General features: G+C 44.0%; 3 protein-coding genes and 1 non-coding gene across 4 annotated transcripts; 2 read left to right on the top strand and 2 right to left on the bottom strand.

Moving 5' to 3' along the window:
- The first annotated feature begins 21,766 nt into the window (after window positions 1-21,766).
- On the top strand, window positions 21,767-27,375 carry LOC125515941 (E3 ubiquitin-protein ligase SINAT2-like). Its single transcript, XM_048681421.1, has 4 exons — window positions 21,767-22,066; window positions 23,966-24,269; window positions 26,189-26,575; window positions 26,747-27,375. Exons 2-4 carry the CDS (start codon window positions 24,042-24,044, stop codon window positions 27,065-27,067), a joined length of 936 nt encoding a protein of 311 aa, XP_048537378.1. The 5' UTR covers window positions 21,767-22,066; window positions 23,966-24,041; the 3' UTR covers window positions 27,068-27,375.
- Window positions 27,376-27,968: 593 nt separating this feature from the next.
- Window positions 27,969-28,050, top strand: TRNAS-GCU (transfer RNA serine (anticodon GCU)). Its single transcript has one exon. It is a non-coding gene; the product is annotated as a tRNA-Ser (tRNA).
- Window positions 28,051-28,434: 384 nt separating this feature from the next.
- LOC125515942 (uncharacterized) lies at window positions 28,435-31,777 on the bottom strand. Its single transcript, XM_048681422.2, has 7 exons — window positions 31,484-31,777; window positions 30,618-30,708; window positions 30,118-30,233; window positions 29,668-29,727; window positions 29,497-29,562; window positions 28,898-29,112; window positions 28,435-28,777 (listed from the first exon to the last, which is right to left on the bottom strand). The coding sequence occupies exons 1-6, from the start codon at window positions 31,760-31,762 to the stop codon at window positions 28,918-28,920; spliced, it is 807 nt and encodes a 268-aa protein (XP_048537379.2). The 5' UTR covers window positions 31,763-31,777; the 3' UTR covers window positions 28,435-28,777; window positions 28,898-28,917.
- A 3,002-nt stretch (window positions 31,778-34,779) lies between these two features.
- LOC125516539 (uncharacterized) lies at window positions 34,780-52,060 on the bottom strand. Its single transcript, XM_048681950.2, has 7 exons — window positions 51,905-52,060; window positions 43,827-43,858; window positions 38,154-38,260; window positions 37,652-37,767; window positions 36,823-36,882; window positions 36,648-36,713; window positions 34,780-34,956 (listed from the first exon to the last, which is right to left on the bottom strand). Exons 1-7 carry the CDS (start codon window positions 52,058-52,060, stop codon window positions 34,780-34,782), a joined length of 714 nt encoding a protein of 237 aa, XP_048537907.2.
- Between the last annotated feature and the right edge of the window lie 20,029 nt (window positions 52,061-72,089).

Below are 72,089 nucleotides of genomic sequence, written 5' to 3'. Positions count from 1 at the left end.
TTCTTATTTTCCTATTTTCTTAAATATTCCAAACGGAGAAAAATTGCCACTAGAACTGTTTTGGAGTCGGTTTACTTATTGTACCATGTACCTATTCCTTTTCGGAGTCTGAAACATTCCGGAAAGTGTCTCTTATGTATTCCTCCGGGGTTACGGTTTCAATAATATTAGTTTAAACATTTATGGGATTACCTGAGATATAATGTTTGATTCTTTGACCGTTCACCACCTTCGGATTTGTGCCTTTGAAGTTGTTGATTTTTATGGCACCGGAACGATAGACCTCCTCGATGACGTAAGGGCCTTCCCATTTAGAGAGAAGTTTTCCTACAAAAAAAACTTAAACGAGAGTTGTATAGAAATACATAATCACCTACATTAAACTCACGCTTTTGTATCCTTTTATCATGCCATCTTTTAACTTTTTCTTTAAACAGCTTGACATTTTCATAGGCTTGGGTTCTCCATTCATCAAGTGAGCTAATGTCAAATAACCTCTTATCATCGGCAAGTTTGAAATCATAGTTGAGCTCTTTGATAGCCCAATATGCCTTATGTTCTAGTTCGAGAGGTAGGTGACAAGCTTTACCATAAACCATTTTATAAGGAGACATACCCATAGGATTTTTATATGCAGTTCTATAAGCCCATAATGCATCATCAAGTTTCTTGGACCAATTCTTCCGAGATCTATTAACGGTCTTTTGCAAAATTAATTTGAGCTCTCTATTACTCAATTCTACTTGACCACTAGACTATGGGTGATAAGGAGATGCAATTCTATGATTAACATCATACTTAGCAAGCATTTTACGAAAGGCGCCATGAATAAAATGTGAACCACCATCAGTCATTAAATATCTAGGGACTCCAAACCTCGGAAAAATAACTTCTTTAAGCATCTTAATAGAGGTGTTATGATCAGCACTACTAGTTGGGATAGCCTCTACCCACTTAGTAACGTAATCAACAGCAACTAAAATATGTGTATACCCATTAGCGGAAGGAAAAGGTCCCATATAAACAAAGCCCCAAACATCAAATGGTTCAATAACAAGTGAATAATTCATAGGCATTTCTTGACGTCTACTAATATTACCAATTCTTTGACATTCATCACAAGACAAGACAAACTTACGGGCATCCTTGAAGAGAGTAGGCCAATAAAAACCGGATTGCAATACCTTATGTGCAGTTCTGTCTCCAGCATGGTGTCCTCCATAAGCTTCGGAGTGACACTTGTGTAAGATATGTTCCTGTTCATGCTCAGGTACACAACGTCTAATAACACCATCTACTCCTTCTTTATAAAGGTGTGGGTCATCCCAAAAGTAATGTCTTCAATCATAGAAGAACTTTTTCTTTTGCTGGTATGTGAAACTAGGTGGTATAAATTTAGCAACAATGTAATTAGCATAATCAGCATACCATGGAGCAGTGCAAGAAGCATTTATGACATTTAATTGTTCATCGGGAAAGCTATCATCAATAGGTAGTGGGTCATCAAGAACATTCTCTAACCTAGACAAGTTGTCTGCAACGGGATTCTCAGCTCCCTTTCTATCAATAATGTGCAAATCAAATTCTTGTAGCAGGAGAACCCATCTAATAAGTCTAGGTTTAGCATCTTTCTTTTCCATAAGATATTTAATAGCAGCATGATCAGTGTAAATAGTTACTTTAGAGTCAACAATATAAGGTCTGAACTTATCACAAGCAAATACAACTGCTAAGAATTCCTTTTCAGTAGTAGCATAATTTCTCTCGGCATTTTCTAGAGTTTTACTAGCATATTGGATAACATTTAATTTCTTATCAACTCTTTGTCCTAGAATAGCACCTACAGCATAATCACTAGCATCACACATAATTTCAAAGGGTAAATTCCAATCAGGTGGCTGAACAATAGGTGCAGAAATCAAAGCTTTCTTAGTATTTCAAATGCTTCTACACAATCATCATCAAAGACAAAAGAAATATCTTTTTGTAATAGGTTAGTCAGAGGCCGGTAAATTTTTGAGAAGTCCTTAATGAAGCTCCTTATAAAAACCGGCATGACCAAGGAAACTTCTTATACCTTTGATGTCCTTGGGACACGGCATCTTTTCAATAGCATCAACTTTAGCTTTGTCAACTTCAATACCTCTTTTAGAAATTTTATGCCCCAAGACAATACCTTCATTAACCATAAAGTGGCACTTCTCCCAATTCAAGACAAGGTTAGTTTCTTCACATCTCCGCAAAACTCGATCAAGGTTGCTTAGCAATCATCAAAAGAGGATCTATAAACAGAGAAATCATCCATGAAAACTTCACAAATATTTTCACAAAAGTCAGAGAATATAGCCATCATGCATCTTTGAAAGGTAGCAGGTGCATTACATAAACCAAAAGGCATACGTCTATAAGCAAAGGTACCAAGAGGGCAAGTAAAAGTGGTCTTTTCTTGATCCTCAGCTGACACAGGTATTTGAGAGAAGCCAAAGTAACCATCTAGAAAGCAAAAATGTGTATGTTTGGCTAATATTTCTACCATTTGATCAATGAAAGGCAAAGGGTAATGATCTTTTTAGTAACTTTATTTAATTTGCGGAAATCAATTACCATCCTATAACCTGTAATGATTCTTTGCGGAATCAATTCATCTTTATCATTAGGAACGACAGTAATACCTCCCTTCTTAGGGTCACAATGGACAGGACTTACCCACTGACTATCAACAACGGGATAAATTATACCTGCCTCCAGAAGTTTTAATATTTCCTTTCTTACCACTTCTTTCATCTTAGGATTTAGCCGTCGTTGGTGATCAATAACTGGTTTGGCATCTTTCTCCAAATTTATTTTGTGTTGACATAGAGTGAGACTAATGCCCTTAAGATCATCAAGAGTATATCCAATAGCAGCACAGTGCTTCTTCATAGTTTTCAATAATCTCTCTTTTTCATGCTCTAAAAGGTTAGCACTAATAATAACAGGATATATCTTCTTTTCATCAAGACAAGCATATTTAAGAGTATCAGGGAATGGTTTAAGCTCAAACATGGGATCACCCTTGGGTGGAGGAGGATCCCCTAGGATTTCAACAGGCAAGTTGTGTTTTAGAATAGGTCCCTGTTTAAAGAATACTTCATCTATTTCCCTTCTTTCATTCATAAACATATCGTTTTCATGGTCTAGCAAATATTGTTCTAAAGGATCAGTAGGAGGCACGGAAATAGAAGCAAGACCAATAATTTCATCTTTACTAGGCAATTCCTCATCACGGGGTTGTCTATGAAACTTAGCAAAATTAAACTCATGAGACATATCCCCTAAACCAACAGAAACAATATCCTTATTGCAGTCTATCTTAGCATTAACAGTATTCAAGAAGGGTCTACCAAATATAATGGGACAAAAGCTATCTTGTGGGGAACCAAGAACAAGAAAATCAGCAGGATATTTAACCTTCCCACACAAGACTTCAACATCTCCAACAATCCCAATTGGTGAAATAGTATCTCTATTGGCAAGCTCAATGGTAACATCGATATCTTCTATCTCAGCAGGTGCAATATCATGCATAATTTCTTTGTATAAGGAATCAGGTATTGCACTTGCACTAGCACCCATATCACATAAGACATGATAGCAATGATCTCCTATTTTAACAGAAATAACAGGCATGCCTACAACAGGTCTATGTTTATTTTTAGTATCAGGTCTAGCAATTCTAGCAGTCTCATCACAGAAGTAAATAACATGCCCATCAATATTATCGGCCAAGAGATCTTTAACCATAGCAATATTAGGTTCAAATTTAACTTGCTCAGGGAGTTTGTGTGTCCTAATATTACTTTTGTTGACTACAGTTGAAACTTTAGCATGATCCTTTATTCTAATAGGGAAATGTGGTTTCTCAACATAAGTAGTAGGAACAACAGGATCATTATAAGTGATAGTCTTTTCTTCAACTTTAATAGGTGCAACTACTTTTACTTCAATGGGAGGAATATATTTAAACCACTTCTCCTTAGGGAGATCAACATGAGTAGCAAAGGATTCACAAAAGGAAGCTACTATCTCAGAGTCAAGTCCATATTTAATGCTAAATTCACGAAATGCATCGGTATCCATAAAAGATTTAACACAATCAAACTTAGGTGTTATACCTGACTCCTTACCTTTGTCGAGGTCCCAATCTTCAGAGTTGCTTTCAATTCTTTCCAATAAATCCCATTTGAATTCAATAGTCTTCATCATAAAAGATCCGGTACAAGAAGTATCGAGCATGGAGCGATTACTGAGAGAAAGCCGAGCATAAACATTTTGAATAATCATTTCTCTTGAGAGCTCATGATTGGGGCATGAATATAACATTGACTTAAGCCTCCCCCAAGCTTGAGCGATGCTTTCTCCTTCGCGAGGCCAAAAATTATATATATAATTACGATCACGATGAACAAGATGCATAGGATAAAACTTCTGGTGAAATTCCAATTTCAATCGCTTATAGTCCCATGATCCCATATCATCACATAGCCTATACCATGTCAATGCATCTCCCTTCAAAGATAAAGGGAAAACCTTCTTCTTGATAACATCCTCGGGCATACCTGCAAGCTTAAATAATCCACAAACTTCATCCACATAGATTAAGTGTAAATCGGGATGCAATGTTCCATCTCCTCCAAAAGGATTAGCTAGCAGTTTCTCTATCATACCCGAAGGAATTTCAAAGTAAACACTTTTAGTAGGTTCATTAGGTTGAGGGGTAGCTAATTGTGGTTCCGGACGAGGTGAAGATACCCCGAACAAACCCCTCAAAGGATTATGTTCCATAGTAACAACTGACAGTAAATTTCAGCACACTATATAATTTTTTTCCTTACCAAATTCCACCTACCAAAGGCGCTTCACTCCCCGAAAACGGCGCCAGAAAAGAGTCTTGATGACCCACAAGTGTAGGGGATCTATCATAGCTTTTCGATAAGTAAGAGTGTCGAACCCAACGAGGAGCAGAAGAAAATGATAAATAGGATTCAGTAAGGTGTTCTCTGCAAGCACTGAAATTATCGGTAACAGATAGTTTTGTGATAAGGTAATTTGTAACGAGTAGCAAGTAATAAAAGTAAATACGATGCAGCAATATGGCACAATCCTTTTTGTAGCAACGGACAAGCCTGGACAAACTCTTATATGAAGGAAAGCGCTCCCGAGGACACATGGGAATTATCGTCAAGCTAGTTTTCATCACGTTCGGTACTTTGATAATTTGATATGTGGGTGGACCGGTGCTTGGGTACTGTCCTTACTTGGACAAGCATCCCACTTATGATTAACCCCCAACGCAAGCATCCGCAACTACAACAGAAGTATTAAGGTAAACCTAACCATAGCATGAAACATATGGATCCAAATCAGCCCCTTACGAAGCAACGCATAAACTAGGGTTTAAGCTTCTGTCACTCTAGCAACCCATCATCTACTTATTACTTCCCAATGCCTCCCTCTAGGCCCAGACAATGGTGAAGTGTCATGTAGTCGATGTTCACATGACACCACTAGAGGGATGACAACATACGTCTCATCAAAATATAGAACGAATACCAAATTCACATGACTACTAATAGCAAGACTTCTCCCATGTCCTCAGGAACAAACGTAACTACTCACAAAGCATATTCATGTTAATAATCAGAGGGGTATTAATATGCATAATGGATCTAAACATATGATCTTCCACCAGGTAAACCAACTAGCATCAACTACAAGGAGTAATCAACACTACTAGCAACCCACAGGTACCAATCTGAGGTTTGGATACAAAGATTGGATACAAGAGAAGAACTAGGGTTTGAGATGAGATGGTGCTGGTGAAGATGTTGATGGAAATTGACCCCCTCCCGATGATAGGATCATTGGTGATGATTTCCCCCTCCCGGAGGGAAGTTTCCCCGGCAGAACAGCTCTGCCGGAGCCCTAGATTGGTTCCGCCAAGGTTCCACCTTGTGGCGGCGGAGTTTCTTCCCAGAAGCTTGCTTATGATTTTTTCTCGGACGAAAGACTCCATATAGCCAAAGATGGGCATCGGAGGGCCACCAGGGGGCCCACGAGGTAGGGGGTGCGCCCATGGGGGTAGGGCGCGCCCCCCACCCTCGTGGCTGGTGGGTGGCCCCCCTCTGGTACTTCTTGTGCCCAATATTTTTTATATATTCTAAAAAGTGCTCCTGTGGAGTTTCAGGACTTTTGGAGATGTGCAGAATAGGTCTCTAATATTTGCTTCTTTTCCAGCCCAGAATTCCAGCTGCCGGCATTCCCCCTCTTCATGTAAACCTTGTAAAATAAGAGAGAATAGGCATAAGTATTGTGACATAATATGTAATAACAGCTCATAATGCAATAAATATCGATATAAAAGCATGATGCAAAATGGACGTATCAGCCACCTTTATAATTCTTTCATACATGTCACTCATGAGTCATTGCACATCTCGGTACACCGCCGGAGGCATTCACATAGAGTCATATTTTGTTCTAAGTATCGAGTTGTAAGTAAATAAAAGTGTGATGATCATCATTACTAGAGCATTGTCCCATGTGAGGAAAGAATGATGGATACTATGATTCCCCCACAAGTCGGGATGAGACTCCGGACAAAAGAAAAAAAGGCCATAAAAAAGAGAAGGCCCAAAAAAGAGAGAGAAAAAAGAGAGAGAAAGAGAGAAGAGACAATGTTACTATCCTTCTACCACACTTGTGCTTCAAAGTAGCACCATGATCTTCATGATAGAGGGTCTCCTATGTTGTCACTTTCATATACTAGTGGGAATTTTACATTATAGAACTTGGCTTGTATATTCCAATGATGGGCTTCCTCAAAATGCCCTAGGTCTTCGTGAGCAAGCGAGTTGGATGCACACCCACTTAGTTCTTTTGTTGAGCTTTCATACACTTATAGCTCTAGTGCATCTGTTGCATGGCAATCCCTACTCACTCACATTGATATCTATTGATGGGCATCTCCATAGCCCATTGATACGCCTAGTTGATGTGAGACTATCTTCTCCTTTTTGTCTTCTCCACGACCACCATTCTATTCCACCTATAGTGCTATGTCCATGGCTCACGCTCATGTATTGCATGAAGATTGAAAAAGTTTGAGAACATCAAAAATATGAAACAATTACTTAGCTTGTCATCGGGGTTGTGCATGATTTAAATATTTTGTGTGGTGAAGATGGAGCATAGCCAGACTATATGATTTTGTGGGGATAACTCTCTTTGGCCATGTTATTTTGAGAAGACATGATTGCTTTGCTAGTATGCTTGAAGTATTACTATTTTTATGTCAATATTAAACTTTTGTCTTGAATCTTTCGGATCTGAACATTCATGCCACAATAAAGAAAATTACATTAAGAATTATGCTAGGTAGCATTCCACACCAAAAATTATGTTTTTATCATTTACCTACTCGAGGACGAGCAGGAATTAAGCTTGGGGATGCTTGATACGTCTCCAACGCATCTATAATTTTTTATTGTTCCATGCTATTATATTATCTCTTTTGGATGTCTAATGGGCTTTAATATACCTTTTTTATATTATTTTTGGGACTAACCTATTAGCCAAAGGCCCAGTGCAAATTGCTGTTTTTTTGCCTATTTCAGTGTTTCGCGGAAAAGGAATATCAAACGGAATCCATACGGAATGAAACCTTTGGGCGAGTTATTTTTGGATCAAACGTGATCCAGGGGACTTGGAGTGGACGTCAAGAAAGAATCGAGGAGGCCACGAGGCAGGGAGGCGTGCCCCCCACCCTCGTGGGCCCCTCGCAGCTCCACCGACGTACTTCTTCCTCCTATATATACCCATATACCCCGAAAACATCCAGGAGCACCACGAAACCCTATTTCCACCGCCGCAACCTTCTGTACCCGTGATCTATTCGATGTAATTCTTTTTGCAGTGTGTTTGTCGAGATCCGATGAATTGTGGGTTTATGATCAAGATTATCTATGAACAATATTTGATTCTTCTCTGAAATCTTTTATGCATGATTTAAATATATTTGCAAGTCTCTTCGAATTATCAGTTTGGTTTGGCCTACTAGATTGATCTTTCTTGCAATGGGAGAAGTGCTTAGCTTTGGGTTCAGTCTTGCGGTGTCCTTTCCCAGTGAGAGCAGGGGCAGCAAGGCATGTATTGCATTGTTGCCATCGAGGATAAAAAGATGGGGTTTATATCATATTTCTTGAGTTTATCCCTCTACACCGTGTCATCTTGCCTAATGCGTTACTTTGTTCTTATGAACTTAATACTCTAGATGCATGCTGGATAGCAGTCGATGTGTGGAGTAATAGTAGTAGATGCAGAATCGTTTCGGTCTACTTGTCGCGGACGTGATGCCTATATGCATGATCATGCCTAGATATTCTCATAACTATGCGCTTTTCTATCAATTGCTCGACAGTAATTTGTTCACCCACCGTAGAATTTGATGTCTTGAAAGAAGCCACTAGTGAAACCTATGGCCCACGGGTCTATCTTCCATCATATTATTTTCCTATCAACTTGTTATTTCTATTTTGCACTCTTTATTTTCCAATCTATACAACAAAAATACCAAAAATATTTATCTTATTATTTTTTATCATATCTCACTTTCGTAAGTGACCGTGAAGGGATTGACAACCCCTTTATCGCATTGGTTGCGAGGTTCTTGTTTGTTTGTGCAGGTACGAGGGACTTGCGTGTAGTCTCCTACTGGATTAATACCTTGGTTCTCAAAAACTGAGGGAAATACTTACACTACTGTGCTGCATCACCCTTTCGTCTTCAAGGGAAAACCAACGCAAGCTCAAGAGGTAGCAGCCACCAGCCCCGGAGGCTTGCGTGGGCCAAGAGTGGGAAGGGACTGTTGGAAATATGCCCTAGAGGCAATAATAAAAGCATTATTATTATATTTCCTTGTTCATGATAATTGTCTTTATTCATGCTATAATTGTGTTATCCGGAAATCGTAATACATGTGTGAATAACAGACACCAACATGTCCCTAGTAAGCCTCTAGTTGACTAGTTCGTTGATCAACAGATAGTCATGGTTTCCTGACTATGGACATTGGATGTCATTGATAACGAGATCACATCATTAGGAGAATGATGTGATGGACAAGACCCAATCCTAAACATAGCATAAGATCGTATAGTTCGTTTGCTAGAGTTTTCCAATGTCAAGTATCTTTTCCTTAGACCATGAGATCGTGTAACTCCCGGATACCGTAGGAGTGCTTTGGGTATACCAAACGTCACAACGTAACTGGGTGACTATAAAGGTAGACTACGGGTATCTCCGAAAGTGTCTGTTGGGTTGACACGGATCAAGACTGGGATTTGTCACTCCGTATGACGGAGAGGTATCACTGGGCCCACTCGGTAATGCATCATCATAATGAGCTCAAAGTGACCAAGTGTCTGGTCACGGGATCATGCATTACGGTACGAGTAAAGTGACTTGCCGATAACGAGATTGAACGAGGTATGGGGATACCGACGATCGAATCTCGGGCAAGTAACATATCGATTGACAAAGGGAATTGTATATGGGGTTACTTGAATCCTCGACATCGTGGTTCATCCGATGAGATCATCGTGGAGCATGTGGGAGCCAACATGGGTATCCAGATCCCGCTGTTGGTTATTGACCGGAGAGTCGTCTCGGTCATGTCTGCATGTCTCCCGAACCCGTAGGGTCTACACACTTAAGGTTCGGTGACGCTAGGGTTGTAGGGATATGTATATGCAGTAACCCGAATGTTGTTAGGAGTCCCGTATGAGATCCCGGATGTCACGAGGAGTTCCGGAATGGTCCGGAGGTAAAGAATTATATATAGGAAGTGCTATTTCGGCCATCGGGACAAGTTTCGGGGTTATCGGTATTGTACCGGGACCACCGGAAGGGTCCCGGGGGTCCACCGGGTGGGTCCACCTGCCCCGGGGGGCCACATGGGCTGTAGGGGGTGCGCCTTGGCCTACATGGGCCAAGGGCACCAGCCCCAAGAGGCCCATGCGCCTAGGGTTCACAAAAGGGAAGAGTCCCACTAGTGGAAGGCACCTCCTAGGTGCCTTGGGGGGAGGGAAACCTCCCTTGGCCGCCGCCCCCTAGGAGATTGGATCTCCTAGGGCCGGCGCCCCCCCCTTGGCCCTCCTATATATAGTGGGGGAAGGAGGGCTTTTCATCCACGCCTTTGGTTGCCTCCTTCTCCCTCTCCAACACCTCCTCCTCCTCCATAGTGCTTGGCGAAGCCCTGACGGAGTACTGCAGCTCCACCATCACCACGCCGTCGTGTTGCTGCTGGAGCCATCTTCCTCAACCTCTCATTCCCTCTTGCTGGATCAAGAAGAAGGAGATGTTACGCTGACCGTACGTGTGTTGAACGCGGAGGTGTCGTCCGTTCGGTGCTAGGATCTCCGGTGATTTGGATCACGTCGTGTTCGACTACCTCATCCCGTTCTTTGAACGCTTTCGCTCGCGATCTACAAAGGTATGTAGATGCATCCGATCACTCGTTGCTAGATGAACTCATAGATGGATCTTGGTGAAACCGTAGGAAATTTTTTGTTTTCTGCAACGTTCCCCAACAGTGGCATCATGAGCTAGGTCTATGCGTAGTTCTTCTTGCGCGAGTAGAACACAATTTGTTGTGGGCGTAGATGTTGTCAACTTTCTTGCCGCTACTAGTCTTATCTTGCTTCAACGGTATTGTGGGATGAAGCGGCCCGGACCAACCTTACACGTATGCTTACGTGAGACCGGTTCCACCGACTAACATGCACTAGTTGCATAAGGTGGCTGGCGGGTGTCTGTCTCTCCTACTTTAGTTGGAGCGGATTCGATGAAAAGGGTCCTTATGAAGGGTAAATAGAAGTTGACAAATCACATTGTGGCTTTCACGTAGGTAAGAAAACGTTCTTGCTAGAACCCTACTTCAGCCACTTAAAACTTGCAACAACAATTAGAGGACGTCTAACTTGTTTTTGCAGCAAGTGCTTTGTGATATGATATGGCCAAAGTTGTGATGAATGATATATATGTGATGTATGAGTTGTTCATGCTATTGTAATAGGAATCACGACTTGCATGTCGATGAGTATGACAACCGGCAGGAGCCATAGGAGTTGTCTATATTTTTGTATGACATGCGTGCCATTGAGAAACGCCATGTAAATTACTTTACTTTATTGCTAAACGCGTTAGCCATAGTAGTAGAAGTAATAGTTGGCGAGCAACTTCATGGAGACACAATGATGGAGATCATGATGATGGAGATCATGGTGTCATGCCGGTGACAAGATGATCATGGAGCCCCAAGATGGAGATCAAAGGAGCTATGTGATATTGGCCATATCATGTCACTATTATTATTTGATTGCATGTGATGTTTATCATGTTTTTCATCTTGTTTACTTAGAACGACGGTAGTAAATAAGATGATCCCTCATAATAATTTCAAGAAAGTGTTCCCCCTAACTGTGCACCGTTGCGACAGTTCGTTCGTTTCTAAGCACCACGTGATGATCGGGTGTGATAGATTCCAACGTTCACATACAACGGGTGTAAGACAGATTTACACATGCAAACACTTAGGTTGACTTGACGAGCCTAGCATGTACAGACATGGCCTTGGAACACAGAAGACCGAAAGGTCGAGCATGAGTCGTATAGAAGATACGATCAACATGAAGATGTTCACCGAGGTTGACTAGTCCGTCTCACGTGATGATCGGACACGGCCTAGTTGACTCGGATCGTGCTATACTTAGATGACTAGAAGAGGGATGTCTATCTAAGTGGGAGTTCATTGAATAATTTGATTAGATGAACTTAATTATCATGAACTTAGTCTAAAATCTTTACAATATGTCTTGTAGATCAAATGGCCAACGTAGTCCTCAACTTCAACGCGTTCCTAGAGAAAACCAAGCTGAAAGACGATGGCAGCAACTATACGGACTGGGTCCGGAACCTGAGGATCATCCTCATAGCTGCCAAGAAAGATTATGTCCTACAAGCACCGCTAGGTGACCCGCCTGTCCCACAGAACCAAGACGTTAGGAACGCTTGGCAGACACGTGCTGATGACTACTCCCTCGTTCAGTGCGGCATGCTTTACAGTTTAGAGCCGAGGCTCCAAAAGCGTTTTGAGAGACATGGAGCATATGAGATGTTCGAAGAGCTGAAAATGGTTTTTCAAGCTCATGCCCGGGTCGAGAGATATGAAGTCTCCGACAAATTCTTTAGCTGTAAGATGGAGGAAAATAGTTCTGTCAGTGAGCACATACTCACTATGTCTGGGTTACATAACCGCTTGACTCAGCTGGGATTTAATCTCCCGGATGATGCGGTCATTGACAGAATCCTCCAATCGCTTCCACCAAGCTACAAGAGCTTTGTGATGAACTTCAATATGCAGGGGATGGAAAAGACCATTCCTGAGGTATTTGCAATGCTGAAATCAACAGAGGTAGAAGTCAAGAAGGAACATCAAGTGTTGATGGTCAATAAAACCACTAAGTTCAAGAAGGGCAAGGGTAAAAAGAACTTCAAGAAGGACGGCAAGGGAGTTGCCGCACCCGGCAAGCAAGCTGCCGGGAAGAAGCCAAAGCATGGACCCAAGCCCGAGACTGAGTGCTTTTATTGCAAGGGAAGTGGCCACTAGAAGCGGAACTGCCCCAAATACTTAGCGGACAAGAAGGCCGGCAAAACAAAAGGTATATGTGATATACATGTAATTGATGTGTACCTTACCAGTACTCGTAGTAGCTCCTGGGTATTTGATACCGGTGCAGTTGCTCACATTTGTAACTCAAAGCAGGAGCTGCGGAATAAGCGGAGACTGGCAAAGGACGAGGTGAAGATGCGCGTCGGGAATGGTTCCAAGGTCAATGTGATCGCCGTCGGCACGCTACCTCTACATTTACCTACGGGATTAGTTTTAAACCTCAATAATTGTTATTTAGTGCCAGCTTTGAGCATGAACATTGTATCGGGATCTCGTTTAATTCGAGATGGCTACTCATTTAAATCCGAGAATAATGGTTGTTCTATTTATATGAGAGATATGTTTTATGGTCATGCTCCGATGGTGAATGGTTTATTCTTCCTCGAACATAATGCTACACATGTTCATAGTGTGAAAACCAAAAGATGTAAGGTTGATAACGATAGTCCCACATACTTGTGGCACTGCCTCCTTGGTCACATAGGTGTCAAACGCATGAAGAAGCTCCATGCAGATGGACTTTTAGAGTCTCTTGATTATGAATCATTTGACACGTGCGAACCATGCCTCATGGGTAAAATGACCAAGACTCCATTCTCAGGAACAATGGAGCGAGCAACCAACTTATTGGAAATCATACATACGGATGTGTGCGGACCAATGAGTGTTGAGGCTCGCGGTGGCTATCGTTATGTTCTCACCCTCACTGATGACTTGAGTAGATATGGCTATGTCTACTTAATGAAACACAAGTCTGAAACCTTTGAAAAGTTCAAGGAATTTCAGAGTGAGGTTGAGAATCAACGTGACAGGAAAATCAAGTTCCTACGATCAGATCGTGGAGGAGAATACTTGAGTCACGAGTTTGGCACACACTTAAGAAAATGTGGAATAGTTTCACAACTCACGCCGCCTGGAACACCTCAGCGTAATGGTGTGTCCGAACGTCGTAATCGCACTCTATTAGATATGGTACGATCTATGATGTCTCTTACCGATTTACCGCTATCTTTTTGGGGCTATGCTTTAGAGACTGCCGCATTCACTTTAAATAGGGCTCCGTCGAAATCCGTTGAGACAACACCGTATGAATTATGGTTTGGGAAGAAACCTAAGCTGTTGTTTCTAAAAGTTTGGGGATGCGATGCTTATGTCAAGAAACTTCAACCTGAAAAGCTCGAACCCAAGTCGGAAAAATGCGTCTTCATAGGATACCCTAAAGAAACTATTGGGTATACCTTCTACCTCAGATCCGAAGGCAAGATCTTTGTTGCCAAGAATGGATTCTTTCTAGAGAAAGAGTTTCTCTTGAAAGAAGTAAGTGGGAGGAAAGTAGAACTTGATGAAGTATTACCTCTTGAACCGGAAAATGGCGCAACTCAAGAAAATGTTCCTGAGGTGCCTGCACCGACTAGAGAGGAAGTTAATGATAATGATCAAGATACTTCTGATCAAGCTCCTACTGAAATTCGAAGGTCCACAAGGACACGTTCCGCACCAGAGTGGTACGGCAACCCTATCTTGGAAATCATGTTGTTAGACAACAGTGAACCTTCGAACTATGAAGAAGCGATGGCGGGCCCGGATTTTGACAAATGGCTAGAAGCCATGAAATCCGAGATAGGATCCATGTATGAAAACGAAGTATGGACTTTGACTGACTTGCCCGTTGAACGGCGAGCCATAGAAAATAAATGGATCTTTAAGAAGAAGACAGACGCGGATGGTAATGTGACCATCTATAAAGCTAGGCTTGTCGCTAAGGGTTATCGACAAGTTCAAGGGGTTGACTACGATGAGACTTTCTCACCGGTAGCGAAGCTAAAGTCCGTCCGACTCATGTTAGCAATTGCCGCATTCTACGATTATGAAATATGGCAAATGGATGTCAAAACGGCATTCCTTAATGGTTTCCTTAAGGAAGAATTGTATATGATGCAGCCAGAAGGTTTTGTCGATCCTAAGAATGCTAACAAGGTGTGCAAGCTCCAACGCTCGATTTATGGGCTGGTGCAAGCATCTCGGAGTTGGAACATTCGCTTTGATGAGATGATCAAAGCGTTTGGGTTTACGCAGACTTATGGAGAAGCCTGCGTTTACAAGAAAGTGAGTGGGAGCTCTGTAGCATTTCTCATACTATATGTAGATGACATACTTTTGATGGGAAATGATATAGAACTCTTGGACAGCATCAAGGCCTACTTGAATAAGAGTTTTTCAATGAAGGACCTTGGAGAAGCTGCTTATATATTAGGCATCAAGATCTATAGAGATAGATCAAGACGCCTCATAGGTCTTTCACAAAGCACATACCTTGATAAGATATTGAAGAAGTTCAATATGGATCAGTCTAAGAAGGGGTTCTTGCCTGTGTTGCAAGGTGTGAAATTGAGCTCAGCTCAATGTCCGACCACGGCAGAAGATATAGAAGAGATGAGCGTCATCCCCTATGCCTCAGCCATAGGTTCTATTATGTATGCCATGCTGTGTACTAGACCTGATGTAAACCTTGCCGTAAGTTTGGTAGGAAGGTACCAAAGTAATCCCGGCAAGGAACACTGGACAGCGGTCAAGAATATCCTGAAGTACCTGAAAAGGACTAAGGAAATTTTTCTCGTTTATGGAGGTGACGAAGAGCTCGTCGTAAAGGGTTACGTCGACGCTAGCTTCGACACAGATCTGGATGACTCTAAGTCACAAACCGGATACGTGTATATTTTGAATGGTGGGGCAGTAAGCTGGTGCAGTTGCAAGCAGAGCGTCGTGGCGGGATCTACATGTGAAGCGGAGTACATGGCAGCCTCGGAGGCAGCACATGAAGCAATATGGGTGAAGGAGTTCATCACCGACCTAGGAGTCATACCCAATGCGTCGGGGCCAATCAAACTCTTCTGTGACAACACTGGAGCTATTGCACTTGCCAAGGAGCCCAAGTTTCACAAGAAGACAAGGCACATCAAGCGTCGTTTCAACTCCATTCGTGAAAATGTTCAAGATGGAGACATAGATATTTGTAAAGTACATACGGACCTGAATGTAGCAGATCCGTTGACTAAACCTCTCCCTAGGGAAAAACATGATCAACACCAGAATTCCATGGGTGTTCGATTCATCACAATGTAACTAGATTATTGACTCTAGTGCAAGTGGGAGACTGTTGGAAATATGCCCTAGAGGCAATAATAAAAGCACTATTATTATATTTCCTTGTTCATGATAATTGTCTTTATTCATGCTATAATTGTGTTATCTGGAAATCGTAATACATGTGTGAATAACAGACACCAACATGTCCCTAGTAAGCCTCTAGTTGACTAGATCGTTGATCAACAGATAGTCATGGTTTCCTGACTATGGACATTGGATGTCATTGATAACGAGATCACATCATTAGGAGAATGATGTGATGGACAAGACCTAATCCTAAACATAGCATAAGATCGTATAGTTCGTTTGCTAGAGTTTTCCAATGTCAAGTATCTTTTCCTTAGACCATGAGATCGTGTAACTCCCGGATACCGTAGGAGTGCTTTGGGTATACCAAACGTCACAACGTAACTGGGTGACTATAAAGGTAGACTACGGGTATCTCCGAAAGTGTCTGTTGGGTTGACACGGATCAAGACTGGGATTTGTCACTCCGTATGACGGAGAGGTATCACTGGGCCCACTCGGTAATGCATCATCATAATGAGCTCAAAGTGACCAAGTGTCTGGTCACGGGATCATGCATTACGGTACGAGTAAAGTGACTTGCCGGTAACGAGATTGAACGAGGTATGGGGATACCGACGATCGAATCTCGGGCAAGTAACATATCGATTGACAAAGGGAATTGTATATGGGGTTACTTGAATCCTCGACATCGTGGTTCATCCGATGAGATCATCGTGGAGCATGTGGGAGCCAACATGGGTATCCAGATCCCGCTGTTGGTTATTGACCGGAGAGTCGTCTCGGTCATGTCTGCATGTCTCCCGAACCCGTAGGGTCTACACATTTAAGGTTCGGTGACGCTAGGGTTGTAGGGATATGTATATGCAGTAACCCGAATGTTGTTCGGAGTCCCGGATGAGATCCCGGACGTCACGAGGAGTTCCGGAATGGTCCGGAGGTAAAGAATTATATATAGGAAGTGCTATTTCGGCCATCGGGACAAGTTTCGGGGTTATCGGTATTGTACCGGGACCACCGGAAGGGTCCCGGGGGTCCACCGGGTGGGTCCACCTGCCCCGGGGGGCCACATGGGCTGTAGGGGGTGCGCCTTGGCCTACATGGGCCAAGGGCACCAGCCCCAAGAGGCCCATGCGCCTAGGGTTCACAAAAGGGAAGAGTCCCACTAGTGGAAGGCACCTCCTAGGTGCCTTGGGGGGAGGGAAACCTCCCTTGGCCGCCGCCCCCTAGGAGATTGGATCTCCTAGGGCCGGCGCCCCCCCCCCCCTTGGCCCTCCTATATATAGTGGGGGAAGGAGGGCTTTTCATCCACGCCTTTGGTTGCCTCCTTCTCCCTCTCCAACACCTGCTCCTCCTCCATAGTGCTTGGCGAAGCCCTGACGGAGTACTGCAGCTCCATCATCACCACGTCGTCGTGTTGCTGCTGGAGCCATCTTCCTCAACCTCTCCTTCCCTCTTGTTGGATCAAGAAGAAGGAGACGTTACGCTGACCGTACGTGTGTTGAACGCGGAGGTGCCGTCCGTTCGGTGCTAGGATCTCCGGTGATTTGGATCACGTCGTGTTCGACTACCTCATCCCGTTCTTTGAACGCTTCCGCTCGCGATCTACAAAGGTATGTAGATGCATCCGATCACTCGTTGCTAGATGAACTCATAGATGGATCTTGGTGAAACCGCAGGAAAATTTTTGTTTTCTGCAACGTTCCCCAACAGGGACCAATCCCTGAGTGGGCTGGTGCGCCTCCCACCAAGGCCCAAGGCGCAGCAAAGGGGAGAGGGGGAAACCCTAGGTGCGGATGGGCCTTAGGCCCACCCTAGGGCGCCCCCCCCCCCTCTCTCCCCCTTGGTCGCCCCCCTCTATCCCATCTAGGGATGCTCCCCCCCTTGTCATACACGAAAGTCTCTCTCTCTCGACACAGCCCTACCTCTCCACCTCCTTGTCTTTCGTAGTGCTTGGCGAAGCCCTGCTCGAGAACCACGCTGCTCCACCACCACCACGTCGGCGTGCTGCTGCTGGAGTTGTCTTCCCCAACCTCTTCCCCCTCCTTGCTGGATCAAGGCACGGGAGACATCACCGGACTGCACATGTGTTGAACGCAGAGGCGCCGTTGTTGGGCGCTTAGATCAGAATCGTCCGCGATCTGAATCGCTGCATGTACGACTCCACCAACCGTGTTCTTGCAACGCTTCCGCTTAGCGATCTTCAAGGGTATGAAGATGCACTCCCTCTCTCTCATTGCTAGTATCTCCTAGATTGATCTTGGTGACACGTAGGAAAATTTTGAATTATTGCTATGTTCCCCAACAAGAGCGTGGGGAGTTGGTCATTGAGGATATTTCACTTTAAAATTACATTCATATGACTACTATGTTCAAGATTTCACTTCATTAGTTCATTATTAACGTTGATAGATTTCTGGCTCATGATTTTTGTGCTATTTTATATGTTGTTTATCTGAATCAAGGTTTTTTTGCCGGTCAATATTTTTAAAACGACCAGTTACCGGATATTTCGTCGGATCCTGAATTTTTTGCTACATGTTTACATAGTTAACATAAAACTCATATTCATATTTTAGCACAAAACATAGCCCCCTAGCCTCGTGGAAGTGCTTTCGGCACCGCGGGGTCGACTACCGGCCTTGCCAACATGATTTTAGTGTTTAAAAATTATTTTATGCCGTGGTGGGTTAGAGAGGGCTCAAACCCGCTCACTAGGGAGTGGATTGATATGTGTTGACTACTAGAACACAAAGAGATTTGCGTACATAAAGGGTAAAAATGCTATATTTTTTGTTCATAAATGAATTTGAATTCAAAATTTGTTTAAATACTTTCAGGCCAAATAGCCAAAAGTTTTTGAGATTCTTCAAAAACCAATTCTTTTGGCACCTACCTCGAAAATCTGGTATCAAGAGAGAAAAAACCTTGGTTCAACCAGTAGATTTTAATTTCAGATTATATAGTTAGGCTTAAATTTGCCCAGGCTTCACAAAATTTCTGGCTCCGCCCTTGTTGATGAGGTACTTGCTGCAGTAACGTGTTATGGTCCTTGCACTCGACCATGCTTAGATTCAAAGCTTTGACCCATCACCTTCCATATGTTGTATGAAAAAAGAACGAAAGCTAATGTTTAGTTCTCTCACCAATTAAAATCAATGACGACCATATTAACCCTGGAGATTAAGAGTTGTACTTGACTATGTATATACTCCACTACTCCGGTTCACATGTCGGCGTCTTCTGGAAAGATGTAGGTCCTAAAACAAGGTTTCATGGTAAATCTGATAGTACCATTTGTAAATGACAAACTATTAATTCTCATCAAGTTTCCGTTGAAGGTAGAAAACTTTCGTGAGGGTTTCTAAAGTAATGGGGGTGTGTAGTATTTTTCTCAAAATATCAAACTCTCCTTATTTGACATGCAACATTCTTGTTGTCACGCTCTCGCCCCATGCAAATGCATTTACCATATTTGATAGTTTAACAAGGGCTACACTAGCATTGTTGTGAAATTTAGCCAGAAAGGAACTTCTATAGTAAGCGACTCAAGATGTTACCGCGGACTGTCAATCTTGGCTTGTATTGTGTAGCCTAGTGTCAGTGTATTCCCTTTGTTTTTTCCTTTCTTTTATATTTTTTTCTTTGGCTGTGCATCCTGAATGTCTTTGCGACATCTTGTGTAGAGGCTGGGTGTAATTGGTATCTGCATGATATTAATATATTCCCCTTTTAAAAAAAATCCTTCCAAGCCTAAAAGTGTTTTCACTATGTTGATGTAAAAACATATGAAAAATAGGAAGATGGGTATGAAAAGGGTTGATTATATAGTACTACGTTGTTCGATAGTATGATACATTATGTGCAGATTTATTAACTCATGTGAACATGTGCAAACACAAGACCTATACCATAAAACATCATCTCTTGTACTTCCGTGTTTATTGTATTAATATTGAGCTACATTGTGATGTCTTCTTGCACATGTATTATACATAAATCATGCTACAAAATAGAAGAACAAGACTCTCTCTCTCTCTCTCTCACGCACACAAATCTCTCCTCCATGAGAGCAAAATGTTACCATAAGTAAACATGTACACATTACCTGTAAAAGATAAATATCATGCACCAATTTAAGCAAATATTGATATAGTTTCATTCCTTCGCGGCAGCCTATTGATTTGTGCGATGGGTGTTACCTCTACGGGTTGATACCTTAGTTGCTCATGTGAGGGGAATACATGTAGCTTGCTTCAAAACCTTGCACTTGGATGCCCAACAAGGTGCTATCAAAATAGAATACACTTGTGTCGTCAACATGTTTATTGTTTTTATAGGTGTTTGTAGTATGTTGTTTGACACATACGTATGGTATAAATCACATTACAACATCAAGGGTTCTTTATCTGAAGCACGACATTTTTGTTGCCATGCATGCTCTCATGCATTGCAGATGTGATTACCAACATGTAAATGGTATCCTAGTATTAGTGCCTTGCTTCATCTTTCCCTTTCTGTCATATTTAACGGTGTAGATGATAGGATTGATCGCCGACGAGGCTGAGCGGCACATATTGCATGAAGCATTGTTGGGCGGGTGGCTTTATTACCACCGAGCTTTTTGTCTCTACATTTGGCATTCCTACTGCTTCCTAAGCCTAACCATAAGCTTTTTTTTTCTCTCTCGGGGGTTTCAATTCTAGTTTGTAGCTAATACTATGTTAATATAAAAACATACGAAAATGGGACGGTAAGCAAAGAAAGAGTTTGATTGTATAAGTGGTATGTTGTTCGATAGTAATGGTATCACTATGTGTAAATTTATTGCTTGTGTGAACATGTGAAGATCTAGACCATAAACACCATCTTAAAAGTTGTGTGTGCACCATATGTAGTTGTGGTGTACATAAAACACATTACAAAAGCAGAAGAAACAAATCTCTCTCTCTCTCTCTCTCTCACACACACACACACACCAATTGTTCATCGGCTCTCTCAGGAGGAAAAAAGTCGCTCATTAACAATGTAACATAAAGAGTTGAATATGTAAACAATTCCGCAAATGATAAATAACATATAAAAATTTAAACAAATATAATTACGGTTTCATTCCTTTAGGAATCATGAAGGCCTCAATTTATGCTAGTAACTAAGACATGTTATCCTCGTCAACATCAAGTAGCTCTTCCGGCCTCGCGGAGCTAGCTACCTGTCTTTCACATCAATATAAGTTGTTTCACACATTAAAAACAGACAAAATTGTTCAAGTGTTAAAGTCATGACAACCATATCTCTTCGAAGAAGCAGAGATGCGGGACTTTGGACCTCATATTTCAGTGCAAAAATATTGTGCAAGCCCCCCATATAATAGAAACATGGAAAATTATTCAAATATTCAATATTCATCGAACTACAATTATTCGCTTTACGGACAAAAGGAAGGTGAAATTTTGAAGTATCCTTGCCAAGTATGTGGTGGCTTGATGAAATTTCTTCCAACTTATCAAAGATGGTAAATCTGTTTCACAACACACAACAAATTTCACTCTCGGCACCGATCGCTGGTACGAAGCAATCATGTGACATTCCCTTCATCATCAGCACAAGTTGTTCAACATTTCATCAAAAATGAAAAAAAGCACAAGTTGTTCAAGTGTCAAAGTCTCTTTCCGGGTGACCATGGCTCCCCTGTGAAACCGAAGCGTGGGCCCGGCCTGTCAGCCAAAAAAAAATCCTACCGTCGAAGCGTTTACTCCGGCGTAAAAAGCGCGTAGAACAGAAACCGCTGAGGTATATCCACGAGATACGATTGATTTCTTGCTTCGCAAAAAAAGAGAAAGCAAAACCGAAATATCCCCCCGCCTCCACCACTGTTCGTCTTCCCCTCCTCTCCTCCTCCACCTTCCCCCCTCTCCACTCCTCCTCCCCCCCGATTCCTCCACCGAATTCGCCTCCCATTTGCCCGTCTCCCGCTTCGGCGCAGCCTGCCCGTACGCGACATCGCCCGCGGCGGCGGGACGGAGGGGCGGGAGGCGTGCCCTCGGCGGGTGCTGCTGGGCTTCGGCTGGCATGGAGCGGAGGAGATCCACCCCCGACCTGGGATGATACCCTCGTTCGCTGGTGAGGAGCCCTAAGCTTTGGTTGCGCGGGATTGCTCCAAAGCCTTCTTCTTTTTGGTTGCTTCCCAGCGGGGGATCTTCCCGCCGCTGCGGATTTGAGCAATCAAATCTAAATCTTCGTTCTTGCTATCCGTTCAGTTAAGCCGCCGGTTTCCCTTGCTGCGTAGTGCCGCACTGATCTAAAACCGCCCGAAACGCCCATGTTTCCAGTTCGATTAGGTTCTTGCGCAAGATCCAATCCAAGGCGCGGCCGCCGTTTATTTTGCAGCGTAAATTGGGGAAATCGATTGGATTCTAATTCAAGTTTCCGTACAGTTGAGGCGAAAGGTTCCAAATCTTGCTCGGTTTGAGAAAACCCTACCTTGCCGTCAATTGTTGTGACAGGAGAACAGCGAGGAGCAGAATGTGGTTTGGATGGGCGAACTTGTTTTTTTGCTTGTTCTTACTACTTACGCATGTTCTTTAAGGAGAGATAAGGTAGTCGTGAAACCAGACCAGGGAAGGTGCCAAAGTGTAGTAGTAGCAGTTGTTCTTTAAAATGTCGAATCGTTGGTGCTCTCTGTTAGTTGATGATATAACTGCTCCTTAATGGCATGCCGAAGTTCTAGAAATGCTCTAAAGTTTTGGAATGAGACCAACCAAGACTGATAATTTGACAGAATTCATTTTTTTCTTCAGTTCTAACTTCTGTATAAGTGAATAGATGTTTAATCACCCGTAGCTTCAGTTCTAACTTAAGCTCTAAGTCAAGTTGGATTCAGCTGCTGGTGGTGGCAACCTACAAAGCATGGATATGGGAGAAACTGCCGAATTGCCGTCCTAGTACAGGGGGATACGGGGACATGCCCGGATACTCCGGGATACATGTATCCGCAGTATCCCATCTTTTCCGAATTAAAAAAAGGGGAAAGAAATCAGGATACGGCAGATACGGTGTGGACTCGGTGGGGATTCGGGGGCCAGCCTCGCCGCCGCAGCCTAGGCTCGAGGTTGCTGCCGCCGCCGTTTCCCCAAAGCCCAGCTCTACCCCCAACGAAGAACATCCATCCAGCAGAGAGGAAGATGGCAAGGCGTTCGACGACAAGGAAGAAGGACCAGGCGGGAAGAAGATGGGGATTGCAGCCAGCAGTGAGGAAGAAGATATAAGCGGCGGCGCAGTCTTTTCTCTCTGCAGCTCTCAGGCGGCTGGGGGAAACGAGAAGAGAACGGCTAGAGGAGCTGACTAGTCTAGGGTTTCAGGAACTAGACCTTATATGGGCTCTGAGTGGAGGGTTCGTATGGACTATGGGCTTCCCCAAAGTCTTTTATCAATAGAAATGAGTCAACATATATCCAGTACAAAATCTCTGATCCAAATATTATCATTAAATCTTTATTACATGCTATTTTTGTCTATATATTTATATACCCTGCTGTATCCCTGAATGGCTGTTTTTTAAAAATATCGTATCCTGTGTCCCTGTATGTGTATCCCTGTCTTTCTTTCCCCGTGTCCGTGCTTTTTAGGTGGCAACTACTAAGGCCATGTTTGGATTACCCTTTTTTCTAAATACACCTGCAAAAAAACCACGCCTCCACTCACCGGTTTTGTTTCCAGCCGGAAAACACTCGTGTCTGGTAAGATACACATGTAAATTTAATACCTGTAATGAATTACACCCATACCAAGGGTGGCCTAACTGGTTCTTACTTTACGTTAACTCCGAATGTGTGAGTGGGGCCACAAGTCTTTGTCTCTCACCTCTTGATTTTCTGCTTGAATTCGAAATGATGACCCATGCAGGTTTATATAGCCCCTCTAAACTGAGAAATTAATTCAGTATCAACCTATACCAGCGCTACAATTATTTTACACATGTTTAAATATATCAACTAATAAGCATTGAATTTAATAATGCAGCTGATCACAAGGAAGGATGGAGTGGTGGGGGTGTTGATATTATCTAGTGCTTATCAATGTGAAAGAAGCTTTCACAATGGCCCCAGGAAGCAGCATTGTGAGTGTGACTGAAGTTCCTGAGTCAGATTGTGGCGACCGTGGGCTCTCCGAGGCACTCAGTAGTATTAGGCTTGATGGAGATTCTACAAGTAAGCCCTCCTGGGCTGCGTCACTTGTCAATGTTGGTTTGTCATCATTGACTGGCTTGAATGATTTGCTCGAGTGTCCAGTGTGTACAAACTCAATGCGGCCACCTATACTTCAGGTATGTGTACTGATGCGTGTCTTAAATCTTTGTAGTCCTGCAGCAGAGTGTAATCATTGATAATTTTTATATTAGTGCAAATGAGATTCTGTTATTTTTAATTTGACTTGGATTTTCTTACATGAAATTGACTTGGATAATGGGTTGGATTTGTGTAGAAAGTTGTGCCAGACTGCCAGTCCCACGACTTTGGATAATTCACTGTAATTGCCTTTTGATGTAAGGTGTAATTGTATTTTGTATAGATGTTGCATTTGTGACAACATACGACATGTGGGTAGTAGCGTGTCCTAAGCTATTCAAAGTTATTGTGTTCAAGGAAAAATTAAGTGCAAGATGTTAGGTGGCCAACTTTGCCTCTGCCTAGCACCTAGCTTCCCTAAATTTTGCCTTTGCCTAGGGCATTCTGTACGGACATGGCAGAATGGGCTTGCCTAAATTTTCCTTGATTGTGTTGGTAAAGTCTACTTATTCTTTTGCCGAATAATGTACCCTTGATCGTTCTATTCTGATCTATTTTTCATGTAGAATTGCCTACCATTTTAGCTTACAGAAATTCTTTAGCTGCTATGTTCGAGGTTCTACCTTCAAACTAATAACAAGTTTATATTTGGCCACACTAAATCAAATGTCTTTGGTTTTGTGTTCACCGTATTGCATGTTTGCTGAATTGTTGATCTTCAAAGTAACTTCCACATGCTGAAAGAAAATAACTCAACACTTGGGGGAAGAATCCCAATAGCATTTTTTTAGGTCGATAAAACACCCTGAACACCGGCTTCACTGGCTACGGCAGTGCAATGGGCGACCTGACATGCACGGGGAACACACAGCGAGAGTAACATTTTTTTGGTGAGAACCAGGGTTCGAGCCCTGTGGATGGTAGCCCCCCTCCTAGAGGTCTTACTGTTGTGCTAGATGCACATTCTCAACTTCCACATGTTGAAGATACAATAGGAATGTATGAGAACAGTTGCTTGGTTTGATCAGTATATTTGTGCCTTGGATGCATAGTTAGGTGCTCATGCTTCTGTCTTCCTTTGTCATTTGCATGGTCTCAACTCTCAACAAGCACACAAGATTTTGGGTGTGTTTGGTTTGAGCCCCAACTAGCCCCACCAAAAAATTGGTATGGCCAAAGTGTGGGCATTACCAAAATTTTGGTAGCTTGTTGATGTTTGGTTTGTGCCATTGCAACCATCCAAAATTTTGGTGAAATAAACATCTTGTTTGTTTTGCTACCAACTACGTCTTGTAACCACTGTAATCCTCCAAATATTTATGCACATACTTGGTAGGAAAATGCTAAGATGCAATCAACAAGAAATATAAATCATCGTTAAATAAAATCACAAAGGGAAAGGCGGAAGTTGCTACTGAAACTGGATTGCATTGCATCCTTAATCACGACGAGGCCCACTAATAATTAATTAAGGGCCATAACAATCGGAACTAACATGCTGCATGCATCACAAAATAAGAAAAAGTCAAGGGACCCACAGAGAAAAAGATGGAAAGTTACGACGCCAAAATGTTGGCGAACGTTTTGCTCGCCATCGCCTCGCCTGCGAGTTGGCGAGAATTACATGGGTGGGTGTGGGGCGTCTCAGGCGAGCCAAATTTTTGGCACCAGTCCAAACAACTACCAAAATTCATGGGCCACCCAACTTTTTGGCATGGTAAGCATTGGCTGTGATCCAAACACACCCTTTCTACCGTTGCGCGAAAGCTGTTCTCGGTACCCTTGCACGTATCATGACCGTTCATTTCTGCAACTTTGCTATTGGTTCCACCCTTATTTTGTTACATTATTCAAAATAACATCAAGCTAATTGGATGAGAACTATGTAGTTAGTAGAACAAGTTTTGTCCATTATGATTTTATGATAATCTATTGATGATTCATATTCTTCCTGCAGTGCCCAAATGGCCACACAATTTGCTCCAGCTGTAAGCATAGGGTAGACAACCATTGCCCCACTTGCCGCCAGGAGCTGGGAAATATCAGATGCTTGGCTCTCGAGAAGGTGGCCGAATCGATTCAGCTTCCATGCAAATACCAAAGCCTGGGCTGCACCGAGATCCATCCTTACCAGAACAAACTTAAGCACGAGGAGCTCTGCAGGTTCAGGCCATACAGCTGTCCATATGCAGGTTCAGAGTGCCTCATTGCAGGTGACGTTCCGATGCTCGTGTCTCATCTCATCAATGACCACAAGGTGGACTTGCACGAAGGCTGCACCTTTAACCACCGCTATGTGAAGTCCAACCCTTACGAAGTGGAAAACGCAACATGGATGCTCACTGTAAGTAATGATACATCTATGCATGTTAAACACGGACAGACATGCAGTAGGCGTGCCTATCTCTTGGCGTTCCGAATGCGACTATAGTCCTGTCATTTTCTTTGTAGCCTTCCGATCGATCTTCGGCTGTGTTCAGTCTACTGTAGTGATATGCTCTCTGCCATTTTGCAGGTTTTCAAGTGTTTCGGGCAGCACTTCTGCCTCCACTTCGAGGCGTTCCTGCTGGGGATGTCCCCGGTGTACATGGCGTTCCTGCGGTTCATGGGGGAGGAGAGTGAGGCTCGGAGCTTCTGCTACAGCCTGGAGGTGGGCGGGAACGGGCGGAAGCTGACGTGGCAGGGCACGCCGCGGAGCATCCGGGACGGGCACAAGAAGGTGCGGGACAGCTTCGACGGGCTCATCATCCACCGCAACATGGCCCTCTTCTTCTCCAGCGGCACCCGGCAGGAGCTCAAGCTGCGCGTGACCGGCCGCATCTGGAAGGAGCAGTGACTGACGGCTCCTGCTGGGGGCACGCGGCCTACCTCTCCTCCGGAGCGCGCCGCTGCAGCAAAGAGCACTAGATCGGCAATCGCGGCTCCAGCCTGTCTGTCTGTGCACATGCCTCTTCGGCCGTTTGTTCTCTCCGTGATTCCATTGTTTTGTTGCCGTGCTGGGAGACTGTCTGCTACTTCTGCTGCTACTTGGTGTACAAATGCTTGGTGGAAGGGAAAGGGTTCCCAAGAACGTACGACGTATGTTGTGAAATTTCTTGCAATTTGTCATACAAATCCAGTGCATCTTAGCCTGGCTTGCTGTTCCTGGTAGGCGTGGCCCTGGTTCCCCTAAAAAAGGAGGGTGATTGATTTCGGTTGGAGGCAACGTTCCTATCAACAGTGAGGTGTCTATGGTGACTTTGTTAATTTTAAGACCCGATCCGCCGGCCAATCCATTGTTTTGAATGTGTTCATAAAGATAGGGTGTGCATGAGTCTACTTATCTATTCATAGGGGTGAATGTGTGTACTGTGCTTCGAGTAGAAGATATAGACCCACAATGCCATATGGGAGGCACTTTCGACTTTTGTCTGGAGGCCATGGCATGCAGGTGATGCCGCTATGGAGGTCTTGTCGTCTCAAGGGGTTCGTCCCTGACGACGGTCGGCGAGATTGAATCTGGGTGGAAGCTGTTTCGGACCCCGACCGTGTCTCTATCTCTCAGAATCGAGGTGGAAGCCATTTGGCTTCTTCTGTGTTGAAAAGAGAAACTATGTGCAGAACAATGTGGTAAGGGAAACCAACGAACACGAGGGAAGAAATGGAGATTACCATCCGATCCGACCCTGCCAGTTTGAGAGAATCACTGACCAAAACCAGGGGATAAGAAGGCATCCGAAGCAGAGGACTCAACAACCGACGCTTTGGCCGAGTGGTTAAGGCGTGTGCCTGCTAAGTACATGGGCTCTGCCCGCGAGAGTTCGAATCTCTCAGGCGTCGTATTCTTTTGTTGTTCACATTTTTTTTCCTTTTTTCTGCTCTTTATCTTTCCCCCTCACTGATGGCATAATTTCAGCTCGTGGTTAATAACTCAATCAACCTTTTTTCCATTTCTATTTTTTTTCACATTTTTGCTCTCTTCTAGAATAATGTTTCAGGCTCCTGATAAATGCAATACTCGTTTTCCTGTTTCTAGAATAATCAAGTTGGTGATTTTATGCCAATACTCGTTTTCCTATATATTCCCTCCGTTCCTAAATATAAGACTTTTTAGATATTTTAATATAGAATACATATGGATGTACATAAACATATTCTATAGCGTACATTCATTCATTACGATGACTTATATTTAGGAACGACCAAGCTTATAAATGCAATCACTGAAGCTGCGAGCTGCAGACAAAGCATTCAGCACACTAGCCAAACCGTTTCCTCTTCCTTTCATCAGTATGCAATCGAGCAAAGCAATCGTGTGCCCCAAGCGGCCCCTCTCAGGTATACACAAATACAAGATACAACAATCCCATGCCAGGTGCTGTTTATCGTTCACCCATCTGTTATACACTGCATAAGTTCCTGCCAGACGAGCCCCATACGGGCGGCCGCCACACACAGGTAGAACAGGCGCACCATGGGGGCATGCTCTTGTGAGATGAACAGATCAACGGATAGATGGATGGCTGTTGCGTCAGGCGAGGATCGTCGGGCGGCCGAGGCAAGGTCACTGCGCAAACAGAGATCAGTTTCAGACTTGACCCAACAGTAATAGTTTAGGCATGTTGTTACTGTTATATATGAAGGTAGGAATTAAACGAGTCGAGGCGGGCTCGGAATCGTGCAGGACCTTTTTCTCTGTCTGTGAAGCTAGATAGAAGGTCCAGCAATTGAAGTAGCATGGCCTGTCTCCTGCAGCTGCTTCAGGGTGGACGCGAGCCAGTCGAGCCCGTCGTAGAGGCCCTCGCCGCGGAGCGCACACGTCCCCTGTATGTGCCATATCCTGTTCTTGAGATCATGCAGGCCCAGCCCTTCAATGACCTCCTCCGGGCTCATTGAACCTTTCTATATGAATTGTGAACAAGGGAAACATAGTCAGTCTAGGCGATCTCTACCCCCAATCTGTGCGCCGAAAGTAAGCATCCACACTTGTTCTCTAACAAATACAAGATGAAAGGTCGTATTATATTCTGTAGGCAATCAGCACTAAATTTGGTACTCCCTCCGTAAAGAAATATAGTAGTGTTTAGATCACTAAAGTAGTGATCTAAAACACTCTTATATTTCTTTACAGAGGGAGTACCAAACAAGACATGCTGGTGGATTTTTTTTTTGTTTCCATACTTCCAGTCGGAAGGCAATTTCAGAAGAAAAAACATGCATGGCAACCCAATCAAATGAGGTCATGAACAGCTAGGCAATTACGCAGGAGCGTTCAGTTTAACTTACCAAGTCCTGTTTGTTTGCTAATACCAAGATTATGCTGTTTGCCATCAAAGGGTCCTTGATAATGGTCTGAAAGTGGCCAAGGATTACAAGTTAGCAGGATCTCACTCTCAGCCAACATAATTTAAGGCGGCCGGGAGTCTATAGTGACAGAGATAGTATAAAATATGTGACCTGGAATTCTTGTCTGGCATCTTCGATCCTTTCTCTGTCCAAAGAATCCACAACATAGATCTACACCAAATCAAAAGAAGAAACACATCATTAACATTGGCAGCAAAACTATGCATCTGATCCAAGGAAAAGTTCAAACTATCAAGGAACTCCTGATTGAATCAGCTAAAGAGCTATCCTTCACAAGAAGACTAAAGTGCTCTCCGTGTATGTTCTGCACATCAATCTACTCATTTCACCCACCACAGCTAATAAACAAGGAAAACAACCAACAGCTTGCAGATTTTTCAAGAGATGCCACAACTGTTTTTTTAAAGGCTGTACTTATAATAACCATATTGAGAACAACACGTGGAAGACAACTAAGGCAAGAATTGACAAAATACATATGTACTAAAGTAGGGCTAAAATGGCAAGATGGCATGCTATATTTTAATCTCTAATTATTACCAGTGCATCAGAATTGCTGAGGTACATCCTCCATAATTGTCTGAGCTTTTCTTGTCCACCAACATCCCACACAGTAAATGCCACATTCTTGTACTGAACCTTCTCGACGTTAAAACCTGGAGAGGAGAAATGGTATACCAGAGATAGACATAAGACCAATGAATGGAAGATATGAGAGCAGCACTTAGGTCCAAACTGTCAAAATGGTGCAGTTTATTGTCACAATCTAAGGTGATAAGCTCCCGATTATTTTTTCTGCTTCTAAAATTCAATAATGTTACGTTGTTCCAAGTAACATAAACTGGAAGAAGAAAATGTTAGCCACACCTATAACTAGGAAACTCAGCTTCATCACTACTACACGATTTATTTTCCTTGTATGAAGTAAAATGAAAGAACTGCATCTTGATGGCATAGCACAATAAAGTAGCACAACAATGAAGACTGGACAAGTGGACACATAAAAACAGAAATTAAAGTATGCTATATTAGTGTCCTACCTACTGTAGGCACAGTTTGAAGAACCTCCCCCAGGTGCAGCCTATACAAGATTGTTGTTTTGCCAGCTGAATCCAAACCAAGCATCACAACCTTCAAAAGTTTATTCACCATTAGCAGAGAGAAAAAGAGACAGTAATCAAAGAATGCACTTTACAAACTGATTTCGAGTGAACAGATGGACGATGATAGTCAAGAGGAACATTTGGTGGAATGCTTCATAGCTTGGTTTAAATTGGAAGAATGCAAAGCAATGTACTACATGTTTTAAGTTTTTTTAACTAGACCGCTAGCTAAGTAGTTCACCAATATCCTGATACTTCCTTTGCAGAATAAACTGGATTGAGAGTCAGTACGCCCCTCCTAACCACTGCAACTGCACACTGCTAGAGTGCCATCCCAATTCCCAAACCATTTCGCGACAGATTGCTCACTTGGCAGCACTTGATTAATCGGACTTGCGCCGCCGCATTCGAGAATCCCAACCCCGGCCAAGAAAACCCTAAAATTTAGAATCTCAGGCCGCACCAGTACACCACACCACACTCCACCGGACAAAACCAAGAACTCGGATCGACGGGTTTCACGGCCCTCGCCATGGACCGTCATAGAAGCCAGCGCACAGGTCCAGATTGGCGCACTAACTGGAACGCCTGTCGGGATTTGCCCGCGACTCAAGCGCGTGGCTGATTCGATTAAGGCAGGAACATCGGGAAGTAAATTAATTCCAAGAACTGCGCCGCATCCAGAAAGCTCCAAGAAGCCACGAGATCGAGCGCCCTAGGTGGCCCCGGAGCGCGCCGAAGATGGAGAAAGAGGTAGATGGGGGGGGGGGGGGGGGGGGGGGGGTCGTGGTTAGGTTATTTACCCTCATCTCCTTGGTGGAGAAGAAGGAGTCGAAGAGCCTGCGCAGCGCCTGCCCCATCTTCTTGCTTCCGCTTCCTCTCTCGCTCGCTCGCTCTTCGCAGTGGGTGGAATGGATTCTTGGACAGCTGTTGCTCCCGCGGGGGTCGAGTCCAGAGGTCGGGTTGGTACGGGAGCTTCGCGAGGAGGAGGATGAAGAAAGTTGGACAGCGCGCGGCGCACACAAAGATGGATACTTGTCTTTACTTTGCTCGGTGGTTCTGCTGTTGTTGCGGTGGAACATTCAAGCCCCGACTCCTTCACGGCCAGGTTTACTCGACCGTGATGCCATTTGTATACTTAACTAATACTTCCTTCGTTCCAAATTACTTGTTTTAAAAATGGATAAAAATAGATGTATCTATAACTAAAATGCGTCTAGATACATTCATTTTCGTGACAAGTAATTACAAACGAAGAGGGTATAATTCTTTCAAAATAGATTAGTAGTAATTAATCTTTCCTTTTAAGAAGGCCAAAGCATATATTAAAGTTCTTCAAATGGCACCACACGAGCAAAATTCGATGCCACCCCTGGATCTTGGAGGCAACCTCCGAGCTAGGGGAAACGTTGTTGACGCGACGGTTAGGAAGTCATTGGTCGACACCAGAAGATGTTCGGTGGAGAAGAAGGCGGCAAAAAAGACCGGACAATCATTCCAGATCTGGTCAGACAGAACAAAGGATGGCTTACCTCGCTAGCTTACCAATAAAGCTGAAGTTCACCATGCTTCGTCCAACAGAGAAGAAGCCAGCTGACCGAAACACGAGGTGTCGGCGTCCACACAGTTGAAGACCACCTTCACAAAACGAAGATGAAAGTCGGACCCTAGATGTGGCCCGGGCCGAAGCTTCACGCGTCCTCCACCAAGGTTAATTGGTACCGTTGGAACAAGGACAAGATGTAGAGGCCTTATTCCACGCCATCGCCTCGTCATCTTCGGTCAGACACCTAGACTGGGCCCTAGCCAAAGTTAGGGTGATCCAAATAACATGTCCAACCTCAAACCGGGGTTTGCCCCACCTCACCGACTCCGGAAGGCACATGAGGGCGAGGGGAACCGACGATGACACGTATGAAAGAAACCATATAAGTCTTTGCGAGTGGTGGAATGAGAGAACAGGCTACAAACATAGTTCATTTGGTAATTAATCTGATTGTGATAACATCATGAAGCATCAGTTTGTGCTATTACATGAAGACTTGTTAGAGTGCATCTATCCTGATATTTTTTGTGTAACACTTGTCATATATTATATTTACATTTCATTCGTGTTAGTGTGTGTGTGTGGTGAGAGAGCAATATGTACATTGCATGCTCTTCACAAGAAGTAAACCTTAATCGAGTCACCAACCTACCTTGCTCATAATCCCTCCTCCTAAGGCTTCTCCAGGCCCCTCCTCTTTATATTCAGCTCACTGTCGATGAGGATAAGGTGAAGGACCCCTTCCTACTTACACCATTAGCCTTTGGATCTCCGAAGTAGCCTCTGAGCCAAGGAACATTGTTGATGTGACGACCAGGAAGTCATCAACTGAAACTAGAAGATACATGTGGCATTGGACTAGGGATCATATTGTTGTCACAGGGAGGAAGGCGGGGAAAAGGTTGGACAACCATTCCAGATCTGGCCAGGCAGAACCAAGGGTGGCTTACCTTGCTAGCTTCCCAATAAAGCTGAAGTTGGCCACACTTCGTTCAATGGAGAAGAAGCCAGCAGAGCGAAACACAAGGTGTTAGCATCCACACCGCCGAAGACCACCTTCACGAAACAAAGACAAAAACAGGACCCTGGATCTGGCCGAGACTGAAGCTCCAGGCTAGTCCGGTTAGCCCATATCATGCAGGGCCGATGGTAGCCCTAGGCGCGCACACGGTCCACCCGTCATGGACCACCCAGGCGAGTCCCCCGGGGGCGCACCATCCAGGCAAATTGGACGGTGCGGAGAGCCCTCGAGATGCCCCCGCGGCACGACACCTGAAAACGGACGGTGCAAAGGCCCTCCTCACCCTCAAAGACCCCAGGAGGCGGTTACTCCAACATCCTTTATAGGAGTAATGTCAATGTCACTAATACGCGTAGTTGGCATTGCATGAGTTTGCAAGTTGTATCTATGTTACTCCCACCATGACTAGTGTAAACTATGCACATTGTTTGGGATTCAACCCTGGACTCGGCTCAGCCCGGTCTTTCGTGACTAGCCCGGTTTTGACATGGTTGACTGATGAGTCAGTAGCGACACGTCAATATTTGACCATTTTGGGCCCCCCTCTCTCATTTCCCATAGTCCTACCCCCTCTCCCAAGAAGCAGCCGCAACCACTCCCTTCACTCACAGGTAGGCCTTCCTCTACTGCACAACAGCCCTGACGGCGGCGCCCTTGGCATCTCTGCATGAGTCAGGATATGAGCTTGAACGCGCCGAGGCATGCAATGGTTTCCAAGGGCCAGACGGACATTGTTCCTCGAGTTCAAAGGTAGAAGTGAGCTTGAGTGCAAGACTCACCCGAGGCCTGGGCAATGTCATGACCCATAGGCCCAGGCGAACCGCACCAAGCAGGCGGAGACCCGCTCATCGCCGTCATCTTCTGCCTACTCCATTGTGCCACCACTAGGCTTGCCAGCAAAGAGGGCGACGAGGCCGGCATGGAGCTCGCCGTCAGTGGGGGAGTTCGAACCAGGGTATTGCCACTGCTTCGCCTATTCTTCTTCTGCGAGCAATTTTTGTCAGAGGAGATGGTAGCCGATGACTTCGATAACTGTGTCGTGGCCGCCTCGCCGCATCGAACAACTTGGGCGTCCCAGGAATGATTGAGACCAAAGAATGTCGATACCCCCATCAACCTCCATAGTGCATCAGTTGCGGCAATCATGCAAGAGTACGTGGCGACACCCCTTCCATGTCTCCGCGCTAGCCTAAACCGCCGCCAAGGAGATCCTACCGGTGCCCTCCTCCTCCGCCTGCAAGAGCCTCCCCCACCCCCAGCCTCCCTGCCAGTTTTCGAGTTTAGGGCTGAGTTTTAAACCGTGTGTTTAGTTCAAGGTTGGAATGTAGACTCTTCACATATAAAAATAGGTCTCACTCACTATCTTTATATTTCTATGTACTTTTGTAAATGGTTATTTGCATTGATGGTACCAAAATGAGCAACAATGAATCTACTAATCATTATCCTTCCTGTAAGATTTATGTGGCGTGTCAAGAGCTAATAGGTAACGACTACATACTATTATATATTTTTTGCGACGGGACTATAGACTATTGGAGATGCCTTAATGGTTCCTGCAACTGCTTCAAGGTGGACGCGAGCCAGTCGAGACCATCGTAGATGCCCTCGCCGCGTATAGCGCACGCCCCCTGTATGTGCCATATCTTGTTCTTGAGATCATGTAGGCCCAGCCCTTCGCTCACTTCCGCCGGGCTCATTGAACCTTTCTGTCAAGAAGGAAAACATTGTCAGTCCAGGTGATCTCTACCCCCAATTTGTGTGCCGAAAGTAAGCATCCACACTTGTTCTCTAATACCACCTCTGTAAGTAATATAAGACCTAGATTACTTAACAGAGGGAGTATATACAAGATGAAAGGTTTTATTTTATTATGTACTCCCTTTTTTCCAAAATAAGTGTCTCAACTTTATACTAATTGTATTAAGCTTAAGACACTTACTTCGGGGCAGAGGGAGTATAAGGCAGTCAGCATTAAATTTGGTACCAAACAAGACATGCTGGTGGAAAAAATTATTTGCTACTACCCGCGTTCCAAAATAACTGATGAATTTGAACTAAAACCATGACACTTATTTTGGGGACTGTATTGCAGAAAACCACCACATTAGCGCATAGGTTTGCAGAAAACACTCCTTTACGAATTTAGGCCAGAAACCACTAATTTCCGGCCTAATCTTTTGCAAAAAACACTGATCAGTCTATTTAGACATTTTAACCGCAATTTGCTGACGTGGCGTAACATTCATTAGACAAGGGTTTTTTTTGCCAAAAACTCCTCCCTCTCTGGAAAAATAGCCCTAAGAAACTCCCCGAGATTCAGGGCGTGCTCGTCCTAGCTGTCGTGGTCCACGGGATCCAGGGTGGCGGATGGACCTCGCTGGTATCGAGGTCGAGCACCTCCTCTTCTCATGGCGAACCACGCAGGGGGGGGGGGGGGGGGGGGGGTAGGACTTGCGACGGTGTCCTTGAGGACGAGCAGGCAAGACGGCTGAGGTAGACGGAGCACCGGGGCGAGTCCGATGTGGATCTCGGCAGGGAGGAGCCACCGCCGGGCTGGGCGACAAGAACTGCGTCTCTCCGTGGCGCGCCGCGACCTTCCGACGGCCAGCTGTGACGGCTGCATGAGCAAGTCACGGTGGCTAGCCACGATGAGCAGATCCTCGCCGCCAGCGCTGCAAGATGGACGGGGTCGGCTTCGGGGAGGCGGTGGTGAGAGAGAGGAGGAACGGGCGCGAGTAGCAGCGGCGCGAAGCACCGGGGAAAGCAGCGGCACAGCACGGCCCCTCGTCGCCGGCGACCCCAAGCCAGCAGCGCACCCGCGCGTATGACCCAGTTGTTGAATCCTCCTCTGGTGGCCATCCTACCACCGCCCGATGAGGACGCGGGATCACCGGCCGACGGCTACACGCCGCCCCTCCTCCTCCGGGCACGATGGCCATGGCTGGCGAGATCCCATGAGCGTCGCCATCGTCTGCTGCAGTTCTGGGCACGGCGCCGAGCTGGGTCAACGCCCCAGGACCTAATTGCATTTTTGTTTTCAGAGTGAAGGGTGTCTCTGTAAAAATACCAGGAACTGACAGTTATGCCACATCATCAAATACAGGCCCCACATGTCATAATCACGGTTAAAATATCCAAATAGACCGATCAGTGTTTTTTGCAAAAGATTAGGCCAAAAATCAGTGGTTTCTTTCTGGCTCAAATTTGTAAAAGAGTACGTTTCCTGCAAACCTATGCGCTAATGTGGTGGTTTCCTGCAATTCACTCTATTTTGAGGTAGTATATATCGTACTTTCAGTCTGAAGGCAATTTCAGAAAAAAAGACATGTATGACAAGCCATTCAAATGAGGTCATGAACAGCTAGGCAATTATGCAGGAACGGATAAATTAACTTACCAAGTCCTGTTTGTTTGCTAATACCAAGATTATGCTCTTTGACATCAAAGGTTCCTTGATAATGGTCTGAAAAGTGGCCAAGGATTACAAGTTAGCAAGATCTCACACTCTCAACCAACATAACTTAAGGTAACCGGAAGTCCTATAGTGACAGAGATAGTATGAAATATGTGACCTGGAATTCTTGTCTGGCATCTTTGATCCTTTCTCTGTCCAAGGAATCGACAACATAGATCTTCACCCAATTAAAACCAGAAACACATCATTAACCTTGGCAGTAAAAGATATGCATATGATCCACGGAAAAGTTCAAACTTTCATGGAACTCCTGATTGAGTCAGCTAAACAGCTCAGAAATGCCCAACGGTGCCCGGGTACTATGCGGACTTAAAAAGAAATTCCACAACGCAAAAAAATGGAAAAATGTACATACACAAATACACATATAACACGTTCAAGAAAATTTTCACAACAATATACTTTCATACATGGCGTAGACAAAAAACAAATATGTACATGGAAGTGGGCCAATCTTTTTTTATTGTTGGGCTGGGATTTTTTTTTGTGCAGCTTGCAAATCATAATATTTTTGAACGAAATTTCTCTGATCGATCGTGAATATGTATAAGTTTTCACAATCTTTTTTTTCGATTTTTTAAACTTGAAAATATGATTTCGAATCATTTCAAAAAAGGGAGCCAATGCCCCCGTCCACTAAAAAGTCGCTTCCATCCTTCACAAGATGACTAAATGATCCCCATGTATGCTCTGCATATCAATCTACTCAACCAACCACAGCTAATAAACAAGAAAAAACAACCAACAGCATGCAATTTTTTTTCAAGAGATGCCACGATTTTTTAAAAAAGGTGTGCTTATAATAACCATATTTTGAACAACACGAGAAGGACAAATCAAAGCGAGGATTGAAAAAATACATAGGTGCTAAAGTAGGGCTAAAATGGCAAAATGACATGCTATATTTTGATGTCTCTAATTGTTACCAGTGCATCAGAATTGCTGAAGTAAATCTTCCTTAATTTTCTGAGCTTTTCTTGTCCACGAACATCCCACACATTAAATGATACATTCTTGTACTGAACCTTATCGACATTAAAACCTGGAGAGGAGAAATGGTATACCGGAGATAGACATAAGAGCAATGAATGGAAGATATGAGGGCAGCACTGAGGTCCAAAATGACAAAATGCTGCAGTTTATTGTCACAATCTAAGGTGATAAGATCACAATTTTTTTCACTGCTTCCTAAAACTCGATTATGTTATGTAGTTCCAAGCAACATAATTTGGAACAAGAAAATGTTAGCCACGCCTACAACTAGGAAAATCGGTTTCAACAATACTACACAATTTATGTTCCTTGTATAAAGTAAAATGAAAGAACTGCATCTTGATGGCATAGTACAATAAAGTAGTACAACACCGAAGACTGGACAAGTGGACATAAAAAAAATAGAAATTATAGTATGCTATATTAGCCTCCTACCTACTGTAGGGATTGTTTGAACAAAATCCCCGTAGTGCAGCCTGTACAAGATTGTTGTTTTGCCAGATGCATCCAAACCAAGCATCACAACCTTCAAAAGTTTATTCACCATTAGCCGAAAAAATAGGCAATCATCAAAGATTGTACTCTTAATTTATAGGTTAATAAAAAAGAACTGATGGAATATGAAATGATTCAGTCTAGCCACCACAAATTGTTAAGACAGATGCAATGGTAGAGATCTTCAAACTGCTACATAACTAGATGATGCCCCACACATTACTACGGGAATTGGTTGCAATATATTTCAATGATATTTGCTTCAACCACCCCACACTCCAAAGCTCGATGCTGCCTCTGGATCTCCGAAGCAGCATCCGGACCAGAAAGCGTTGTTGAAGCAGCGACCGGTTGGTTGGTACTAGAAGATGTAGGCGGCATCAAACTAGGGTTCATATTAATAATGCGGAGAATAATGTGTCAAAGCAAGCTAGACAACCATTCCAAATCTGGCCAAATGGAACCAAAGAGGCTTACCTCGCTAGCTTCCCAATAAAGCTGAAGTTAGCCACGCTTCGTCAAATGGAGAAGAAGCATGCAGACTGAAACACCAATTTTGAACGTCCACACAGTCGAATACCGCCTACGTGAAATGAAAACAAAACCAGGACAGATGATCCACACACCCTCCGCCGACGTCAGTCGGCACCGCCAAAAAAAGGACGAAATGGATAGGCCTTATTCCACGCCATCGATCACGTCATCTCCTCGTCACCTCTGGTTGGACACCTAGACTGAGCCCCGTCCAAAGCTAGGGCGACCCAAACAACATAGCCAATCTCAAACCGGGGTTTGCCCCACCTCACCGACGCCGGAAGGCACACACAGGCAAGGAAACCAACGTAGACATGTTTCCTCTTTGCAAGAGGTGGGATGAGAAAAATCAACTTTATTAGACATGGTTCATTAGTAATCAATCTGATTGTGATAACATCGTCAAGCATCAGAAAATTATATGGAGGCTTGTTGGGGTGCATCTACCCTGATAGTTTCCATGTAACACTAGTCATATTTTCTTTTTATGCATTTTACTCATGGTGGTGGTGTGTGTGTGTGGGGGGGGGGGGGCAATATTTGCATTGTGTGGGCTTCACATAAATGAAGCTTTAATCAAGCCACCACCCCACCATGCTCTGAGTCCCTTCTCTGAGGGCTTCTCTAGGCTCCTCACCTTTATCTTTGGCACTGTGTCGATGAGGATAGGATAAGGGAACCCTTCCTCTTTGCATCATTAATTAGCTATTTTCCCGTGTGGTCTTGGCATAAATCCCCTCTTTTGGCATGTTTGTATTATGTCTTTCCATTTTCTTGTTTTTCTCGAGCCTCCTTCTTGTCATAGTGATGGGTATCGATTGTGGCAAGATGTTATGGCTTTAAATGCGGGGTATGCGGGGGTAGGGTGATGGATTTGAAACCCACTAGAATAGCGGGAATTACCGAGGGGTACCTTGGTCAATATCCAACAAAACGAGAAGACACACTGGGTCATTTTATATGTCTACAAAAAGCGATGGCACAAAGATGTTGCTCCTCCGAAAAGCAAAAGGTCGGCTAGTGCTTAGAGCATGAGTAGTGCGAGGCGAGTCCAAGAGAATAACTAGAGATAAGCTTAAGAAAGCTAAAATTGTGCATTGTTTAGTCTTTGTTGGACAGACCCACCGGGTAGAAAAGTAAATAATTTTCATTTTAGCATCATGGGAGAAGTCCATTAGCTTGGTTAGATGATGTATACAAGTCATACCAACTCACAAAAACATGTCATACCAAGAATGCAAAGGAAATGAGTTCTTCAACTGCTGAAACATAGGTGTGTCTTTGTCATTTGTGATTGGGCGCGTGTGCATTCTTTGTGTGTCTGACAATAATACTACAATGTGTGTTAATGTGGAACAATCACCTTCCTCTTCACCTAACCCCTAATTTGCACCGCCCAGTTCACCCTCCATTTACCGAGAGGCAATCACCTCATCCCGTGAATCCAGTCCATACATGGTTTTTCCTTTACCATAGATATAACATTACTAGTGTATCTGGAAGGTTCTTCGCATGTACACATGTATGATGAATCAATAAATTATAGTACCACTATTTTATAAAAAAGGTCTCACTCACTATCTGTATTTCTATTATGTATGTTTGTAAATTGTTATTTGTTGCCATGGTACAAAATTAGTAAACAATGTACCTACTAACCATTCTCCTTGGTGCAAGATTGATGTGGCATGTCAAGAGTTAATAGATAATGACTAGACACTCATATATATTTTTTGCGATGGGACTAGACACGATTGGAGATGCCCTAATGGTTCTCTGCATCATCCATGATAGAGTAACTCATATAAAGATGGTGTTATTAAGATGGCTATATAGATCTCAAATTGCATAGACCAACATACCAGCACCTGCAGATCATCAGGGACAACAAAAGAACTATTGAAATTAAGTTTTGCAATGCCTAGATCTGGATTACACTAACTTTTGGTCGGTCTATGGACGTTAGTAACATGCACTAGTAGAAAAACGGTCAAATGTGAAGCACATTAGTGCCGGTTTGAATTTGAGCCGGCACTAATGTGACCATTAGTGTCGGTTCCAACGGCTAGCTGAGCCGCTACCATTAGCACCGGTTCATGGCCAATCTTTAGCACCGGTTCGTGCCACAAACCGGTACTAAAGAGAGTGGTGGCAGGATGTTGTCAGTCTGGGGCTCCTCCAGCACCACGAACCGGTACTAAAGGTCGTCCTACATAAACCCTTTGTCCACCCGAGCTCGCTCTGTTCTTCCCCTTTCCCCTCTCCTCTCTGTTCTTCCCTTCTTTCTCTCGAGCTCATCACACATTTTGCCCAAAATTTGTCAAGATTTGAAGGCCCCCGTCCATTCAAATGATCACAAAGGTTAGCAATTTTGTCCTTTCATCTCTTATTGCTAGATTAGCTCTTGCAATGCTTTATATATGATTAATTTATGAGTTTAGTAATTTGGGAGGAATTATATGTGCTAGTATTTGATTTATATGTAATTTGAGGTCAAAAATAACACTTAGTTTGCATATGTAGGTGTGGTTTACTTAGTGCCTTCTAAATCTCCGTCGTAACCACCGTCGATCGCCCGCACCGTCCCGTCGCCGGCACCACCTTGTGGTGAGCCTCTTGTTCATGAATGTTTTATATAAAAAATTGATGTTTTGTGTGATTTGGATATATAGTTACTCCTATAATTATCTTACCGTACGTTGTTTGTTATACATAGTGCCATGGTTTTGATATCCGTCCCCGTCGGCCCTCGTCCTTGTTATGATTCAGATGTGGTATATTCTCTTTTAAAACTATTTGTTGTATTTCGTGTTTATGACAAATTATGCCCATCAAGTTGACATAGATATTTGTATGTAGGAGGTATGTGAACCGGAAATTCCAACCGACCCTATTGTCGAGAGGTTAAATTTAGTTGAAAGAGAAAACGAGGATTTGAAAGAAAAATTGAAAAGAATTGAGGGGGATAAGATGGAATTGGAGTTGCATGTTGCCGATGTCGTCGATGATCACAAGATCAAGATGGAGAAAATGCGCTTGAAGATTAGAAAGATTAGAAAATATGCCATTCATAGTGAGGCTTGGTATCATTATGCTGTTGGATCAATTGTTACCTTAGTTGTGATCTTGATCGCATTTGTTGTTGCATTTAAATGCTTTAGCTAGAGAGTTATTTGTTTGTTGCATTTAAGTGTTGTATGAACTTGTATTAATTTGGTCTTTTCAGTGTTGTGTAATGAAGATGAGCCGACAATGGATGTACGATGACCGATGCTCTCCCGAGTTCATTAATGGCGTGCAAACTTTTCTGCTTGCGGCTGAGGCAAACAAGTGGGTGGATGGTTTTATGCCTTGTCCATGTGCTGGCTGTAAGAATGATCACAATTACTCTAAGTCAAGAACCATTCACGTCCACCTGTTTGAGTCTGGTTTCATGCCCCACTATAATGTTTGGACCAAGCACGGAAAAAGAGGGGTTATGATGGAAGACAATGAAGAAGAAGAGGACGACGACAGTTATCTTGGCCATGGGTTCCCTGAATACGATGATACAACAATGGGGGAAGAAGCTGAGCCGACACTGTAGGAAGAAGCTGAAGAAGAGGCATCAGATGAGCCCGCTGATGATCTAGGTCGGGCCATTGCCGATGCAAAGAGAAAGTGTGCAAGTGATTTGGAGAATAAGAAGTTGCAGCGCATGTTAGAGGATCACAAGAAATTGTTGTACCCGAATTGCGAAGCTGACAAGAAAAAGTTGGGCACCACACTGGAATTGCTGCAATGGAAGGCAGAGAATGGTGTATCTGACAAGGGATTTGGAAAGTTGCTGGTAATGATAAAGAATATGCTTCCAAAGGACAACGAATTGTCCGAGAGTACGTACGAAGCAAAGAAGGTTGTATGTCCTCTAGGGTTAGAGGTGCAGAAGATACATGCATGCCCTAATGACTGCATCCTCTACCGCGGTGATCAGTGCGAGGATTTGAACGCTTGCCCGGTATGCGGTGCATTGCGCTATAAGATCAGCCGCGATGACCCTGGTGACGTCGAGGGCGAGCGACCCAGGAAGAAGATTCCTGCCAAGATGATGTGGTATGCTCCTATAATACCACAGTTGAAACTTTTGTTCCAAAACAAAGAGCATGCCAAGGCAATGGCACAGAGAAGACCATAAGAAAGACGGAAAGTTGAGAGTACCCGCTGACGGGTCGTAGTGGAGAAAAATCGAGAGAAAGTACAAGGAGTTTGCAGGTGACGCAAGGAACATATGGTTTGGTCTAAGCGCAGATGGCATTAATCCTTTTGGGGAGCAGAGAAGCAACCATAGCACCTGGCCTGTGACTCTATGTTTTTATAACCTTCCTCCTTGGTTGTGCAAGCGGAAGTTCATTATGATGCCAGTGCTCATCCAAGGCCCTAAGCAACCCGACAACGACATTGATGTGTACCTAAGGCCATTAGTTGAAGAACTCTTAGAGATGTGGAATGGAACAGGTGTACGTGCGTGGGATGAGCACATGGGGGAAGAATTTGACCTAAAGGCATTGCTGTTCGTGACCATCAATGATTGGCCTGCTCTCAGTAACCTTTCAGGACAGACAAATAAGGGATACCGCGCATGCACGCACTGTTTGGATGACACCGACAGTATATATTTGGATAATTGTAGGAAGAATGTGTACCTGGGACATCGTCGATTTCTTCCGAGCAAGCATCCCATAAGAAAGAAAGGCAAGCATTTCAAAGGTGGGGCGGATCACCGGACGAAGCCTCGCCACCGTAGGATTTGAAGGTAGTATTTGAAAAGGGTCCTGGCGGACAACCTGATCCGAATGACGCTGACGGACGCGCACCCATGTGGAAGAAGAAATCTATATTTTGGGACCTGCCCTATTGGAAAGACCTAGAGGTCCGCTCCGCAATCGACGTGATGCACGTGACGAAGAATCTTTTGCGGGATCCTGCTTGGCTTCTTGGGCATGCATGGGAAGACAAAAGATACACCTGAGGCACGGGAGGACCAGCAACGTATGCACGGAAAAGACGGCATACATCAGGGTCATGCCAGCTACGCTCTTACCAAAGAAGAGAAGGAAATCTTTTTTGAATGCCTGCTCAGTATTAAGGTACCGTTTTGTTTCTCGTCGAATATAAAGGGAATAACAAATATGGCAAAGAAAAAGTTTCAGAACCTAAAGTCTCATGACTGCCACGTGATTACGATGCAACTGCTTTCGGTTGCATTGAGGGGGCTTCTACCGGAAAACGTTCGATTAGCCATTGTGAAGCTATGTGCATTCCTCAATGCAATCTCTCAGAAGGTAATCGATCCAGAAATCATACCAAGGTTAGAGAATGATTTGGTGCAATGTCTTGTCAGTTTCGAGTTGGTGTTCCCACCATCCTTCTTCAACATCATGACGCACGTCCTAGTTCACCTATGCGAAGAGATTAACATTTTGGGTCCTGTATTTCTACACAATATGTTCCCATTTGAGAGGTTCATGGGAGTCTTAAAGAAATATGTTCATAACTATGCTAGGCCAGAAGGAAGCATCTCCAAGGGCCATGAAAATGAGGAGGTCATTGAGTTTTGTATTGACTTTATTCTTGACCTTAAGCCGATTGGTATTCCTGAATCGCGACATAAGGACAGACTGGATGGAAAAGGCACGCTAGCAGGGGATCAAATAATATGTATGGATGGACATTCTCTCACTGAAGCACACTACACAGTTCTACAGAATTCCGCCTTGGTGGCTCCGTATATGGACGACACAAGAATTTTCTATGCTCCAAACACCCGGAGCGGTTTGATGACTGGATTACACGTGAACAAACGAGGACTTTTGCCGGCTGGTTGCAGACACGTACCATGCATTACGTCTCTATTGAAGATGACTTGTACTCGCTGTCACAGTTACCATCTTCAAATATAATGACTTTCAAAGGGTACGAGATAAATGGGAATACATTTTACACGATCGCCCAAGATAAGAAGAGCACCGACCAAAACAGTGGTGTCCGCTTTGATGCAGCAACCAAGACGGGAAAGGAAACATATTATGGTTACATAGAGGACATATGGGAACTTGACTATGGATGTGGTTTGAAGGTCCCTTTGTTTCGGTGCAAATGGGTCAATATGACACGAGGCGGGGTAACGGAAGACCCGCAGTACGGAATGACAACAGTGGATCTCAACAATCTTGCGTATGCAGATGACCATACATCATAGCCAATGATGTGGCACAGGTTTTCTATGTGAAGGACATGTCTACCAAGCCGAGAAAAAAAAAGATAAGGAAGCGAATGCATCATACGATGAGCCAAAGCGCCACATAGTTCTTTTTGGAAAGAGAAACATCGTGGGAGTGGATGACAAGACAGACATGTCAGAAGATTATGAAAACTTTGATGCAATTGCTCCATTCACAATGAATATTGACCCGAGCATCCAGTTAAATGATGAAGATTTTTCATGGTTACGGCGCAAAGGGACACACGCGAAGAAAAAGTTTCACACCCAAAGATCTGGGATGTGATCAGCTTCACTATCATCACTTTCTTCTGTGTTTCACGCCCAGGAGGGAATCTCTGTAATAGTTAGTAGTATGTGTTTTGGCATTTGAAACGCGAAGAAATTTTATGTGCAAACAGATTCTTTCATGCATTTACTGATTTTTTCAGCTAAATGACCCTGAAATTGAAAAGCACTTCAAATGAACTCAGAAAAGGTTGAAAGTTGGCATGGTATCATAATTTCACCCACATAGCATGTGCAAAAAAGTACAGAAGGTTACGACAAAAACTGGATGCACTTCGTGTACAAAATGGACAATCTCTTTCGAAGTATCAAGGTTTCCGACGAAAACTCATCTGTTACAAAGGCATTTCATTTTTTAAATAACCTAAGCATTACCAAATTGAATATAATGATAAAACACACTAATATTAAACATAAGAAAAAAGAATCACTGAAAAATCTATTTTCAAAGTTAAGTTATTCATAAACTAGTGATTCACACAAATTTCAAATAATTCAAAATTTAAACTATTCAAATTTGAAAACTACCGGCACTAACAGAAAGTTTGTAATTTTTTGTACCTAAAGCAAAAATATTCACAAAGAAACTCTAAATACAGCAAAAAAACAACTCAAAAATAAATAAAGCAAAAAAAAAGCCCGCTTACTGCGCCACAGCGGCCTGCATACGGCTAGAAACCCAACCTGTTGTCGGTCTAGGATGTAGGCCCGCAAAGGCCCAGTAGGCCCACAGGGCAGCACAGAACAGGTAGGCCCAGTAGGCCTGCTTTGGAGAGGAGCTCGAGAGAGCTACCGCACCGGGGCTTATAAACCAGTGCGGACGCCCCTCGGCTAGCGCGGTGGGACTAAACTTGCCGCACTGCATCTGCGCCAACGCACCCCCTTTAGTACCGGGTCGTGGCACCAAGCGGTACTAGGGGGGGGGTCTTTAGTATCGGTTGGAGCCACCGCCTGGTACTAAAGGGGGGCGCTTCCCGCCGCTTGGCCTGGCCAAAATTGACCTTTAGTACCGGTTGGTGGCTCCAACCGGTACTAAAGGCCCATCCTATATAAGAAAACACTTAAAAAAATTCAGTTTCTCATCTGCTTCTTCTCCTCTGCCCCGTCGCCCGCCTCCCCCCATCGCCGCCGCCCCGGCCGTCCCCGTCCCCGTCGTCCCCGTTGCGGTGCCGCGCCCCGTCATCCCGTCGTCCCCGCCCGGCCCGTCCCCGTCCCTGTCGTCGCCGCCCCGTCCCCATCCCCGTCGTCGCCATCCCCGTCGGCGCCGCCCGTCGCCGCCCACCGTTGCCTCGCCTCCAAGTCCACCAACGCGTCAGGCCACTCCTCCTTCAAGTCAGGCACAGCGTTAGGCCACTCCTCCTGCTCCAACTCAGCCACGCTAGCCGTCTCCGCCGCCTCAGCAATCGCAGAAGAGAGCCGCCATAGCTATGGTGCGTAGCTCTACGAGTCGAGGTAGTATAGGAGGTACAGGCGGAGGCAAGCGATATAAATATGGTCCAAGCCTCGGTCCTCTTTCTGAGAGGCCTTACGACATGACCAAGGAGAAAAACGCACCCATAGTGAAGGCCCAAGTGGACGCCCATTTTGGACCGAAACCGGCACCGCCGCCAAGGGAGAAAGTGCCTAAGGAAAAGATTAACCACTTCATTCGTATGGCTAGACCACCAGCTCCCAAGCCTGTTGACTCAGACTATGAGCGCCAAATCAGGAAGGCACATCAGGCACGACTACAGAAGGAGTCGAGCTCGAGCTCGAGCCAAGCAGCTGGCAAAAAATGCAGGAAAACCGTTCCCCAGCTGGGAGAACAGGCGGCGCAGTCGATCCCCCCGCTTGTTGTGCCAACAACACATGAGAGTACCGCCACCCTATATAGATGTGGGCAAACCATTTACGTTCCCCAGCTGGGCAATCTGGTAATAACCGAGGAGCATATAATGCAGGCTCAAAGCCTCAATATCACTGTTGGACAACTCCTCGAGATCGAGCCCATGTCTCCGCTTAGAGAAGAGGAAATAAAACGGAAATATGTCCGCGGCCAACCTTTGGTCAAGCCCGAGGAGGTGAAGAACCTCCCAACGGGAATGTATGAATTGCATGATTGATACATGAAAATTACCAAGAGTTCCAATCGAGAGTCCCTCATGGTGAAGGTCAAGGAAGAGCATTACTTTCATAAGCTAGCTCTGTGCGTTGAGTATTCAGAACTATTTCAGTTATTCAATCAAGATGCACTCGACAAATCTCTCGTCAGTGGCTATTGTCTATAAGTGATTTCTTTCTGTAATTTAAGTCTCAAGCTAGATTTAGTGCTCATTGATCGATCATTACCTGTAATTATCCTCACTATATTCTTTTTTGTGGTATTATGCAGGATGAAGATGTATGAAATGAAGAAAGCTGGACGCTATGGCATTGGGTTCATTGACCCAAATATCATTAATGAAAAGACATGGACATATGATCATTGCAAACAAGATGTAGAGAATAAAATGCTAGAGTTCTTGAAGCGCCTCAATAGCAATGAAGATATACTACTTCCTTACAACTTTAGGTGAGTCACACTGTCTTGTAGTACAAATTCTATTTTTGCTTACTAGCTAGCTAGATGTTAATAATTAAGTGTATAGGGTTTAGGGTAGTTGATTAGTGTTATGCACATGCCCGCTTAATTAAGACATGCAAACGTGTGCGCGGGCAGTTACCACTGGGTCTTGTTAGACATTAAAGTTGAAGAAAGAAAATTTGAAGTACCGGACTCAATACTTAAGAAAGAAAGTGACTTCACTATCGTGAAGGGGATACTCGACATGTAATTTTAATCATTATTAACTATACTAGTACATATGCCCGTGCGTTGCGACGGGCAAAGAAGATCACAACTCTATAAACTCACATATATGGTTACCCTCGTATCTAGTAACATTGTGAAGCAATGTTATTGTCGCCATGTCTACTAAAGTTTCACTAAATTCAAGAAGGGTCAAACTTGCGAAACTTGTGTTACTTTTGTACGCTTTTAGCAACTCAATGCTACTTGTCTTACTGTTAGGTCAGCTAGAAGTGAAGCTTTGATGAATGTTGAATTATCTTGCAGACTGTACTGCAAGGTGAAGAACATCATACTAGAATTTAATCAAACAAATTCACTAAACAGAACATCGAAACAACATCTTAGCTAAAGTTTATTTCCAACCCACGGTGTTTAGGAGAAATCTTGAGAAAAGAACTCGACATATTAGTTAGAAATTAAATACGCAAGTCAGACATAAATCTATGACAAACTGACGTTAACCTGGTTACAAAGCATACCAAGAGAATGAAAACATATTTATTCCTATTTGATCTATGGTTTTTCTGCTTCCTTACTTGCATCTCCTATGAGATGTAATGGTTGCCCGCTGTGTACGTATTGTTGCCTTGTGATAAACTTCACAGTTGTGGAGGAGGACGACAGGGTGCAGATGCTCAACTGCAGGAAGGCCGATATACTCACATGCATTCGTGGGTAGCCCCCGGCAGTTGGAATCAGTTTGAATAAAATAGCACTTAAAATTACATAAATGGATGAAAGCATGCACAGAAGCTCCTTCCCTTGCGTTGCTTGAATCTTGGTAGTACAAAGAATAGATTGACAAGTTTAGAAAATGAAAAAGATTAGATTGATGATGTCTACATTAAAATGGGGATACCTTAATTAAAACTATAGCAAATACATCTGCACTATAGAAGTAAATTTAAAGTCCTTAGATTCGAAATTAAATCGGCCAGACGTCCACATTTGCTCTGCATTCGTTTAAATTAAGACACACCCAAAATGTATATGTTTCAGTTAATGCGAGTGATACTAAAAATTAGTCCAGATAGAATGCAAGAAAAAAAATTAATCAACATGAAAGATGCATAGTACTGAAAGGTGAAAGCCATGGCATATGCTATTTACTAAAGAATAAAGAAACCAATAGTACTACACACCAAGATATTAAATCAGTATCCTTCTATAAGCTATTGGCAATGGAGCAGCATCAACTCAGGCAAAATTCGTAGGCAGACCAAGCCGTTCACATTGTTTTAGCTGGTGGAGAAATTGATAGCTGAATTGCATCACCTACAATTACATAATTGCCTCACTTATAATATCAATACACTGCCTGTACAACAGAAATCTGCTCGACTCAGCTAGCTCTAACACATAGAGGTGTTATGTCAGGTTTAACCAAACACTGAATTGCTAGAATAAGTTAGTGAAATATGCTTCTCTCACCTATTGGTTTGAGCAATGGCAACATCATCAACTTTGAAAAGATGACAACAATAGACCATCGATCGGGTGGTACATGGATCAACTACGCATGGGAAAAACAAACCGGCTCCAGGTGACCTGATTAGCATGGATCCAATAACTGACCATCAAAGAAATAAATTCAGAAAATAATACTAATATAATGAATGGCGAAAATGATGAGGATGATCCTAAATTTGTGACAAACAAAAATGATCCAAGATGAAAAATTAGATGAAGCCCCTCATAATTGCAACCAGAAGACACCAAACAAAGACGAGGAGCTACTCCATGTGCGCTCCAGGAACAGCAGCGATGGTGCAGCAGAGACAAAACCGCTAGATAAGCACACTTACCAAGCCCAGCACGTCGGACACACGTGCCACATCCGCCAGGGATCACTTTCCAAGCCGTCGGCGCTACCAACCCTCCAGCGTAGGATTCAGAAGAGAGGTTGCAGCAGAGACAAAACCGCTAGATAAGCACACTTACCAAGCCCAACACGTCGGACACACGTGCCACATCCGCCATGGATCACTTTCCAAGCCATCGGCGCTACCAACCCTCCAGCGTAGGATTCGGAAGAGAGGTTGCAGACATATTTGAGGCAATGAACTGTAAGTTGCCAGAGAACAAAAAACTGTCGGACGCCGGCTTGTTTTCCATCCAAGTCTGATGAGGCGACATTGGGCAGTCTTCCGGTGAAGTAGGCGGAGGCGAACAGATTTTCTCGGACGGCGTCTTGTTTTCTGGTGAAGTCGGTGGAGGTGACGTTGAGTGAATTTCCGGCGAAGTCGACGGCAGGGCCGGTCCTTGGATTTTAGGGGCCCGAGGCGAAGCTTAAGCTCGGGGCCCCTTAGAGCATGTCACCAAAACTGATTTCCTAGCCATTTCCCCTGCTTTCATTTGATCCCAAGATTAAATCTGACAGAAAATACAGAAGAGGATGGATTTATTTTTTTGCAAGGAGAGGATGAGCGCTTGCATCTGCTCTTGCAGAGAACAAACACTGTCCAATCTAATCGGAAAAGCATATGTACATTGCAATTAGCACCAGAGATAGAGACTTTTAGACAGATGTTGTAACTGTTAATATTTTGTATTTCCCGTAAACATCGTACCAAGACCTATGTCTTAGACGTGCCTTAGTAATTGGAAATTAGAGCAAATCTATAAAAATACCTCGATAAAATCTTATTGCTTGTCACGTTCAACTAGTAATGACAAACCACGATGAGATCTATCACTAATACCTAATCGATCTATCATCAATTACCTATTTCAACAATGAGAACTAAATATTGATTATCGTTCATAATTTTTATTAACAAAATCGCAAGGGCATGGGTACCTGTTCAAGAATCAGCTTCGAATCTCTTGGCGGAGGGACCAATGATGGACATCTTTGGCTGAAGCTGTTTGCACCCGTATGCGCGATTGGCATCCCTCGTCGCCTGCTGGTTCAACTGTCTCTCGCGGTCATGACGCCTAAAAGGAGGAGGAGACGACGATCAGGGCGAGGCTGCGGCGTGACCGGCAAAAGGGCAGCGAAGCATCCTGTGGCAGCGGCCGACATCGTGCCCCGTGCGTGATTCCGTGAGGTCATAACTGATGCGTAATCGATCCACAATCGCTCTTTCTGCTCCGTAAGGGCTGGACATGCATTATAATCGTGTGTACCCAGTAACTTGGGCCAGAATACACATTTTTTAGTCCACACCACAGCAGGCCTACATACACACACATCCCAGGGTGGGGGCCCCTCCCTTTCGGGGGCCCGGGGCGGCCACCCCCCTGCCCCCCCCCCCCCCCCCCATCAGGACCGGGCCTGGTCGACGGGGGCAAGATACTTACAGGTGACATTGAATAGATTCTGTCGGATGGCGTCTTGTTTTCTGGAGAAATCGGTGGAGGCAACATTGGGTGAATATCCGCAAAGTCGACGGGGCGAGATAGTTGCAGGCTTGCGAATTTGCGAGGCAATTTAGCTTGATTTCTAGTCTAGCCTTTCTTTTTAGGGATAATTATTTTTGTGCCCTTAGTTGAGTCCCACTCGGCAGTTTTGCCCCTAGTTTCAAAAAACACTCGGTCTTGCCCAAGCCACTTTGCTCTTCTTATCGTTTTGCCCTACCGTCACGGTTCCGTCCAGTTAGTGTCGTTTGACCGTGTGTTGACCATCTGTGGACTTTTCATTGGACCATTTTGCCCCTGTTTCTTCACTCTCTAGCAAGACACTGCCAAGTGGGACCCATCACTCTGAAAACCATCCCATGTTCCCTTTTATTTCTCTCCCAGTGGTCAAACCCTAGTCATAGATCCCCTCCCCCTCACTCTCAAATCTTGTCGGCGCTGGAGCCACAGATCCCGTCCGTGGCCAGCGAAGGGAGGGCCAGCGGAGGTCCCGCCGGTGGTGGAGCCATGGATCCCGTCGGGGTTGGGCTCGAGCACCCGCAGGAGGAAAACCGCGTCGACCCGCCTCGTCTCCATGGCCGGCCGTCGGGGCTGGGCGTGAGCGCCGCCCTGCCCGTGCTCCTTCCTCTCCTCCTTCCCTCTCCCTTTGTCTCTCGATTCTCCCTGTCTCTCTCACCCTCCTCTTTTCTCTTCCCTGACAGGAGTAGGGAGCAGCACCAAAGCCACCATGCCGCCGCCCATGGAGGTCCATTGGTCGATCCATTCACAGCTGACGTCCACGTGGATCTGGTGAGGAGCTGCGCCGCCGCGAGCCATGTTCAATCTAGTGCTGCAATGTGCGAGGCACGAACTGCAGCGGCTGCGTCCTCGTTGACCCTCGTCCACGCCAACGTGGGCCAGCCAACACCGATGCCGCCTGCTGGCCCAGATCCAATGCGTCCCGCGGATGGCCAACGGGGTTCCGGTCAGTGGTGGAGCCACATATCTCGTCGGTGGCCAATGTAAGGCGGCCGCCGGGGACGCATGGTGAGCAGAGATGGTGGAAGAGGTGGTGCGCGCCTCCCCCGGGCCTCCTTCCATGCTGCAGCGGCGGTGGTCAAGCGCCCGTCATGGCGAAGCACGGGCGAGGAAGATTTGGTGAGCTCCGGCGCCGATTCCTTTGGCTTCGCGAGCTCCCGTGCCGATTCCGTTGGCTCCGGCGAGCTCCGGCGCCGATTCCTTTGCTCCGGCGAGGTCATCTTCGTTCTGCAGAGGGCGTCCTTTCAATCGTTGACCTAGCGTTTTTTAATGCAATGTAATTAGGTAGTACAACTTTTTTAGGGATAATTAGGTAGTATAGCTGGCAACTATGGATTGATGATTAATTATATTCAAGATGAGACCGACCTTAAGTAGGAGTACTGATTTGTGTTAATTACGGTGTTTTGATTAATTTACTTATGTGGTGTTTTTGCATAAAAAAATAATGCAAAATTGATATTTTGTTTACAACATGGCAGTGTCCGTTAGAGATATTTGGTCCATTGTGGGTCCCACATGTTAGTGAGAAGAGAAAGGAATGTTTTCTGAGTGAGGGTCCCACTTGGAAGTGTCTAGTGAGAGAGTGAGGAAGCAGGGGCAAATAAGTCCAATGAAAAGTCCATAGACGGTCAACACACGGTCAACACACGGTCAAACGGCACTAACTAGATGGAAACATGACGGAAGGGCAAAATCATAAGAGAAACAAACCGGCTTGAGCAAAACTGAGGGTTTTCGAAAATTAAGGGTAAACCAGCTGAGTGTGACCCAACTAGGGATATAAAATCAATTATCCGGCAGGTTTATTGCGGGAATTCTTTGTGGAATCCGGATCGGAGCATCGATGCTTCCTTATTGGAGTAGTTCTTCTATGCGGATCCGATCGTAAACGGCGTACGCACGAGTACGCCGTGCGTTCTCTCCTAGAATGAGCGAGCCTTACCACAATATGAATTGGCAACTAAAATAGACATATGGGCTGGCCGGCACGGTTTCCTTCCCTTCATGTATGTCCTTGTTGCTTAGTTCTTTGTTTCCTGTGCATGTGGGCCGGCTGTCCCGGTATTCTTTGTACGTACGTTCTCAGCTCTTGTTTCTAATTTCCGGTATCCTTTGTACGTACGTTCTCAGCTCTTGTTTCTAATTTCCTTTACACGTACGTAGGTAAAGATCATCAAAACGCGACGAAACAAAACGAAACCAAACCAAGAATACATATTCCCTTTAATAATAGGTATAGATCTCGGCTTATTTAGTTCGTCATTTCCTGATATCAACTATATTTAATAACCCCTTTATTATTTTTTTTGCCGGCGGGCAGGGCTTGGGCAAAGTTCATCAAGGTGACTTCAGGCAAATGCCGAAAAAAGCTGTTGTGGCATCGACCCAAAGTCAGTAATTAAGTACTACTAACTAGCTACCATCTCTTTAATTCTTGTTTCAATACCATTAATTAATTATCATGCTTTATTAATTATTATCTGATTAAATTCTATTCTCATAAAGGCCCTGAAGCAGGCGCCGGGGACTGATGTGTGTGCATACTATGTTTTCGAGAACATTCGCATGAGGGTGTCCGAAAGGAGCAAATCTAAAAGACAGAAATGAGTACGTTTGCCAGAACACTAATCACAATTTTTACATGATTATTGATATCTAGTCACACAACTAATACACATGTATATTGATCTCCTTCTTAACAGTTCAAATAGGTGCGGGACAAGCTCCTAGCAACGGAGCGCATACAAACACTTCAAGAGAAAATAGCGGGATTTCTGCTCGACCAGGTCATAGATCCTAAAGGAGAATACTATTATCCGCTACAGCCCCCATGAACCATTCCCAATTGTCATCGCGCTCCGAAGGCACCAAGGCAACATGTAGGAGAAATTGTATATATATACATGTGTATGTGTATAATGGTGGTTGTGAGACATTCGATGATATATATATGATCGGTTCTACGAGAAATTCTATTTATATATATGCATAACGTGTATAATATGTAGTATCGTAAAATACTAGCAAACAAAAAAGAATTAAATTGAAAACACAAAAATTAAAGGAAAAATAAAAATAAAACCAAAACCACCAAAATATTTCAGTACCGGTTGGTGTTACCAACCGGTACTAAAGGGCTCCCCGCCCCTGACGCTGGCTCGTGCCACGTGGTGGCCCTTTAGCGGCGGTTCGTGCAGAACCGGTACTAAAGGGGGGACCTTTAGTCCCCACTCTTTAGTGTCGGTTGCAGAACCGGCACTAAAGGCCCATACGAACCGGTGATACATCCCGGTTCTGCATTAGTGATGCTTGGTAGCTTGATGTGAGTACCGGACCACATGTTTACCTTTGCTAGGATCAGCTCACATTTTTTTCCTGATGAGAAGTAGGGAAGCAAAGTAACTTGACAGGAGTCTACATGAACTCCCCAATGAAGGCATTGGCATGATTCTTTGAGATCATGAGGAATCTATCATCTGAACAACCTCCCATGTTGTTACTCTGATTCTCTTGAAGTGGAGCTGGCTGCATGTGAGGAAGGCCTCGGATTGGCGCTACAATGGACTCCAGTGCCTCTCATATGGGAATCTGGTTGTATGGAGGTGATAGGTTAGATGAACCACTTTGACGTTCATCGGTCTCGGTATGTTCATTAGATTGAAGAGATTAAGCATCTACTAACTAATGAAAGGAGGACTTCTGTAGTGCATGTTACCCAAGAGCAAAGTAGAGGTAGTCACCTCTCACATGTGGGTTGATATCAGTGCCACACTGTTTGCTGGCTTAGAAGCTTCCTAGAGGATATAGCTTCAATGGTTGCCAATGATTGTAAACCTGTTATAAATTTCATGAAATAATAGACCAACATGTAAGGCAATGCGAGCAGAATGTAAAGTTCATATTTTGCAATGTCAAGTTTAATAATTCTAAACCCATGTATTATCCATCATCAATCATATGCCCTACGTGGTATGATGAATATTCAACATATGTCATGTCATTGTATCTCCCTCTTAGGTCTAAGAAGAACATATTGTTAGGTGTGCCATTATGTTAGTGTACAAGTCTCTTAGGTCTAAGACGAAGATGATATTAAGTGTGTCGTTAGGAAAAAAAATAGATGGTATGGATATTTTATGAAATCTTGATGTCTCACTCATTATGTAATATGTTGGTGAAACAGGAAATGACATTAGACGCAACAGTACATCTCCAAGCTTTGAGATCTCCTTACCTTCTTATTTTAGGGGGCCTAGTTGTGATTCTTCTTGGACCAACTTGAAGTTGAGTGAATAAAGCTTTTAGTCAGAGAAAAAAGCACTAAATTTTCTTCTTTGTTATGTGTAGTTTGAAATTAATATTGCACTGCCTTTAACTAAATTCTTTGCAGCTCCTAACCCTTTGTATTCAGGCACTATAGCCTATGCATCCGTTTGCAATGAATTCCTAAAAAATACAACAAATTGACTCTTGAACTAGGGTTGGTAAATCTTGAACTCAACAGAGAAGAAAATATTCATTTCTAGAAACTGAATATGCCTTGTCCAGGAAACATGACAATGTCTCATGATGGTAAAGTCAACAATGGCGTCCATATATAATAGGTAACACGACAATGATGTCATGATGGGAAAGTCAACAATGACATCCATAATCAGTGACATGAGTGGGATGAGGACAAGCTTGAGTTCATTGCAGACCTCCACGATGTGCGAGCATCCCGCATCGTTCCTTGGATGATTGATGGAGACTTTAACATGACCATATCTGCCACCGATAAGAAAATTCGTGGATTAATCATTGTCGGTGTTTACCGGCGGATCTCAGGTAGGGGGTCCCGAACTGTGCGTCTAGGCGGATGGTAATAGGAGGCGGGGGACACGATGTTTACCCAGGTTCGGGCCCTCTTGATGGAGGTAATACCCTATGTCCTGCTTGATTGTTCTTGATAATATGAGTAGTACAAGAGTTGATCTACCATGAGATCGAAGAGGCTAAACCCTAGAAGCTAGCCTATGGTATGATTGTTGTTGTTGGTCCTACAGACTAAACCCTCCGATTTATATAGACACCGGAGGGGGCTAGGGTTACACAGAGTCGGTTACAAGGAAGGAGATCTACATATCCGTACTGCCAAGCTTGCCTTCCACGCCAAGGAGAGTCCCATCCGGACACGGGACAAAGTCTTCAATCTTGTATCTTCATAGTCCAACAGTCCGGCCAAAAGATATAGTCCGGCTGTCCGGATACCCCCTAATCCAGGACTCCCTCAGTAGCCCCTGAACCAGGCTTCAATGACGATGAGTCCGGCGCGCAGATTGTCTTCGGCATTGCAAGGTGGGTTCCTCCTCCGAATACTTCATAGAAGATTTTGAACACGAGGATCATGTCCGGCTCTGCAAAACAAGTTCCACATACCACCGTAGAGAGAATAATATTTCCATAAATCTAATCTGCTGATGTACCCCATAGTGTGACATCACACGACAGCCAGGCCTTTATTCGAATCGCTTTGCATAACCAATCTCAGCGTGTTTTGCGAGGCGGTTTCCTTGGCACGTCTTGTCGAAGCAGAGATCATGTCCCCTTTATTATGGGATTCTCATCAATACGGACGTGGGTAACCCAACCGTGCCTATTAGTAGGACTCCTAGATCTTAGGCAAGTCCCAAACGGCCACGAGGAGGACGCTTGATATTCACCCTCTTTATAAAGGGGACAAGGCTTTTTCTTTTTTCCCTCCCGTGCTCAATCAAATCCTTCCCCCGCCTCGAGTTCTAACACCCAAAACTCAGGTCAGGTACTTCGGACCTGCAACTATGCCCGGATCCAACCTTCAAGGTCGGTGGATGCCTTCCTCCGTCACGGAGGAGGACATCAAGAGGTTGAGAGAGGCCAAATATCTGACCGCTGAAATTTCGCATTGGCTGCCCACCCGAGGGCAGGTCGTCCCTACTCCCGAACCCAACGAGAGCGTCGTGTTCGTCTCCCACTTCCTCCGAGGACTGGGCCTCGCTCTGGATCCCTTTGTTAGGGGTCTTATGTTCTATTATGGGCTAGATTTTCAAGATCTGGCCCCGGATTCCCTTCTTCACATTTCGTCATTTATTGTCGTATGTGAGGCCTTCCTCCGCATTACCCCTCACTTCGGCTTGTGGCTCAAGACCTTTGATGTGAAGCTGAAGATGATCGAGGGGCAGACACAGCGTGCGGAGGCGCTTTAATAAGCAAAATTGCTGACGCTCCATGGCCTGAGGGTAGCTTCCCAGAGGTGTCCGAATTGTGGCAGCGGGAGTGGTTCTACATCACAGCTCCCCGAAGTGCCAAGTGGGTAGCTGCCCCCACCTTTCGCTCAGGCCCCCCACCACAACTGACGTCATGGATCAGCAGGGGGCTGAGCTGGGGTCCAGCCAAGGACGTGCCAATACTGCAAAGCCGTATCCGAGATCTCTTTGAGAGAGATTTCAGTCTGGTTATGGTAGTGCAAGCTATGCTAGTTCATCGAGTCCAGCCTTGCAAACGCCGGCCCCTTCGCATGTGGGAATTCAACCCGGAAGGACCGCGAGCTATTCAACACTTCGCATGTGGGAATTCAACCCGGAAGGACCGCGAGCTATTCAACACTTCCTTGGCATGACGCCCGAGGAGATGTACCAATTGTTCTTTGGAACACAAATAATGTGTCCGGACATCACTGAGGATGCAGGTCTGAGCTGCAATCGCCCGGATACCCAAGTAAGCAGCCCCGCATCCGAACACACTGTCCGTTTGTTTATCGCAACGTCGCCCTAAAAAGCCGCTCTTTGACCAGGGTTGGATAGCGAAGGCAAAGTTGATCAGGTGTCCGGCCCCCTCCCTAAGACATCACCAGATCCCGTGCTAACCAGGATGCTGGAGATCACGCCTTATCAAGCGCCCTCAGGAGAAGATAAAGGGGGGACAAGGAGGCTAGCGCCTCCGCGAAGGAGGTTAACCGGGGAGGAGGAACGGAAACTTCCTCTCCCAAGGGAAGGAAGAGGAACGCCTCTGAGGACCCGGAGACCACGATCTCCAAACGGGGGAAGAAATCTTCGCCGGAGGGTCCTGCCCTGGGGGATACCCTGGCCGCACTATGCCCTCAAGGGGATCAGCCCTCCACCGAGCTGTAAGTAAAAGGGTACTTAATAATGAAAATATCTCGCCTTACTTCTGAGGAAAATAACCGAAGCATTTATCTTGCAGTTTGGATCTTAACCCTTCTCAGCAGAGCTCGTCTTCAGGGGATCTTCTTCTAGAGATGATGGAGAGCGAAACGCCTCCCCCTGCCATACCGCCTCATGAGGCGGGCAACCCCGAGGTGTCGTCGCGGAGGGTTTCTCCTGATCCGGCAAGGCCAGAAGGTAATCCTATGGCCACTCGAAGTCCTCAGTATCCGGCTCTTGAAGAGGGCAATCGAAAGAGTCCGGCACCGTCTGGTGTACGGTCGGACGTACTGAGGGATCTGCTAGAGCAAGCGGCTATCTCAAAAGAGCACCGCACGTTGATGGGTACGGTGATTGAAAGGATTTCGTCCGCCGAAAGCGGGTTGCATAAAGCCTTTATAAGTCTACTGACGGGTTTTGAGGTACGCGAAATGATGTATATTTTTGACAGTACCGCACATTTTTAGATGTGCCCTATGTAGATAGTAGCCCCTGAGACTCTGGGTGTTGTCGAAGACGACATCGCACAGAGGATCATAGTCCCAGGAATAATCGTGCCGCCTTAATATGCAGGTGGCGGAGGGTCCGGTGGCCAACCGGACTGATGAGTTTGCCGAGCTAAAGCGGCAGCTTGACGTGGCAGACACCGACATCGTACTTGTCAACAAGAGGCTTGACGAGGCACAGGGTATGTGATTCCTCCGGTGACACATGGGAAGAGGAGCATGATGCCAGTATCTATAACATGTGTGTGAATGCAGATGAAGCTGCGGCCGTGGAGAACCTTCGGGCGGAACTTGCCCGAGCCAAAGAACAAGCTAGGAAAAGCGATGCGGCTGCCCTAAAGGCAATCGAGGAGCTGAAAGCCGAACAGCCTGCTCACTGCCAAAGCAAGGAGGAAATAGCCAGGATGGCTGTGGAATTGAAGAACGCCGCTAACCGTTATGAGCTTCTTGAAAAGGAAGATCGAGCGAAGATGACAGACCTGGAGAAGGCCACGATGGCGACCAAAGACACCCGCTCTGCAATGAGAGCGATGAAGGAGGAGCTGCGTCAAGCCGGGGATATCGCGGCTAGGAAGCCCTTTATGCTGCAGATGAAGTTTGGAGATCCTTGGTACGCCCCTTTGGACCGGTTGTGGAGTTCCGCGGACGCATATCTGGACTTAGCGGCGAGTGCTGCCGATGCGGCCGAATACTTCCGAGATCAAAAAGATTGCGAAGTGGAAAAGCTGTTCTGGTCACAATTTAACGTTCCAGAGCGTCCGCTTCCATTGACCGATCGGTTGGCCGAATGGGCCAAGCTGAATAGATTGTCCGGACTTGCCATGAGGTCTGTTGTGGGTCATCTGTGGCCGGAAAGGCCAAATCCGAACAGTTATTTTAGTTTGGTGCAGCAGTTCCTTGGTGCGGTGCCGCACATCAACGCGATGAAGAGGTCGGCGTGCGTAGAGGGTGCGTGGATGGCCCTTACCCGTGTGAAGACATACTGGGCGGAGATGGAGGCCACCGCCATTGCAGCCCAAGATTCGGACGAGAGCCGAATACCTGCCGAGCACTACTTTCGAGAAGTTCTTGAGGGCGCTCGTTCGATAGAAACGCAGTGCTCGAAGAATATTATGTTCTAATGACATGTATTCCCATTGAAAAACAATGTTTTATTGAGTTTATCAAGGCTGTTTTTATACTTTTGCCCGAAAGTACTATGATGCCTCCTGTGCGGCCGTTTATGTATATATGTATACTAGCACAAAGGCCAGTGCGTTGCAATGGGGCGTATAAAGTTTAGTCATTTTCTAGTGCTTCGACATTTTGTAAAAGCAAGAAAGGCCATGTGTTACAACGAATACAAAATAAATAAGCATGTGTTTGGAAACCTGAAAAATAATTTACCAATCAAACAACTTCTACCGTGAATTCCAGTTGTCATAAGAAGTTATCATTAGGTGCACACAAGCTAAGCTTTGGGGGCCTTGTTTCAGTGAAATCTCCACTTCCCTATGTTGACATATGCCTTTGCGGTCATAACACGGAAACAACACATCTTCACTTGAGTCGCAAAAAAAACCGTGTATTGCAACGGCTGAATAAAATTCTTGCACATACCTAGCAACATATCGATCTTGTCACTTCTCCCGTTCGTCAATGGTGGTCATGTATTCCACCTAATCACGGTAAACACTTCTCCCGTTCGTCGATGATGGTCATGTATTCCACCTAATAATGGTAAACATGATCAATTCCAAGGTTACGAGGTTGGCCATTACACTATAGCATGCTGCATCCGCGTGCCCTTTTTTTCACTGACTTGTAATTCTGTGGATGACATGTCCCATTAATGTATGCATGAGTATAATTAGAATGTAATATTGTAAGATACACAGTTTTACTATTGTTTACTTATGTATTAATTAAATAAATGCATACCATCTTCTTCCATGCTAGAAAAAAAATACTAACTCGAGATTGTTGAAGCTCTCCTCTCAGTACACGCAACGCAACAAATACTGTAGAAAGGAAAATAGCACAAAGGAGTCATGAAAAATATAATCACTTTTTCCAGTCCACCTATCAAAGGAATCAAAATCATTATATTCTGATAGACAATTTAAAGTTGGGAAATATTCTTCTACTCAAACAATAATAGTATGCAAATTCACTAAATATATGTAGTGAATTGTGTTTCAACTAATGTGCAGGTCGGAAATATAATCAATGCTTCGAGATACTGTAGAAAGGAAAATAGCACAAAGGATCTCAGTCTATTTCCCTGTCGGACGAAATCTCAAAGAGTGAGCTTATTGCAGAAAAGACGGCAATAAGGAAGTGTACCATCATGAAGTAATACATGAGCTATGTCAGCAGTCCATGGCAATTCTGCATCACGTCCGTCTTTCTGTCGAAGTAAGATAAATTGACAGAAGAACTTAACATACACGGGCAATGTGGTTCCTAAATTATCTACACAGGAAATTTGACATAAATTACATCATACGAGCAAAATTTATCTGATCAAATCGTGCATTCAGTGGAACAGAGAACACATTATGCCTTTAAGGAATTGAGTTACAGTGTGATGTAATCAGGAATAAACATAGAAAAGCCCACATTTGTACTCCTTGAAAAAAAATTAACAACTACACTTGACCCTGTGTATGTTCAATTACTATTTTTTGGAAACAGGTGTACAAGTCATATTACAATGTTATAAGTGCATCATTTTACTTTTAGAATAGCAACAATGTCCTCTTTGTAGTGTTCTGTAAATAGCGACAGCAAATACACTACGATGACTATAGCCACATCGCACTTAGCACTAACTGCTGCTACAACCAGTGCAATCGACTCATGCCCAAACACCTGTCATTTATAAACATACAAACAGGACAGACTACCACAACTTAATGCTTGCCAATTCCTCAGATTACAGCAGGTAACCGAAGGATACACAAAGTCACAAATAGTCTTCGGTCTTAATGCAGATAGAGGTACATCCTAATTTGTTTTCTCAATGCATCAAAGCTTCATTCCAATAATATAAAAAATAAAATACGCAACACTTTTCTGTAAAAGTAAGGAAAACAAAAACCTAGGATAATGGTGATAGAAGCTATGGTAGCAGGAACACAGTGAAAGATACTCATGCTCTTTTTCAGATTTCAGTTTCAAATAAATTCTGAATGATAAAAGGTTTGTTACTTCAAGGCTCCTCATGGTGTCGCCGCGCTCAGCTGTCATTGCGACGCGCCTTTACCGGCCGCCGGCGCCGCGCGTCTCCAAGCAAAATTTATCTGATCAAATCGTGCATTCAATGGAACAGAGAACACATCATGGCTTTAAGGAATTGAGTTACAGTGTGATGTAATCAGGAATAAACATAGAAAAGCCCACATTTGTACTCCTTGAAAAAAATTAACAACTACACTTGACCCTGTGTATGTTCAATTACTATTTTTTGGAAACAGGTGTACAAGTCATATTACAATGTTATAAGTGCATCATTTTACTTTTAGAATAGCAACAATGTCCTCTTTGTAGTGTTCTATAAATAGCGACAGCAAATACACTATGATGACAATAGCCACATCGCGCTTAGCGCTAACTGCTGCTACAACCAGTGCAATCGACTCATGCCCAAACACCTGTCATTTATAAACATACAAACAGGACAGACTACCACAACTGAATGCTTGCCAATTCCTCAGATTACAGCAGGTAACCGAAGGATACACAAAGTCACAAATAGTCTTCGGTCTTAATGCAGATAGAGGTACATCCTAATTTGTTTTCTCAATGCATCAAAGCTTCATTCCAATAATATAAAAAATAAAATACGCAACACTTTTCTGTAAAAGTAAGGAAAACAAAAACCTAGGATAATGGTGATAGAAGCTATGGTAGCAGGAACACAGTGAAAGATACTCATGCTCTTTTTCAGATTTCAGTTTCAAATAAATTCTGAATGATAAAAGGCTTGTTACTTCAAGGCTCCTCATGGTGTCGCCGCGCTCAGCTGTCGTTGCGACACGCCTTTACCGGCCGCCGGCGCCGCGCGTCTCCAAGCAAAATTTATCTGATCAAATCGTGCATTCAATGGAACAGAGAACACATCATAGCTTTAAGGAATTGAGTTACAGTGTGATGTAATCAGGAATAAACATAGAAAAGCCCACATTTGTACTCCTTGAAAAAAATTAACAACTACACTTGACCCTGTGTATGTTCAATTACTATTTTTTGGAAACAGGTGTACAAGTCATATTACAATGTTATAAGTGCATCATTTTACTTTTAGAATAGCAACAATGTCCTCTTTGTAGTGTTCTGTAAATAGCGACATCAAATACACTACGATGACAATAGCCACATCACGCTTAGCGCTAACTGCTGCTACAACCAGTGCAATCGACTCATGCCCAAACACCTGTCATTTATAAACATACAAACAGGACAGACTACCACAACTTAATGCTTGCCAATTCCTCAGATTACAGCAGGCAACTGAAGGATACACAAAGTCACAAATAGTCTTCGGTCTTAATGCAGATAGAGGTACATCCTAATTTGTTTTCTCAATGCATCAAAGCTTCATTCCAATAATATAAAAAATAAAATATGAAACACTTTTCTGTAAAAGTATGGAAAACAAAAACCTAGGATAATGGCGATAGAAGCTATGGTTGCAGGAACACGTACAGTGAAAGATACTCATGCTCTTTTTCAGATTTCAGTTTCAAATAAATTCTGAATGATAAAAGGCTTGTTACTTCAAGGCTCCTCATGGTGTCGCCGCGCTCAGCTGTCGTTGCGACGCGCCTTTACCGGCCGCCGGCGCCGCGCGTCTCCAACGTCCACATCAAGGCCGGTGCCGGGTCCAACGAGCAGTGCTCCAACGTCATCGCTCCGCCTCCATGTCCCTCCTCGTGAGGCCGGCCACCCAGCTTTGCGCCTCTTCTCCATCCAGACTGCACCAATGGATCTTACTCTGGCGAGCCTCCCCCGCCCGGCCTTGGGCTGCAGCCGCCGCCTTGCGCGGGTCGCAGCATCTTCCCAATCCCCACAACCTCTTGTCTCTATCCTTCGGCAGCAAGCAGGACGTCCGCCTCGCTGCATCACCCAGCCTCCGCCCAAGCTCGTCGCCCTCCTGCCACCAATCCCTCTGTTTGCCCTTTTGCCTATTTTGATTTTGAAGGTGGCTCGTTGATTTTCTAAGCAACTTGTATATAAACTGGTGTGATTCGATGTAATGAAGCGAGGTGGGATTATTTGATGGATGACCGATCGGCTGATCAAACTTTTGCAAACATGATAGACGAACGAATTTGTTGTTGTTTCTTTAGCGTAGACACTGGCAGCTCCCCCAATCGATAGAGTCCTGGTCCCAGTCTCCATCAACTCTGACCCATAAGATTACGTACATGATGTTACCTAACAGAATTGATAGCTAGCTTAGCTGGTCGGTGTCATTGTGAAATCCTAGAAGGTCTAGAGTTCAAACCCCAAAGGCAACAACTAATTTTTGCTGCTACCTCATCGACAAAAAATAATAAGGGGCCAGAAAAAAAATGTTTCGTTAACAATTGTACTCTTTCTCAAACCCTCTTTCTCAAACCTTGGAAGGGGCAGGGGGATAGTACCACCTCGTAGGAAGGAGGCCAAAGAGACCGAAGAAGATTAAAAAAGAGGATGACGGTGAAAAAAACTGAAAGCGTAAATTCACGGGAAGAAGCATATTGTGACGGTGAACCCACGGAGTCAATCCGTGCTTTATTATTAGGGAGAGATAACCTGAAAGATGGCAGTCGTCGGCTTCAGCCCCCACGCATATAATGCGGGGGTGCTCGCAGAAGACGCATGTTCACACTTGATCCAACGTCTTGGTCCATTAAGGAGGTGATAGCGCAGCGAACTAGGCAATCGGACTATAATGCTTTAACACTTTCACTTAGCCAGAGGAGTTTGACAGTGGGGCTACTATATAGCCCCTGGTGGCTCCACTCATCCGAATTCGGGGCGCATACATGCCTGGCCGGGAAACGGCCCTTCGTTAAGGTGGAGGAATCCCGAAGATTCCGCTAGGTCATCGAGTGGTTGACCAGTCTCACGCTATATCATGACAGTCAGTTTTTGGCTTTCTCTACTGAGGTGCTCGTCCGGATGAACCAGGGCACAATCGCAGTAGTTCTCCTGGTGCCGTCCTAGCCGATAGAGCGGAACGTAAGGCGGCAAAACACAAGAGCCGGGCAAACCCAACATTTGACCAAAGACATGATTCGGAGCTGATGCATATAAGGCCAAACTCGTGACACCGAACACTCCCTAATGTATTCGGTCTTTATGATGTAAACCGGGCTAAACATTGCCCTTTGTAATAAGCCCTTGGTGTCCAGGTACATGCAATATTCTGACGTGGCCACATGCCAATACGTCAGCATCCTTCTCAGTTGTACTGAGAATCCAGGGGATGTGTATCAACAAGAGACAGTAAAAAAGGTTTACGCAGGGTCTTAATCTAAAAAGAATCCTTGGAACGGGTCCCTGCTGCACGTCTGTGCCTGTGTCTCCGTTGTGCCGTATCCTGGACGGGTGTAGCACGATGGTCATCTGAAAAAGAGAGGAACTTAGTTGAAAAGTTGTCGTGCAAAAGGTAGGTTATACTAAATAAACCATGTATAGTTCCAGATGAGTAAAGTTGAGCCTAATTGTCACTTGTTTACACGCGTTGAGCCCCTTGTATTGTTGTAGGGGTATGATACGTCTCCAACGTATCTATAATTTTTGATTGCTCCATGCTATATTATCTACTGTTTTGGACTATATTGGGCTTTATTTTCCACTTTTATATTATTTTTGGGACTAACCTATTAACCAGAGGCCCAGCCCAGAATTGCTGTTTTTTGCCTATTTCAGTGTTTCAGATAAACGGAATATCAAACGGAGTCCAAACGGAATAAAATCTTCGGGAACGTGATTTTCTCATCGAACGTCATCCACGAGACTTGGACCCTGCTCCAAGGAACAAAAGAGGCGGTCACGAGGGTGGGGGGCGCGCCCCCTGCCTCGTGGGCCCCTCGTTGCTCCTCCCGCGTACTTCATCCTCCTATATATACACATGTATCCCCAAACGATCAGAACAAGAGCCAAAAACCTAATTCTACCGCCGCAACTTTCTGTATCCACGAGATCCCATCTTGGGGCCTGTTCCGGAGCTCCGCCGGAAGAGGGCCTTCATCACGGAGGGCTTCTACATCATCCTAGCCCCTCCGATGAAGTGTGAGTAGTTTACCTCAGACCTTCGGGTCCATAGTTAGTAGCTAGATGGCTTCTTCTCTCTCTTTGAATCTCAATACAAAGTTCTCCCCCTCTCTTGTGGAGATCTATTCGATGTAATCTTCTTTTTGCGGTGTGTTTGTTGAGACCGATGAATTATGGGTTTATGATCAAGTCTATCTATGAATAATATTTGCATCTTCTCTGAATTGTTTTAGGTATGATTGGTTATCTTTGCAAGTCTCTTCGAATTATCCGTTTGGTTTGGCCAACTAGATTGGTAGTTCTTGCCATGGGAGAAGTGCTTAGCTTTGGGTTCGATCTTGCGGTGTCCTTACCCAGTGACAGAAGGGGCAGCAAGGCACGTATTGTATCATTGCCATCGAGGATTACAAGATGGGGTTTATTTCATATTGCATGAATTTATCTCTCTACATCATGTCATCTTGCTTAAGGCGTTACTCTGTTTTTAACTTAATACTCTAGATGCATGCTGGATAGCGGTCGATGAGTGGAGTAATAGTAGTAGATGCAGAATCGTTTCGATCTACTTGTCACGAACGTGATGCCTATATACATGATCATGCCTAGATATTCTCATAACTATGCTTAATTCTGTCAATTGCTCAACAGTAATTTGTTCACCCACCGTAGAATACTTATGCTCTTGAGAGAAGCCACTAGTGAAACCTATGGCCCCCGGGTCTACTCTCATCATATCAATCTCCATCACTTTAATCTTGCTTTGCTTTTTTACTTTGCTTTTACTTTTTACTTTGCATCTTTATACCAAAAATATTATATCTATCAGATCTCACTCTCGTAAGTGACCGTGAAGGGATTGACAACCCCTAATCGCGTTGGTTGCGAGTAGCTATCGCTTTGTGCAGGTACGAGGGACTTGAGCGTGGGCTCCTACTGGATTGAAACCTTGGTTCTCAAGAACTGAGGGAAATACTTACGCTACTCTGCTGCATCATCCCTTCCTCTTCGGGGAAAACCAACGCAAGCTCAAGACGTAGCAAGAAGAATTTCTGGCGCCGTTGCCGGGTAGTCTACGCAAAAAGTCAACACACCAAGTACCCATCACAATCCCTATCTCTCGCATTACATTATTTGCCATTTGCCTCTCGTTTTCCTCTCCCCCCAATTCACCCTTGCCGTTTTATTCGCCCTCTCTCTCTATCCTCCCTCTCTATTTGCCTCTTTTTGCCCGTTTCTTGTTTGCTCGTATGGTTGGAATAGTCATTTATTTATTACTAAACATAGAACCTAAGATTTATGGATCCTCATCCGCTTGCTAATCTTTTTAAGAGATCCAGTTATGTTGAACCAATTTCTAGTGAGTTTTTTGCACTAGATTATCTTTATGAAGTTTTGCTTGAAATTCGTGAATCTGAAAATTGCGATGAAGTATGTTATGAAGTGATTCACGATAGATCTTTGAATAAAAAGCATGATTGCAATGATGTTATTATAAATTCTATTAATGACAATTGTGCTAATAATATGCAAAACCCTAAGCTTGGGGATGCTAGTTTTGTTATGTCCTCTACTTGTTGCAATGATCATGATTGGGGTGATTCTTCTTTTGATCTTGAAAATTTATTTAAACCCCATGATGAATATGAAATTTATTATAATGTTTGCAATAATATTGAAAGTGGGTTTGGAAGAATGTCAACTTTAGATCCCACATATTTAGAGAATGTTCAATCTTATGAAGTTTTTGATAAAAGTGCGTTTGGGAAGGTCATGACTTTAGTTAATGTTAATCCCACTATTTCGGAAAATTGCCAACTTTGCATGCATGTGGATCATGTTGAGAATATTTTATGTGATAGCTATATTGTTGAATTTGCTTATGATCCTACATGTAATTACTATGAGAGAGGAAAATATGGTTGTAGAAATTTTCATGTTACTAAATTACCTCTCGTTATGTTGAGATTGCTATTGTTTCCTTCCTCTTCCTTGCATACGCTAGTTTTTGCTTGCCTTGATAATTATTTTGCCTATAAGATGCCTATGCATAGGAAGTATGTTAGACTTAGATGTGTTTTTCACATGCTTTATGATGCTCCTTTTGTGCTTCAATTCTTGTCTTTCATGTGAGCATCATTAAAATTATCAATGCCTAGCTATAAGGCTTTAAAGAAAAGCGCTTGTTGGGAGACAACCCAATATTTTTCCTTGCTGTTATTTAATAAATAAATTATTTAGCCTCTTTTTTGGTTGTGTTTTTTGTGTTTAATTAGTGTTTGTGCCAAGTATAACCGTTGGGAAAACTTGGGGAAAGTCTTGTTGAACTTGCTGTAAAAAACAGAAACTTTAGCGCTCACGAGAACTGCTGTCATTTTTATTTGAAGAGTACTATTTAGTTAATTATTTTTTCAGATGATTAATAGATAAATTCCTCACGTCCATCAATTTATTTTAGAATTTTTGGGGTTCCAGATCTTGCGCTAGCTACAGATTACTACAGACTGTTCTGTTTTTGACAGATTCTGTTTTTCGTGTGTTGTTTGCTTATTTTGATGAATCTATGGCTAGTAAAATAGTTTATAATCCATAGAGAAGTTGGAATACAGTAGGTTTAACACAAATATAAATAAAGAATGAGTTCATTACAGTACCTTGAAGTGGTCTTTTGTTTTCTTTCGCTAACGGAGCTCACGAGTTTTCTATTTTGAGTTTTGTGTTGTGAAGTTTTCAAGTTTTGGGTGAATTCTTTTGATGGATCATGGAACAAGGAGTGGAAAGAGACTAAGCTTGGGGATTCCCATGTCACCCGCAAGATAATCCAAGGACACCAAAAATTCAAAGCTTGGGGATGCCCCGGAAGGCATCCCCTCTTTCGTCCACTTCCATCGGTAATTTACTTGGAGCTATATTTTTATTCACCAACATGATATGTGTTTTGCTTGGAGCGTCTTGTATTATTTGTGTCTTTGTGTCTTAGTATGCCACAATCATCCTTGATGTACACACCTTTTGAGGGAGCCATACATGAGCTAAAATTTGATAGGATATTCTATGTGCTTCACTTATATCTTTTGAGCTAGATAATTTTGCTCTATGTGCTTCACTTATATCTTTTGAGTGTTATAATTTTGCTCTATGTGCTTCACTTAGATCTTTTAGAGCACGGTGGTGGATTTGTTTTAAAGAAACTATTGATCTCTCATGCTTCACTTAAATTATTTTGAGAGTCTCTTAATAGCATGGTAATTTGCTTAATAATAATATGCTTGGTATTCAAGATTTGTGAAACTTTCTTTTGAGTGTGTTGAATACTAAGAAAAGATTGAAGCATGATAATTGTTTTGAGATATGGAGGTGATAATATTAAAGTCATGCTAGTTGAGTAGTTGTGAATTTAAAGAATACTTGTGTTAAAGTTTGTGATTCCCGTAGCATGCACGTATGGTGAACCGTTATGTGATGAAGTCGGAGCATGATTTATTTATTGATTGTCTTCCTTATGAGTGGCGGTCGGGGACGAGCGATGGTCTTTTCCTACCAATCTATCCCCCTAGGAGCACGCGCGTAATACTTTGCTTTGATAACTTCTAGATTTTTTCAATACGTATATGAGTTCTTTATGACTAATGTTGAGTCCATGGATTATACGCACTCTCACCCTTCCACCTTTGCTAGCCTCTCTAATACCGCGCACCTTTCGCCGGTATCATACACCTACCCTATACCTTCCTCAAAACAGCCACCATACCTACCTATTATGGTATTTCCATAGCCATTCCGAGATATATTGCCATGCAACTTTCCACCGTTCCGTTCATGACACATTCATCATTGTCATATTGCATATCCCGGTACACCGCCAGATGCATTCACACATAGTCATATTTTGTTCTAAGTATCGAGTTGTAATTGTTGAGTTATAAGAAAAATAAAAGTGTGATGATCATCATTATTAGAGCATTGCCCCAGTGAGGAAAGAATGATGGATACTATGATTCCCCCATAAGTCGGGATGAGACTCCGGACGAAAAAAAGAGGCCAAAGAAGCTCAAATAAAAAGGCCATAAAAAAGGAGAAAAGGCCCAAACAAAAAAATATAAAAAAATGAGAGAAAAAGAGAGAAGGGACAATGTTACTATCCTGTTACCACACTTGTGCTTCAAAGTAGTACCATGATCTTCATAGTAGAGAGTCTCTCATGTTATCACTTTCATATACTAGTGGGAATTTTACATTATAGAACTTGGCTTGTATATTCCAATGATGGGCTTACTCAAAAATTGCCCTAGGTCTTCATGAGCAAGCAAGTTGGATGCACACCCACTTAGTTTCTTTTTGAGCTTTCATATACATATAGCTCTAGTGCATCCGTTGCATGGCAATCCCTACTCACTCACATTGATATCTATTGATGGGCATCTCCATAGCCCGTTGATACGCCTAGTTGATGTGAGACCATCTTCTCCTTTTGTCTTCTCCACAACCACCATTCTATTCCACCTATAGTGCTATATCCATGGCTCACGTTCATGTATTGCGTGAAGATTGAAAAAGTTTTGAAAAAGTTAGAGTATGAAACAATTGCTTGGCTTGTCATCGGGGTTGTGCATGATTTAAATACTTTGTGTGGTGAAGATGGAGCATAGCCAGACTATATGATTTTGTAGGGATAACTTTCTTTGGCCATGTTATTTTGAGAAGACACAATTGCTTTATTAGTATGCTTGAAGTATTATTATTTTTTATGTCAATATAAACTTTTGTCTTGAATCTTTCTAATCTGAATATTCATACCACAATTAAGAAGATTTACATTGAAATTATGCCAAGTAGCACTCCGCATCAAAAATTCTTTTTTTATCATTTACCTACTCGAGGACGAGCAAGAATTAAGCTTGGGGATGCCTCATACGTCTCCAACGTATCTATAATTTTTGATTGCTCCATGCTATATTATCTACTGTTTTGGACTATATTGGGCTTTATTTTCCACTTTTATATTATTTTTGGGACTAACCTATTAACCGGAGGCCCAGCCCAGAATTGCTGTTTTTTTTGCCTATTTCAGTGTTTCAGATAAACGGAATATCAAACGGAGTCCAAACGGAATAAAATCTTCGGGAACATGATTTTCTCACCAAACATGATCCAGGAGACTTGGACCCTGCTCCAAGGAACAAAAGAGGCGGTCACGAGGGTGGGGGGCGCCCCCCCTAGGGCGCGCCCCTGCCTCTTGGGCCCCTCGTTGCTCCTCCGGCGTACTTCTTCCTCCTATATATACACACATACCCCCAAACGATCAGAGGAGGAGCCAAAAACCTAATTCCACCGCCGCAACTTTCTGTATCCACGAGATCCCATCTTGGGGCCTGTTCCGGAGCTCCGCCGGAAGAGGGCCGTCATCACGGAGGTCTTCTACATCATCATAGCCTCTCCGATGAAGTGTGAGTAGTTTACCTCAGACCTTTGGGTCCATAGTTAGTAGCTAGATGGCTTCTTCTCTCTCTCTTTGAATCTCAATACAAAGTTCTGCCCCTCTCTTGTGCAGATCTATTCGATGTAATCTTCTTTTTGCGGTGTGTTTGTTGAGACCAATGAATTGAGGGTTTATGATCAAGTCTATCTATGAATAATATTTGAATCCTCTCT

Source organism: Triticum urartu, chromosome 6A (assembly GCF_056163025.1).
Source record: "Triticum urartu cultivar PI428250 chromosome 6A, HENAU_Tu73, whole genome shotgun sequence".
NCBI classification, from domain to species: Eukaryota; Viridiplantae; Streptophyta; class Magnoliopsida; order Poales; family Poaceae; genus Triticum; species Triticum urartu.
The sequence above is the reverse complement of the archived record's forward strand: the minus strand, read 5'-3'. Positions and strand labels throughout refer to the sequence as shown.

Excerpts from the sequence above, each read along its gene's own strand:
- LOC125515941 (XM_048681421.1), top strand. The coding sequence starts at position 24,042 with ATGGCCCCAGGAAGCAGCATTGTGAGTGTGACTGAAGTTCCTGAGTCA. Across the intron at positions 24,270-26,188 it reads TGCGGCCACCTATACTTCAG|TGCCCAAATGGCCACACAAT; the intron begins GTATGTGTACTG and ends TTCTTCCTGCAG. Across the intron at positions 26,576-26,746 it reads ACGCAACATGGATGCTCACT|GTTTTCAAGTGTTTCGGGCA; the intron begins GTAAGTAATGAT and ends GCCATTTTGCAG.
- LOC125515942 (XM_048681422.2), bottom strand. The coding sequence starts at position 31,762 with ATGTTCCACCGCAACAACAGCAGAACCACCGAGCAAAGTAAAGACAAG. Across the intron at positions 30,234-30,617 it reads TCAAACTGTGCCTACAGTAG|GTTTTAACGTCGAGAAGGTT; the intron begins GTAGGACACTAA and ends TCTCCTCTCCAG. Across the intron at positions 29,113-29,496 it reads TAGCAAACAAACAGGACTTG|AAAGGTTCAATGAGCCCGGA; the intron begins GTAAGTTAAACT and ends CAATTCATATAG.
- LOC125516539 (XM_048681950.2), bottom strand. The coding sequence starts at position 52,060 with ATGGAGACGAGGCGGGTCGACGCGGTTTTCCTCCTGCGGGTGCTCGAG. Across the intron at positions 43,859-51,904 it reads AGCGCCGACAAGATTTGAGA|GCATTCAAAAAAGATTTCCT; the intron begins GTGAGGGGGAGG and ends AATACTGAGCAG. Across the intron at positions 38,261-43,826 it reads GATTTCCTTCTCTTCTTTGG|GAATAAACTTTTGAAGGTTG; the intron begins TAAGAGCGTAGC and ends TCGGCTAATGGT.